General features: G+C 42.5%; 3 protein-coding genes across 5 annotated transcripts; 2 read left to right on the top strand and 1 right to left on the bottom strand.

The window, feature by feature from the left end:
- The first annotated feature begins 23,653 nt into the window (after positions 1-23,653).
- RBM7 (RNA binding motif protein 7) lies at positions 23,654-34,867 on the top strand. 3 transcript variants are annotated; one of them, XM_075909807.1, is made up of 6 exons: positions 23,694-23,811; positions 26,104-26,284; positions 26,958-27,120; positions 29,140-29,242; positions 30,441-30,543; positions 31,454-34,867. In XM_075909807.1, exons 3-6 carry the CDS (start codon positions 27,060-27,062, stop codon positions 31,889-31,891), a joined length of 705 nt encoding a protein of 234 aa, XP_075765922.1. In that variant the 5' UTR covers positions 23,694-23,811; positions 26,104-26,284; positions 26,958-27,059; the 3' UTR covers positions 31,892-34,867. The 3 variants fall into 3 exon arrangements, with proteins under 3 accessions (XP_075765921.1, XP_075765920.1, XP_075765922.1); XM_075909806.1 differs by lacking the exon at positions 26,104-26,284 and having other exon boundaries at positions 23,654-23,811; positions 30,444-30,543; XM_075909805.1 differs by lacking the exon at positions 26,104-26,284 and having other exon boundaries at positions 23,654-23,811.
- A 3,182-nt stretch (positions 34,868-38,049) lies between these two features.
- Positions 38,050-45,427, top strand: REXO2 (RNA exonuclease 2). Its single transcript, XM_006121680.4, has 7 exons — positions 38,050-38,212; positions 39,111-39,194; positions 40,453-40,530; positions 41,017-41,128; positions 41,941-42,049; positions 42,418-42,471; positions 45,003-45,427. The coding sequence occupies exons 1-7, from the start codon at positions 38,069-38,071 to the stop codon at positions 45,130-45,132; spliced, it is 711 nt and encodes a 236-aa protein (XP_006121742.2). The 5' UTR covers positions 38,050-38,068; the 3' UTR covers positions 45,133-45,427.
- A 766-nt stretch (positions 45,428-46,193) lies between these two features.
- Positions 46,194-61,380, bottom strand: LOC106731909 (NXPE family member 2-like). Its single transcript, XM_075909262.1, is given in 7 exon segments — positions 46,194-46,385; positions 48,188-48,254; positions 49,342-49,602; positions 49,605-49,681; positions 56,088-56,193; positions 56,195-56,269; positions 61,291-61,380. Coding segments are annotated over 7 exon segments (747 nt in total). The 3' UTR covers positions 46,194-46,314.
- Positions 61,381-71,454: the final 10,074 nt, after the last annotated feature.

Genomic DNA, 71,454 nt, shown 5'->3' with positions numbered 1-71,454 from the left:
GTGGAACTCCTTGCCAGAGGATGTGGTGAAGGCTAGGACATTAACAGTGTTCAAAAAAGAGCGAGATAGGTTCATGGAGCTTAGGTCCATCAATGGCTATTAGCTAGGATGGGTAGGAATGGTGTTCCTAGCCTCTATTTCTCTGGAGGTGGGTGACAGGATCATGTGAGGCTTACCTGTTGAGTTCCATCCCTTTGGGGCATCTCGTATTGGCCACTGTTGGCAGACAGGATACTGGGCTGGATGGACCGTTGGTCTGACCCAGTATGGCCGCTCTTATGTTGTTCTTATGTTACTATACTAAGAAAGGAATCTCCTCCTCTCTGTTTAGCACCTCCTCCCTTGCTACTGGTGGAATCTGGAAAGTGAGTGAGTAGGGTCCCCTCCACAGATCACACGGCACCTGTCCTCCTCCCCAGGGGACCTTGCCTGCTTTATCCGATGCTGAAACGCAGATGGGGTCAGCGAAACAGGGATCACTTTTGCAATGGGAGAGCATCCCATCAAGGTAAGCAATTAGAGCAACATTCAGAAGAAGTGGAGGAGAGGGAAGGATTAGTGAAGGGGACAATGTCATGGTCACCTCTGACCTTTCCTGGTCTCTCTGGCTACGTCCACACTGCATGGAATACTCTGAAATAGCTTATTTCTAAATAGCGTGTCTACACTTCAGGGAAGTCTATAAATGAGTCCAAGGCAGGCTGTCCTAATGTGGACGTGCTACCTCGATTTAGAGCCCCAGGAAGTACTGGGGAGTAATTATTTTGAATGGCCCTGGGTGGAGATGTTTTGAAATAGCAGCAGTGGAGTGTCTACACTCAGGGGAGGCTCGAGGCGGACTGCCGGCAGCTGGCACCCCAGGGGGAATGCACAATCGGTGCCCCCACCTCCACAGCCCTCAATGGTATGACATCATCATTGGGCGCCCCATTTAACGCGGCGCCCTAGGCGATGGCCAAGTCAGCCAATACGCACAGCCCGCCCCGTCTACACTACTATTTCGGAAGATGCGCTATTCTTCATGGAATGAGGTTTACAAATGCCGAAATAGGCCACCCGTTATTTCAAAATCATTTTGAATCCTCATGAGTTGTGTAGTTGTTCCGACATAACACTGTTGTGTAGACGTACCCTCTGAGCACAACACTGCTAGATCACAGGCTTGACTTGTCTCTTGGGTGGTACTAGCTGTGATTGTCTCAGCTGCAGGTCTGATTCAGGTCCAGATTTGTCTATTCTGTTCCCTCCGAGACAACAACAGTAGTAATCCATGACCAAAACCAAGTATCATTCATTCCCAACCAACGCATTTCAGAGAAAAGCGATCGCAGCAACAATAAAACAGGCTAGAGGCTTGGCTGGTTAATCATCCTCCACACGGAGCCCTTCGGAGAACTAACTTGGATTACCTCTTCCACAGAACCTCCGCTCTCCATATCAGCTTGTCTTCCTGACAGAACTCAGCTCCTGGCAACTCAATCCCGCCCTCCCCACCCCTCACAGGAACCTAGTCACTTTTTCCACTGTTTATAGCACTTTTCCTGCCAGAACTCCTAGCGCTGGCAAAACAACGTTTGCAGATTCGCTTGCCCCATTGTTTTTTCAGCATGCATTTGGCTGCTTTTGTTTGGGAAGTCCTTCTGCCACTCTCCTGCACAGAATCCCAGTGAATTTGAACAGTAGAGATACACAATAAACCTTTCAATCTAAAAAAACAACAAATGGTCTGGTAGCACTTTATAGACTAACAACACATGGAGATGGGATCATGAGCGTTTGTGGGCACAACCCACTTCATATGGGAGAATCTAACAACTTAGCATAGAATAACTCCCCCTCTCTTACCTGGCCACATACTCTATCGTGTTTATAAAACTGTTACATACCAGCTCCAAGTCTGCCCAGACAATAACCTTTTTCTTAATCAGATAAACATTTCTCCATAAGATGGGGATTTATCAATTGGAGAAGCACATGGGCAACAGGGGGACTTTAGCCAGAAAACACATGGGAACAAAAGAACCCGTTAATTCAGAGACTTCTTGTTTAGAGAATTGGTCTCATTCTCTTCCATGAAGTCATATGTCTGCAGGGCTTCGTGCACAAGTAATCTCTAGAATCTGCTGCATAAAGGGGAGTGCAGAAACTACTCATTCCTTTCCTTGCCTCTTTAGCACCGGGGACTTTTCAAACACAGCTGCAACTCTTACGTGTCTCCTTTTCCTATCTGAGTTGAAACAGCAAAGACAGACATCCTGGCTACTTCTCTTCCAAAATCCATTGCCGGGAGGAGCAATTTTCCAAGCTTCTGCCTCAGAAAGGCAAGACTGCATTCCAGCGACAGCATAACGAAAGATAAGACATGAGATCCTCCCCACTGCGGACTCCAGGGAACAAGAGACACCAAAAAGCGAGAGGGCAAAAGAGAAGGCTATCTAGGATTGGGCTGAGAGTGAAGAATAGAGGATGACACCCCTTCCCTCTGGAAGAGTTTCTGATGTATTTCCTTTATGAAAGGCCATAGCTTGGCAGCCCTCGTGACAGCAGTCCTCTCTTTACCCACTGAGCAGTTATGGCACAGTGGAAGTTTATCCATTTGGCATGTATTGGCCCAGCAGTGGTAGCTTTTATTATATGGACATCTGCTTACTGGTGAGCCCAACTGAGCTCACACACGCTGCTAAGCCACAGAGGCCCCTGGGTGCCAACCGGCCAAAGGGTCTAATGTTCTTGACATGCGACTCCTGTCTCAGGCCTGACGTACTCACTGCATGGAATGCATGGCTTTCAGCCATAAAGGGGGTAGCATGTGAGGGTGTCATGGAGGGTGGGGAGACACTGGGCCTGGCCCCCCAATCCGCAGCCAGACGTGAGTCTCAGCCAGCAGGTAGAACAGAAGTTTATTGGTTCACAGGGATGCAGCGTAGAACAGCACAGGAAACGGGACCAGTCAGTACGATCCATCTTGGGCAGAGGGAGACCCAGAGCCAGGGCCCTGGGCCCCCTCCCTGTATCCTAAGACAGCCAAGACTAGCTCACCATCTCAGCAACCGGTCCCCACCGGGCAGGCTGCCCCGCCTCCTCCTTTGCCCAGGGCAAAATGTGTTATCTGGTGACACCCCTCCCCGAGGCTCAGGTTACAAGAGAGCCTTGGCCACTGTGTACGGTGCTGGCCTGGGGCAGCCCCCCTCAGTGAATCACCCCCCAAATTCCCATCCCCATCTAGACAGTAGTGCAGTGCCCAGGGAAACTGAGGCACACTTACACACACACGCACAGAAGTTACTACACAGCAGTACAGGACAGTAGAAACCACACACACCACAACACGTGAACACAGTCCCCACTTCGTCACGGAGGGCTAACTTACCCCCGCTCGGAATCACTGCGCGATGTGTGCAGGAATGTTATCTGAGGACTAATGTAACACTGCTCCAGATTATGCCCTGGAGGAGCCTTGAAATGAAAAATGAGTCAACAGGGGCATCATCTCTCTCATCGCTGGCCCATTCAAGTGGGGAAGTTGGGGAGGGGGGATTGGTGACCCCTGCTCCGCCAGCTGATTATGTAACGTCTTGCTCAACTGTCCACCGTGGCACCCATCCAGAACAGTGGGAACCCATCAGAGAGGAGCCATAAATATCAAAGCTGTTTGGCAGTGGGAACGACTAGAAGGAAGTGGGATTCTCTGTCGGTGAAACAAGACAAAAGGCTGATTCAATACATAACGGAGGAGAAAGACACACACTCTGTTCATTCGCTGAGGAGTCAGGGGCTTGGTCAAAGGCTGGGGCCCGGCTCGTTGGGGGTCCAGCTCGTTGGGGGTCTGGCTCATCGGGGACCCGGCTCATTGGGGGCCTGGCTCGTTGGGGACCCGGCTCGTTGGGGGCCTGGCTCATTGGGGACCCGGCTTGTTGGGGGTCTGGCTCGTTGGGGACCCGGCTCGTTGGGGGCCTGGCTCATTGGGGACCCGGCTTGTTGGGGGTCTGGCTCGTTGGGGACCCGGCTCGTTGGGGGCCTGGCTCATTGGGGACACAGCTTGTTGGGGGCCTGGCTCATTGGGGACCCGGCTTGTTGGGGGGTATGGCTCGTTGGGGACCCGGCTCATTGGAGATCTGGCTTGTTGGGGGCCTGGCTCATTGGGGACCCGGCTTGTTGGGGGTCTGGCTCGTTGGGGACACAGCTTGTTGGGGGCCTGGCTCATTGGGGACACAGCTTGTTGGGGGCCTGGCTCATTGGGGACCCGGCTTGTTGGGGGGTATGGCTCGTTGGGGACCCGGCTCATTGGAGATCTGGCTTGTTGGGGGCCTGGCTCATTGGGGACCCGGCTTGTTGGGGGTCTGGCTCGTTGGGGACACAGCTTGTTGGGGGCCTGGCTCATTGGGGACACAGCTTGTTGGGGGCCTGGCTCATTGGGGACCCGGCTCATTGGGGGCCTGGCTCGTTGGGAACCCAGCTTTTTGGGGGTCTGGCTCGTTGAGATCCCAGCTTGTTGGGGGTCTGGCTCATTGGGGACCCGGCTCGTTGGGGGTCTGGCTCATTAGGAGCCTGGCTTGTTGGGGACCCGGCTCATTGGGAACCCGGCTCGTTGGGAACCCGGCTCGTTGAGGGCCAGCAAATGCAGCAAAACACTGAACTGCCAGGTAAACATCACCTTTATTACACAACCCTTTGCTTCTGCCACCTACACTTGTGAATCTCTGTTCTTTCTAAATTAAATTCCCTTTCGTTTTACCATACTTGGACTCGTCTGCTGCATGTGATCCAGGAGCAGTGGCCTAAGGCAGTGTTCTCAACCTTTTTTTTTATAAAGTACCCCTTTTTAAAAAAAAAATGATAAGTACCCTCAGTACCTACAGTTTTCAGACACACATTTTTTTTCTACCATTGCCACCCGTTTGTTTAAACAACTTACTCATAGCCGAGTGGGCGGTGACATTTTTGGGTGTAAAAAGTACAAAAATAATAAAGTGCTGTAAAACTTAAAACAAATGTTCAGTTTTCTCCAAATTTCAGTTGTGTCAACAAACCCCCCCAGACTTCTCTCCAGTACCCCTGAGGGTACTCGTACCACGGGTTCAGAAACACCGGGCTAAGGTAAAACTGGGGTGTACTATTCCTTAGGGAACAAGGGATCCGGGATGTCACGAACTAGACACCACCAAAGACATTTTGAAGAGGAGAAGGGGCATCTATTGTCAACCCATAGGGGGAAAGGCAAAAATACCGGACTGTCCGGGTTAATACCGGACATCTGGGAACCTACTTAGAAGAAATTAAGGGGCAAAATAGAGCTAAGAACACTGAGCGCCAGGACTGGGTGCTGTAAACAAACTATGAGACAGCAGGAAACTTGGTCCCACCCATGCTAAGTGGACATCCAGTTCACTAAAATCATGCCGGACCACAGATGTTGCCAGACCAGAGAGTGCCGGACCCAGAGCTACAGAGGCAAATTAGAAGAGAGGAGCTAGTATGAGAACATTCAGTCCATCTCTCCCCACCACCAAGGCCGGACAGAGTTGTTCCCCACAGCACGAGTGGCAATGCTTTCAGGTCGCCACATGGTTCCCCTTCTCCTGTAGAAAGACTGAACCACTGCCTGGTCAGTCTCAGGTCTGTTCTGCGACTCCCCCTACATTTTCCCTGGCTTCTTCATTGCCCTCCTTTGGTTCTGTTAGATAAATATTCCCCTTCCCTCTTTGGGGCATACACCTCTCAGATGCCGGTAGGTGGCAGTTCTGTCTCCCCCGAGAGCACAAGCATGCAAAGTCCTTGCAGGAAAGTCCTTTGAGGATCATAAGCCATGTTCCCTCTAATCTCTTCCATCCATGTATGGATTCTTTCCAGCCATGCGGAGAATAATTTTTTATGTGCGCTGCATCATGTACAAATGTGCACCACCAACAGAAACAACAATCTAGCTTTGAGCCCTGTGCTAATCAGCTGGGCAGCATTGGAATCTCTCCTGATCTGCTGCACAAGCCCATACACCGTACGGAGAACACTGATCATAACCATAAACTTCCCTCAGCCCCTCTGGCTCCCTTTCCCTCTTCATATTCATCACCCAGTCCCTCCTGACCCCTGAGAAGTCATCTATCCTGCTCTAGTCATCACATGGTAGGCTTGGAACCTGCTGATATAGTTTACGTTCTTGTTCAGTCAGTTCTACACCCTCTTAACAATACCCACAGGAGTCTTCCCTTTCAATTATGTTCTTGTTTTTGCATCAAGATCCCCCACTCCCAGCCCCGCTGAAGCATTTACCATGTACACATGCTACAGACATGAGCCGCACCATCTCCAAAAAACACAGCTCAGGTCACTTAGGGGCAGGAAAAGGAGCAAGGAACAAAAGACAGTTTTCAAATACAATAAAAGAGACTCTTTGCACCTAACCCGAGAGGTCTAATCCCCCAGCTGAATCCAAAGCCGGAATAAAAGCAACACACATTCCTTCCTCTTTATGGTCTTACACAGATAATTTGCTTCAGATGATTTCAACCACATCCTTCCCTTCTTGGCCGGGCCCGCTAGGTAATTTCTGCAATGATGGCAAACACTTGGAAGAGTCATTCAGCTCCCAAGAGACTGTTCAACTCTTATCCAAGTAGCCTGGGACCCACTCACAGACACTGCAAGAAAGAAAGTCCCATGGTGATAGGTCCTGATCTCCACATTTGGTTGGCAGCTTTCTGTTACTGGGTTGCACCCAGTGAAAGTAAACAGCATTTAGACCCTGAAGCACCGAAGTCACTTTTGAAAGTGGGACTCAAGTAGCTAAGGGTATGTCTACACTGCCACCGTAGTTCGAACTAGGGTGGCTAATGCAGGCATTCGAAGTTGCAAATGAAGCCTGGGATTTAAATATCCCGGGCTTCAGTTGCATCTTGCCGGGCGCCGCCATTTTTAAATCCCCCTTAGTGCGGACTCCGTGCCCGTGGCTACACGCGGCACGGAGTAGGTAGTTCGAATTAGGCTCTCTAATTTGAACTATCGTTACTCCTCGTGGAACAAACCGTAAGTCAGCAGTGTAGACATACCCTAAGTCAATTAGAGTACGTCCACACTGACGTGTACGTCAGTAGCACTTGAATAGTAATAGAGATGTAGCCGTGTTAGTCTGGTGTAGCTGAAACAAAAGCCAGGACGATGCAGCACTGTAAAGACTAACAAGATGGTTTATTAGGTGATGAGCTTTCGTGGGCCAGACCCACTTCCTCAGATCAAATTGTGGAAGAAAATTGGCCTGACCATATATACCAAAGGGATACTTTCAAAAAAGGTGAACACATATAAAAAGGACAAATCAAATTTCAGAACAGAGGGGGGATGAGACATTAACCTCCCTCTCCCTCCTTTCCCCCCTTTGTTCTGAAATTTGAAAGCTGCATAGCCCTGTCTTTTTTTTCAGTAGCACTTGAGTTAGGGTTTGTTAACCTGCAACTCAAGTGTCTATATTCATTTATGCTGGGTGGACCTCCCTGGTTCAGCACCCTCTGGAGCTGAAACGGAGGCAGCAACAGGGAAGGGTGGTAGGCTTGGGGGCCGCTGGCAGGAGACTTCCCCTGTCTCCTGCCAGCGGCCCCCAAGCCTACCACCCTTCCCTGTTGCTGCCTCCGTTTCAGCTCCAGACAGCCCCCCAGCCACCGGCCGAGCTGCTAGCTATGGCCGTGCCCTGCTGCCAGCCTCTGTTGGGGGGACGGAGTGTTAAGCAGTCAGGGCATGGGTTTGGGGGTTGCTTCCCTCCCCCCCCCGCCTCTGTATCATAGGCGGCAAAGGGGGTGGGGAAGCTGGTTCCCTCCAGCACCATCTCCACGGTGCGGGGGGGAAGGGAGGAGAGGCAGAGCCGCCCCCAGGAGCTAACCCTGCTGAGATGCTTCACTTTAAATATAGTAAACCTTTACAGTGCAGAGCCACAGTCGGAGTGCACCCCTCCCCGGCCCTTATCAACGAATCAAGTAATCGATGAAAATTCCATCGACTACTCGATTAGTTAATTACTGATACTTAACATCTCTACTTGCAGCGCGGAGTGAAACAATGCTTAGGTGCAATTAAAAATCTAAGCCCAAGACCCTTGATTTCTCCCAGACATGGGATTCTCTTTGCAAATATTTTGGTTTGTTTAATTTATTATTTGTAAAATGGTAATACCTAGAAACTATGCTGGAGAGCAAGGCCCCCATTGTGTAAGGTGCTGTACAAACATGCAGTGAGTCTCTGGCTTGAAGAATTTATCATCTAAATAGACAAGACAGACATTGGATGGGAGAAAGGAAGGATTATTAACCACATGCAATTGACATGGGAACCGAAGCAAAGGAAAATCAAGTCATTGGCTCACACAGGAGTATGGGAAGAAATTACCTCATTTTTCTACAATCCCTCTGTCAGTGACAAGTAAATGCTACTAACTAATGGAAAATATGGTTTCTATTTTATTATATATATATTACCCAATTTGTATAGATGATGAAACAAAAGCCAAAATAAATGACTTTCCTATGGTCATTATGGCTATGTCTACACTCGCGGCTTCTCATGATCTGGCTTCTCAGTTTAGAGTTTAAAATCTTCTGGTGCCTGTTGCTATAGATCTGCATGGCACTTAGTACAATGGTCCTCTTGACGTTATTCTAATGTAAATTAACTTATTTATGACTTTCCTTGTGTTGGATGATTCTAGCGGGTATTGCAGCACTAATATCGGCTGAAATTATTTGGCCACGGATGAAAACTAAACACGATGAAAGGGATTTTCTGTATGTCTCTTATGTCAACTGTGGTGACACTAGGTAGCTCTATCACTCACTACCTATCCTGTAACATAATGTAATTGTTTCCAAAAAGGCCTTTGTGGATTTCACTGTGGGAAAGTAAATTCGGGAACACAGTTGCTGCTGGCATGTCCTTTGGAAAAAAACGTGCCCAGGGTCTTGTTTTGCTGGTGTCTTTAATGGCTGTTTTAACTGTTTGAACATCAGAATTGCTGGAGATTTTTATGGTCTGTTTATACAGCACAATGATTTCTTTCATGGAGGAGACTGTAGCTACAATTACCCTTCTGTTGCAGGCTGCCAGGCATAATTGAGAGTTCTTTTCCAGCTAATAGGCTGGGACACACTCGGGTTGCCTTTTAAGCTCTCTGACAGAAATCAGGGGCGGTTCAGCTTAGCAACGAGGAGACTATGGGGGGTATGATAGAGGTCTATAAAATCATGACTGGTGTGGAGAAAGTGAATAAGGAAAAGTGATTTACTTGTTCCCATAACATGAGAACTTGGGGGGGTCACCAAATAAAACTAATAGGTAGCAGGTTTAAAACAAACAAAAGGAAGAATTTCTTCATGCAACACACAGTTAATCTCTGGAACTCCTTGCAAGAGGATGTTGTGAAGGTCAGGAATTTAACAGAGTTTAAAAAAGAGCTAAGTACATTCATGGAGCATAGGTTGATCAATGGCTATTAGTCAGAATAGGTAGAAATGGTGACCCTAGTCTCTGTTTGTCAAAAGCTGGGAATGGGTGACAGGGGAGGGAATCACTTGATGATTCCACCTGTTCTGTTCATTCCCTCTGGGGGTATCTGGCATTGGCCACTGTCGGAAGACAGGACACTGGGTTAGATGGACCTTTGGTCTGATCCATTGGGGCCCTTCGTATGTTCCTGCTGGAGACAGGGGAAAGGACAGGAATTAAGGATGCTGCAACGGAGGAAGAATGGCTCAAAAGACTATGGGTTTGTTTCTCCCCCTAATTATACCAGTGAAAAGTAGAGGTGACTGCACTACAATCAGTGGAGTTCTAGCACTGTGGAACCAGCATACATGAGAGTGCAACCATGTCTATCAAAAAGAGACACTAGTCACTCATATAAACCTATTACCGAAAGATCAGACCGCCTTGCATTCAATGGTGCATTTACCCTCACAACACCCCTGTTCAAACCAGGTTCATTGCCCACATCCACCCACATCCTGTCTGGCACTGTGCGAGTCACTTCAGATAGGTCTAGTCTGCATGAAACGATGTGATCTTAACTCTGGTTAAAAGGGCAGTAATGACACAGGCGCTCGGCTTGTAGCTCAGGCTAGCTGCTGAGTTCAACCCCAGGTCGAGTGGGGTATGTCTACGTCCGGGCTGGGATAGGTGCAACGCCCAGCATTGAAAAACAGACTCACACTAACTCAGCTTGAGTTTGTGCACTAAATAGCTCCGTGTGGTTACTGCATCGGTGGAGCAAGGGGGAGTGATGCGGTTTGCCAGGGCTAGCCCCTGGTGGGTCCCCAGACCTTTCATTTACCTGCGTGTCTGCAGATCAGGCCGCCGCAGCTCCCATTGGCCGTGGATTGCCATTCCGGACCAATGGGGGCTGCGGGAAGCACTGTCCCAGCCCTCGCTGCTTCCCAAGCTCTATTGGCTGGGAACCGAGATCCAGGGTCAGCAAGAGCTGCTGGTGTCTGTAGCTGCGGACATGTAGGTAAATAAAGCATCTAGCAGCCTGCCAGGATCTAACCCTGGTGAACTACGTCCGGCCTGCGGACGGCTTACTGCCCATCCCTGCAATGGGCAAGACACTCAAGCGTGGACCCAGGATCCGAGCCAGTGCAAGTCTGTCTACCTAGGTTGGAACCGATCTCGCTCAGCTGCAGTGTAGACAAACCCCCTGGAGGTTTGAATTGGAGCTGCTGACCAACACTAGAAGGTGAGTTTCTGTGTCTTTGCTGCTATTTTAACCCGTGTTAGCTAATTCGGGTTGGCTCACCTGAGCAATGTAGACATACCCTTGTTCCCTCTGGACCAGCTCCTCAAAAATATTTAGGCTCTTAACTCCCCTTGAAATCAATTATTAGTAACCTACATGGTCTAGGCCTCAGCTGTGATGTGGGGTAATAGCACTTTCATGCCACGAGTTATATACATTGAAGATTGTGAAGGGTGAAGCATGATCTATAGGTTATAGAGAGATTAGATCAAGGGTGTTCAGACTTCGGGTCATGGTTTGTAAGGGTAAGCTGCTAGCTGGCCATGAGACACTTTGTTTGCCTGAACATCCGCAGGCGTGGTTTCTTGCAGCTCCCAGGGGGCACGGTAACCTTTCCCGGCCAATGGGAGCTGCAAGAAACAGTGTGGGCTGGGCCTGTAGCTCCCATTGGGCAGGAATGGTGAACCACAGCCACTGGGAACTGTGAGTGGCTTTTATCTGTGGACACCTGGGGTATGGCTAGACTACTTCCCTCTGTCGCCAGAGGGATGTAAATTAGACATACCGAAATTGCTAATGAAGCGGGGATTTAACTATTCCACGCTTCATTAGAATAAAAATGGCCGCGGCTTTTTGCCAAAGAGGCACTTTGCTGGCAAAAAGCAGCAGTCTAGATGAGCACTGGTCAGCAAGGAAAGCCTTTTCTGACCGATCCTGTAAACCTCATTGCACAAGGCATAAGGGATCAGTCGGAAAAGACTTTCCTTGCCGACTGATCCCTGTCTAGACTACCGCTTTTTGGTGGCAAATTACTGCGACGGCAAAATGCGGTGGCCATTTTTATTCTAATGAAGCACGAGATATTTAAATCCCTGCTTCATTAGCAATTTCGGTATGTCTAATTTACATCCATCTGGCAACAGAGGAATGTAGTCTAGACATACCCGCAGGTAAACAAAGCATCTCATGGACAGCTAGCAGCAACCCAAAGTTTGAAAACCCCTGGATTACATTCCTTAAGAATCCCCAGTTATCAGTTGGAGGGATGACACGTTCTTATCCCAAGACCAGGACCAGTATTAATCCGCTTAATATATCTTTGGGAACCCCAATTTGCACAACAGCAACACTACCACTATAGAACGGACTCCTCTCTATTTACCAATACATTTAGCACAGCCACACCACACTCAGTAAGGTCAATAAAGATATTACTGGTGCTACATCTACACTACGAGTTTTCTTGGCAAAAAATATGCTAATGAGGGAGTCATTTGCATGAGTTGCAATCTCATTTGCATATTTTCTGGCAATCCATTTTTGTGCAAAAACAAGCAGTGTGGACGTTTTCTTTTTGTGCAAAAACCCCTTTTCTTGCAAGATCGGTAAACCACCTTTTTTGGATCTTGTGGGAAAACGGGGTTTTGCGCAAAAAGAAAATGTCCACACTGCTTGTTTTTGTGCAAAAAACCCTAACGGAAAAACGGATCGGAAGAAAATATGTAAATGAGATTGTGACTCATGCAAATGAGTCCCTTATTTGCATATTTTTTGAAGAGAAAACTCGTAGTGTAGACATAGCCAGAATGTTCATCTCCATGTTTATATATACTCCCAGCATCCCTTGCTAGCTATCATCATCTCCATCACCACTGTCGCCTTCCTCCTCATCACCAGTGCCCACAATCCTCATGCAGCCCAGCAGAGGAACAGCAGGAGAAGGAATTGTACTTCTGGGAGGCAAAACTTTTATGTTATGATACACCGACACCCTTATGTTTGATGCATACTTGACAGAGGGTTTTCCTCTTTTCCTGATTTGTATACACTCAGCTTTCTGATATTGGGCCTGGCTGACACTAGAACCTTAGTCTAAAATTAGCCCCCCCAAAGTCAATTTTTTAAGAGGTGCATCCACACTACCAAGACCGTTATTCCAGAATAAGGGGCCGCAGAATTTGCACTCTGTAGTCCTGCTTTTCATGAGGAATAATGGTATTCCTGAGCTTGTAAGCCTGAAATAACCTTAGTGTGGATGCTACAGTGCCACTAATTTGACTAATTGGCCTCCGGGGCAATGTCTACACTGCAGTTATTTCAGAATAAGCTATTCTGGAATAGTTATTCCGAAATAGCTAATTTCGAAATAGCATGTCTACACTGCAGGGAAGCCTCAAAATTAGTCTGAGGCAGGCTTCCCTAATATAGACGTGCTATCTCGATGGAGAGCCCCAGGAGGAATAACTTAGCCCCTCACCAGAGCCATTCTATTTCGAAATAGCAGAAGTGGAGGGTTTACACACGCCTTATTTCAAAATAGCTATTTTGGAATAGGCGTTATTCTTTGCAGAATGAGGTTTATGGAAGTCGGAATAAGCCGTCTGTTATTTTGAAATTATTTTGAAATAACAGAATTGCTGTGTAGATGCTCGCATCATTATTTCAGAATAACAGCCGTTATTCCGAAATAACTTTTCTGTGTGGACATACTCTGGGAGGCCTCCAACAGCTCCCCAGGGCTTTCTGGTACTCTGAGTCTAAGGTAGTGTGTCCACATTAACAGATCTGGAACACAGAACTTTAAATTTGTAAAACGGGTTGCCCAGAAGTCAAACTTAGTAAATTTGAAATGATCTCCTAGTGTAGACATAGCCTTGGAGTGTCTTTCTCCTAGATTAGTATATCAATAATTCAACTCATTATCATACACATCAGTTTGTTACTATGACCCTCTTGTGGCTAGGCAGATGTCAGTCATGTCTTTTGTGTACATCTATTTGGTACCATGTCACTTTTGTGGATGGGTCATGCTCCTGCCATCAGAAATTCCCCTGAAATACTCTATTGTCAGCTCCCCAATACTTGGGGTTTTCTATTATCTGTTCAAAATGTATAGGCTCAAGTCTTATGCTAACTTGCTGATGCCAACGTCTTCAGCAAACTGGATACAGGCCTTCCAGTTCCTTTAATTACTGCTGAATATAATGCAAAGCAGGAAGTATAATAAAAGCAAGTTAGCCCTATGGGCTACAGGGACCCAGATGATACAGGAATAGAGGCTGAATGTTAACCTTCATGTCACTTTAGTGGATATAAAGGATGGCTTTCATGTACTTGCTGCTTGGGTCAAATGATTTGCTTCCCCACGTGATTTGTAAAATCTCAAGTTTGTTACTTTTTAGGATGAGTTACAAAGTCTCTTCTCCCTTGGCCAGAAGTAGACGGCATTGAACAGAGCTGAGTAGCTATGGCGTGTGGCGTGGAGCTTAATTAGCTAGTATTTATATTGGCGGAGGGGAAGATGTTATTTGATTTGCTATTAGACTGGAGTAACTGAAGGGCTGGCTTGTTAGTGTGCTTCTAAAAGATTATTGAAGGCACCAGAACATTGGGATGGCATAGAGCAGCAAATGTCCACAGAGAGGAATAAGCAAAAAGCCCAGTTACTTAACATCAGACAATATTTATTACAATAAGAGCATTAACTATGTGAAAGGAATACAAAGGGCAAGAAGTCTCCCATCTCTCTCTTCACTATTGCTTTCAGACTCATCCTGCTTGCTCTTTTCTCTTCCTCACCCTCTGTGTTATGATTGGTCTCTTCCATTTTCAGTTCAGTGACTTATTCCTGGTCGCTCCCTCCCTGCACATACAAACATGCAGCTGAGGAATTGAAGCAGAAAGGCCATTTGTGTTCACTTTTTTCAGCAGAGATGGCAACCATCCTATTTCTCTGCCTGCCTCTCTTTTTGTACAGATGTCAATCAGCTCACAGATGTTCAATAGCAGTAATGAAAATTGCGAACAGGGGTAAGGTGGACTGTTATTGTATTAGCAAGTGTCACCCGTTCTTCTAGGCTCTCTGGTGAAATAACTGTCATTTGCAGAGGCTTTGCCTGACTGATCTATCATTTAGTGTAATTATGGGTAACCGTTTAGGATAGCGGGGCACAGAGAATTTTCAAGTATCCACTTTTCATTGCGTAGCCCCATTTCCATAGTGCTGAAAAGATTGTCATCTGGATGGGAAAATCATTGGAGCAGCTGAATATCCTGTGGAATGTGAATGCAATCAGGCGACAAGAAAGATACAGCTGACATCTGCAATCAGCACTGAGGGCTGCATATCAGTATATAAATGACAGTTTGAATGCCTGCCAAGTTTAGAATACTATACTATCTAAGGTCTAGCAGCTACCTGTAGCAGACAGTACCTAGGAAAACAGTAATGTTAGAATATTGACCTGTAAAACAGTCTGGAAGCTGTCCAATGTATTTATGTAAAGAGTGTTTTTGCCTGATCAATTTCAACCTGTGGAATTAATTAGCCTGTGGAACTCATTGCCAGAAGATATATATTAAGATCAAAAGTTTGGTATGATTTTATAACTGAGGACTGGATGTTTAATATAAATACTGTCTAGGTACATAAGAGACAATACAACTGTCTGGAGGGCTTTTGATGCAGGAAAAGTGTTTGCCGGCATAGGGACTAAGGAAAAGTCTCCTATTGGGCAGGGTGTTATAATTGTTCACTATGAAGAGTCATGCACTTTCCTTTGAAACGTAATAATGTCAGAGTCAAAGACAGATCATCAAGCTAACAACTACTGATCTGATCCTGCATAACAATTCCTGTGTAAGATCAAACAAACAGGTAACAACAGTGCATTTAAGCAACTTGACTTTGACACAGTATATACATATGGGTTAGGACAGACATTTACTTGCCAGTGCAAGGGACTAAGAAGGGGATGTGGGACCCAGGCGCATGGAGTCAGCATTTCCAAACCAGTTCTTCAATGTCCACTGTGGGTTTAGAATTGCTGGATCTGGATCTCTCAAGCCATGCTTACGAACCCATACTGCATTGCACACACCTTCTGACTTGGGTCTGAATTGACCCGTGACCTCACTGCAGAATGAGACCTCTTGGACCTGAATAGTCCATCCTCAGTATGGTCCTAGGACTCAGGTCCCGAGTCCTTGGTGATCCAAGTCAGATTAATTTGTGTGTGGACAAAAGGGTGGCTTGAGCTCAAAACTAAGTCAGAGTCTGCCTAGGGTGCAGTGTAAACACACCTACCTGGCGCCGTTTCTTGAGGAAGATGCTTAACTTGTTGGTGTCCATTTCATCACTTTTAAACCAGCCTAATATTTACCTATTTGACCAAAATTAGGAAGGCAGCACTGGTTAGAGCCAAGTCATCTGAAGATTGGATCTGACAGAGATTTTCAAAGTATCCCTATTTAACCGTGTTTCACATTTCCAAGAAAGCAACAAAGAGATTTTCATTCTTGTTTTTGAGTCTGTGATTAGAGGCATTAAACGCTTTGTATTATACTGTTACTGGCAGCAGTCCTTTAAAATAGCCTCTCTCTCTCTTCTTCTTCTTTTTTTTTTAAACAAGTCCCATATTGAAGTCAATGGGAGTTTTTCCAAAGAATTCCAAGAGAGCTGGGTCAAAACTCTGGCTTTTGCGCATAAATTCAATCTATTATGTAGATTCCCACAGCAAATGAGCAATTGTTTTCTACATTCCTGAGTATCTACATATGATCCATGCCCTCCCCTCAAATTAAAGTTAGTAAACATGAAATCCCATCTGTATGCATGTTCAGCCAAAAGCAGCTTTTTGAACAGAGACGCAGCCAAAAAAGAACAAAGCCTTGCCATGTTCCAACTCTTATTCATCTGCACGTCCTTAAAACCAGATCCATAATGAATAGAGAGGAGGTCAGTGATAGGACAAGTTTTGGAGCAGTGTGCCAAGTTAGAACCCTGTTTATGACCAAGAAATCCATATGGCCAGAGCATAATAAAAGGGATGACAAGTGGAAAGTTGTGCAACTGGAAATCATGACAATATGTTCTTTTTCACCAAATAAATACCAGTTCCAGTACATCAGATGCAAAGAGCACAAAAAACATAAACCATCAAGGGCAGTGTCAAATATTTGAAATACTTTTAAATCTCTTTAAATACTTGTTTTCCTACTCATTTAGAATTGTTTCCACCTTTATTTGGCCAGAATTTTTGTCCCCAGCACAGATAATTTAACTTCTTTGTTTAGTTAGTGGAATAACTTTTAAAAGGCTACTAGCCAGGGGATAAAATGGTGTCCTTGGCCTCTGTTTGCCAGAGGCTGGAAAGGGATGGCAGGAGACAAATCGCTTGATCATTGTCTTCGGTCCACCCTCTCTGGGGCACCTGGTGCTGGCCACTGTCGGCAGACAGGATACTGGGCTAGATGGACCTTTGGTCTGACCCAGTACAGCTGTTCGTATGTTCTAATAATTGAAGGCATGGATGCTAATCATTATAGTGCTGGGAGTATGGTTGAATCTTACTAGAATTAAGAGTTTTGTTCTGTTTTTTTGATGGTCAACACTCAATGTATTTTCCAGGGCACAAAATCTATTCCCAAATTTGGGTCAAATTCAGCAAATAATAAAACAAGAAAGGGGAAACTAACACAAAACAGTGTCGGTCTCAAATGAGCCATTTTCTCCCAGATTTTTCAGTTCTGCCACCAAACCATAGCAATCAATTATTTGCTCAGCTCTAGTCATTATGTTACATCCCCACTGCTAGTTTTTTGTGTGTCAGTGTAGTAACGGGAAGGGGACAGGTGCAAAGTCATCAAATATTGGTAGGAAGTATAAGGTTTTACTAGCTACTCACCATTAGGTGTCCTAAATAAAATAAGCTGCTCTTGGTACAGTTCTCAGTCAACAGTTGTCCACGCCACAAATAGTAAGACTGCCTGTACATCTTTGATGGCATTCTTCCTCTCGGGGTCAAGACATGAGGGTGGTGTATCATTTTAGGTGACATTTAGGTTTGTAGCATAGCTCAGGACATCAATCTTAAGCAATATAAAACTGCACATTTCACAAGTTCTAAAAATATCAGAGGAAAAATATATATTGAACAACATGAGCAAGTTATAAAATTCAAAAATTGATGCGAAGCAAGGGGCCTACCACAGATATAGTGACTGTGGTCCAAATCAGTGGCTGATGGAAATCCACTTAGCTCCAATGGCAATTTACACCAGATGATAACTACGAGGCCGCAATGAATAAAACTGTAATGTGCATTAAAAGACACAGATAGAAGCATGTTGGAATGAAATTCTAGTGTGGTTGCAAAGCTTTGTATCACTTCTAAACATGAATATGAGTAACTTTATCTCTGGATACATTGCTATTTTTAAAAAATCTGGTAACCATGGGAAAATAAAATCTATAATTTCCAAAAATGTGGAGAAAAGACACCAACCATTCTGTCTGCTAGATACAAGTAGATCGCTCCCGTTACACATACTGCAAGTACTTTTGGAACATGAGAAAGAAAAATGAAAGTCTAGGTCCTCTATTTACCAAGGATGGGGAGATAACGATGGCTGAGATGATTAATCTTTATTATGCCTCTGTCTTCCTTGAAAAGGTAAATTATGACCAGATACTTAACATAATTAATAACAATGGGGGGAAGAATCTTGGAAAAAATGTGTAGAAGAACATTAGGGGTGATAATTGGGGAAGCTATCTTTGTAATGATATCTTTTACTTCCCCAATTATCAGCTCTAATGTCATTACCTCACAGAAACTTCCCCTATTATCACCCCTATGTCACTACCTCACAGAAACTTATCTTCCCCCCTCACCCCCACTCTGTTCTAAATTTGATTTGTCAATTTCACATGCATTCATATTTTTTTTGTTGTATCACTTTGGTATATATGGTTGTGCCGATTTTCTTCCACATATTGATCTGAGGAAGTGGGTCTGGCCCATGAAAGCTCATCACCTAATAAACCATCTTGTTAGTCTTTAAAGCGCTACATAGTCCTGTCTTTTGTTTCAGCTAGATCAGACTAACACGGCTGCATCTCTATCACTGTTCCTTGGAGAGACACATGTCTTCTGTCTCCCTCAGTATCTAGAGAGCAAAATGGCCCATAGACAAAGGAGGGAAAAGTTAAAAATTCCTTTGTCTCAGTTTGAAATCCCTACCTGTATTTCTATTGGCTAACCGCTACCTGGCTAGGTACAGAGGACATAGTTAATTCCTTAGTCCCCAGGCTGCTGGCCATGACTCCTTTTCTGTTGTTGTTGTTTTTTTTCCAATAGCACTCTTTCTCCAACTTCCCTCATTGGAAAAAAAAGACAAGTTCATAACTATGTAACAACATAGTTTTGTTCTTGTAGCATTTTTCTGTGTCTTTTGAATTTAATATTTTACTAGCAAAGTCATTTTTATATTTATCTGGGTGCTTGTGTTCTGGAAGTATAACATTTTGGCCTTTTCAGTCAATTGAAGTATATAGTTTAAGTAGGGTTTGAAGATAACCATTCAGGGTATGTCTACACTGCAGAGTTTTTTCGGGAAAATGGCCGTTTTTCTGAAAAAAATTGCACTTACATTCACGCTGCAATCGCGTTCTTGCAAAAACAAAATAATCAAAAGAACAGAGGGTTTTTTCTGACATTGGTAAACCTCTTCCTATGAGGAAGAAGCCTTTTTCCAAAAGAGCTCTTTCGGAAAAAGGCATGTGTGGACGGGGAATAGGGAGTTCTTTCGAAAGAAGAGGAAAGAGGAAAAAGCACAGGTGCCTTGGTGGCCACTCCGTTCATAGTAATCACAGCTTAAATGCGATATGGTGTCCATTCAGTGTGGATGCTATCTTTCAAAAAAGCAGATTGCTTTTTCAATGCGCTTTTGCTGTGTGGATGCTCTCTTTCGGAAGAAGTTTTTTCAGAACATTTCTTCTGGAAAAGCTTCTTCCGAAAGAAGCCTGTAGTCTAGATGTATGCTCAGTGAGATCAATGAGCTCCTGGAATGATAGAATTTTCACCTTATAAAAAAGAAAGGGATGGAATAAGCCCCCAACCTCTGCCCAGCTGTCATTTAGCTGAAAACAGTTTGCTGCAAGGCTGAGTTAACGGAGGGGCAAAAAGAGTCTTGTTCATTTCAAAGGGCTTTTGATAAGCCTCATAACTTGTTACTTTAGTGATTACTTTTGCCATTTACCTTTTAGAGTTTTTTTGTATATTCACAATATAAAAGCTCTCATCCAAATACTCTCATCCTCCACGGTCAATAAAATATAATCACAGCCTTAAGCCCAATTCTATAAATCTGTATCAGTAATACATTTTAAAAATATTTAGTTGTTTAACTGATGTTTCCACAAGCTCTACTCTAAACTGCATATGACTCTACTTGGCTTCCTAGTCTGAACAGTGCAGCTTGGTTCATGGGGTTGCTAAACTGCTCGGCTGTGTCTACACTGGGCCACTTATTCGGGAAAAGCAGCCACTTTCCAGAATAACTTGCCAGCTGTCTACACTGGCCGCTTGCTTTTCCGGAAAAGCACTGACAATCTACTGTAAAATTGTTAGTGTTTTTCCGGAAAAACTATACTGCTCCTGTTCGGGCAAAAGTCCTTTTCCGGAAAAACTGTTCTGGAAAAGGGCCAGTGTAGACAGCACAGTAGTCTTTTCTGCAAAAAAAGCCCCGATCGAGAAAATGACGATTGGGGCTTTTTTCCGGAAAAGCGCGTCTACATTGGCCACAGATGCTTTTCCGGAAAAGCATCCTGCCAATGTAAACGTGCTTTTTCCGGAAATATTTATAACAGAAAACTGTTCCGTTTTAAGCATTTCCAGAAAAGGGTGTCAGTGTAGACGTAGCCCTCATGTTTGGCCCAGATGCTCCTCTCTCATGATGATGGGGGATCAGCTATGACAAATTTGAGTAACTGGCGCTAAGAGTTCATATGCCAGAATGCAACAATGCCCATACATATTTTTCAAATTATAAAATACAAAACATACAGGCTATATCTACACTGGTGGCTCCTTGCACAAATACTTCTTCACACGTTCACACTGCCATGTTTGAGAAGTGCTTTTACGCGAGAGCGCCCATGGCAGTGTGGATGCGCGGCAAGGATTCTTGCACAATAAAACTCTATAGCTAAAATAGCTTTCTTGCGCAAGAGAGCGTCCACACTTGTAAGAAAAGAATATAGCTCTTGCGCAAGAAGCACAAGTGGAAGCTGTCTTGGCAAGAGCTCTTGTGCAAGAGAGCTTACACGTGTAAGAAAAGAGCGTAGCTCTTGCGCAAGAAGCCATCTCTTACCACACCGTACTGTACATCTTCTTGCGCAGGAGTGGGTGGGCAGTGTGGATGCACTGCGGATCACTGCGCAAGAACAGCCATTCTTGTGCAAGAAGCCACAAGTGTAGACATAGCCACAGAGTACAAAGTAAAGACTAACAAAATATGGGAGCAGGAAACCTCAGAAAGTTATACTTGAAATGGCAGCAATTGCTTATTTTCCTGGATGGCTCAACTTTGCATCTTTCCTTTCAAAATGATGGGCTGAAAAAACAAACACAGACAAGACAACAAAAATATACATTTAAATTATTATAGACTCATTTCCCATAAACTTCGGGCATAGATTACACCAGTTTCTATGTACATCAATCTATTAACACTCTACAGAAGTTTTGGTGGTGAATCTGTCCTCCTTCACTATTCGGGGAAACCATGGTTATAAAGCCCCCTAGTGTTGGAAAATCTTTTAACGCTAGAAAGGAACAAGAATTTAAAAAAGCTTCAGAGGGGTAGCCAAGTTAGTCTGTACAGGATACACTTTAAAAATAACAAATAGTATGGTAGCACTTTAAAGATTAACAAAACATGTAGATGGTATCATGAGCTTTCGTGGGTCATCTGAAGAAGTTGTCTGTGTTCACAAAAGCTCAATATACCATCTACATGTTTTATAAGAATTTACAAAACTGCCTTAAGGCTTGGCTAAAGTGGGGAAATTTAAACTACACACACCCTGTATTATGCCATTGTAGCACACCTATACTGGATGGTACATGAGTGTAATGCTACCGGTAAGCGACAGATTTGTTTTAGGTTTTATGGTAAATCTTGGAATTCCCAGTAGTTTGGTTTCTTACACTTTCTCATATTTGTTGTAATTGGTCATAATATTATGTGCCACACTTCTCAGCTATGAGGTTAGTTTCTTGCAACACTAAAATTCCTTTCAGCAGCTGGGAAACATGTTCTTTCTCAAGAATTGTACAATATTAGAACTGGAAGGGATATTGAGAGATCATCAAGTTCAGTCCTCTGCACATACATGCTTTCTACACCTTTATTTCCCCCGCCCCCACACACGTTTAAACAGCACACCCTAGGCATATAAATTGTAAAGATCAGAAGTAACCATTGTGATAATCATTTAAGCAAGTCTCTAGCAAAGCAAGTCAGAGAATGTCACTCAAGAATACCAGTTACACTGTGCTGCCTGCCAAGCCCCAAACGTGTCTACAGAAGCCAAGGCAAACCCTGACAAGGGGAAATCCTTGACCTGTGACCTAAAGGCTCAACAGCTGCCAGCCAAAGAAAGCCACACCATCCCCAATTCATGATGGTACTTTCAAATTTTATAAATATTGTAGAAAGTTTGTTTGTTTGTTTGTCCCAAAAGATCTCCAAAACGGTAAGAGCTAGAAACACAAAATTTTGAATGGATACTACTGATTTCCTAACTTAAATAACTGAATTGGTTATATCTCAAAATTGTTCCCCCTGATAATGAGTTTTTAGTAGCACCTGATCATAGGAAAACAAAGTGCTACAGATCTCAGGTAGAAATTTGAAAGAAGTTGGCATTTCAAAAACTTAGTGGAGCACCACATACTACAGCAGAAAGAGACATCATGAGAGAGAGAAATCATAATACTGTCCGTTTAGAACAGTATGTAGCAGAAAATGAGCCACTGTTAGTTGCTGATCAGAGATTCGCATATGCTATATTACTTTCAATTTTGCTTAATACAGGAAATATTTTTTCATATAATATATATGAGAAAAGTATTTCAAATAAAATAGCTGAAGCAAAATACAGGACTATGTAGCACTTTAAAGACTAACAAGATGGTTTATTAGGTGATGAGCTTTCGTGGGCCAGACCCACTGCCTCAGATCAAATAGTGGAAGAAAATAGTCACAACCATATATACCAAAAGATCAATTTTAAAAAAATTAACACATATGAAAAGGACAAATCAAATTTCAGAACAGAAGGGGGATGCTGGGGAGGGGGGGGAAGGTGAATGTCTGTGGGCTAATGATATTAGAGGTGATAATTGGAGAAGCTACCTTTGTAATGGGTAAGATAACTAGATCCTTTGTTCAGACTCAGGATCTAGTTATCTTACCCATTACAAAGATAGCTTCTCCAATTATCACCTCTAATATCATTAGCCCACAGACATTCACCTTCCCCCCCTTCCCCCGCATCCCCCTTCTGTTCTGAAATTTGATTTGTCCTTTTCATATGTGTTCATTTTTTTAAAATTGTATCCTTTGGTATATATGGTTGTGACTATTTTCTTCCACTATTTGATCTGAGGTAGTGGGTCTGGCCCACAAAAGCTCATCATCTAATAAACCATCTTGTTAGTCTTTAAAGTGCTACATAGTCCTGTATTTTGCTTCAGCTACACCAGACTAACACTGCTACATTTCTATTACTATTCCAATAAAATAGGCTATGTTCATGTAATTTTTACTATATTTTCCCGGAGACACCGGGTATTTCTGCTAGTTCTAATTATTTTTAAATCAGCCTCATACATTATTTTTGTATGACTCCCTCTAGCTATGCAGCTGAAGCCCCATCCCCTCATTTTCCCCTGCCAGCAGCCACCAAAGCCCCACTCCCTCCACACTAAGCAGCGCTACACCCAGGTGCACGCACGTGGCTTTTTAAAGCCCACCCCCGGGCCTACGCATGCGCAGAACGGACTCCTCCCTCCCCTTGTAGCGTCACGGCATTCGAGCGCCTGCGCGCGCCAGCCAGCCACCAGCGGCGCGTGCGCGCGCACGCCGGCGGCCCGCGCCTGCGCCCTGCAGGGCTGGCGCCTGCGCAGTCAAGTCGTGGCCCCGTACGTGTGGAGATGGGCGCGGCGGCGGCCGAGGCCAACCGGACCCTGTTCGTGGGGAACCTGGACTCCAGGGTGACGGAGGAGCTGATCTTCGAGCTCTTCCACCAGGTACGGCGGGGCGGTTCCCGACTGCAGCTCCCCCCCTTCCGTGAGTGGGTGTCGGCTCCGCCCCCATCCCGGGCCGTTCGGGGGGCCGCGCGCGCAGCCCGCTCCCCCCGCCCGGCGGTTGCTATGGCAACTCCCGTGGCGGGGTGTCCCAGCCCGCGTCGGCAGGGGCAGGCCGTGCGCTGCTCCCCCTCCCCACAGGGACCCCCCAGCTCGTCCCCCTCCCTCCGCGCGCACCGGGGGGCCGGAAGCCAGTTGGGGCGAGGCCCGCGCGGGCCGAGGGGGGGGGGCTGAGCAGCGGGGGCAGGTGTCAGCGCGCGCAGGGCCCCGTAAAAGGCGAAGCGCTTCGCTGTGGCGGGAGCTCTCGGGGGGGGGGGGGGTGAAGTCTCTGAGGTGCCACAGGAGCTCGCCGTGACCCTAGGGACGGGAGTGTCCAGCAGAGCGGGGGGGGGGGACGGGGGGGGACAGGGACAAGAAGGTGACAATAGAAAACAACCCCCCCCCCCCCCGATTGAATTGGCTCTAATGGGACACTCCTCTTTGTATCCCTCTGAGCAGGGACAGAGATGCAGCCCTGTCAGCCTGGTCTGGATGAAACAAAAGACCGGAGGATGCAGCACTTGAAAGACTAACAAGATGGTTTAAGAGGTGATGAGCTTTCGTGGGCCAGACCCACTTCCTCAGATCAAGCGGCGAGGAGTCCTGTGGCACCTTATGGACTAACTGAAGTGTAGGAGCATAACATGCATCTGCAAAAGCAGCGAGGAGTCCTGTGGCACCTTTATAGACTAACTGAAGTGTCGGAGCAGAAGCTTTCATGGGCAAAGACCCACTTCGTCAGATGCATGTTATGCTCCTACACTTCAGTTAGTCTATAAGGTGCCACAGGACTCCTCGCCGCTTTTGCAGATTCAGACTAACACGGCGACCCCTCTGATACTTGACGTTCCTCAGATCAAGTTGTGGAAGAAAATTGGCGTGTCCATATATACCAAAGGATACAATCAAAAAAACGAACACATATAAAAAGGACAAACCAAATTTCAGAACAGAAGGGGATGAGAGGGGAAGGTACATTGTCTTCCACAATTTGATCTGAGGAAGTGGGTCTGGCCCATGAAAGCTCATCACCTCATAAACCATCTTGTTAGTCTTTCAAGTGCTACATAGTCCTGTTTTTTGTTTCTGTATCCTTTCTGTTCGCTTTTCCTTTCCCCTTTGACAAGCGAGTTGCAACTTGTGCCATAATGACATTGTTTGTCTTTAAGGTGCCACCAGACTGACGCCTCCTTGTTTGTAATATAGACACTCAGGTTTTAAAGCCAGAAATGACTGTTTTAATGATCTAGTCCAGTGTTTTTCAACCTTTTTATAAAGTTCCCCTTTTTCTAAAAAACAAAAAAAAATATAAGTACCCCCTTTTTCAAAAACAAATTCTAAGTATCCCCAGTACCTACAATTTTCAGACACACAGCCTTTTTTTTTTTCTACCATTGCAACACATGGCTACGTCTAGACTGGCATGATTTTCTGGAAATGCTTTTAACAGAAAAGTTTTCTGTTAAAAGCATTTTCGGAACAGAGCGTCTAGATTGGCACGGACGCTTTTCCACAAAAGCACTTAGGGTAGTTGTGGGTACTCATGCCACTGGTTGAGAAACACTGATCTAGTCTGATCTCCTGCAAAAGGCAGGTCTGAGTTTTTTTTTTTTTTTTTTTTTTTTTTTTGCACATTAAATCTTGAATTAACACTGTCAAACTCTTACAATTGCATTGCCAGGCTCATGATATTATGTGGGGGTTTTGTTGTTGTTTTGTTTTTGGTGTGGAGGCCCAATTGCTGAAGTCGATTAAAGAAGAATACCACAAAGCTCTTACAGCATGTTTTAATAGCAGATTTCAAAGCACTTCACAACACTTTAATATATTGGCCTCAAATCTCTGAAGTGGAGGAGTAGTTGTTTCACTTTTGTAGGTGGAGTACTGTAGCATATAGAGAGTGCATGAATTAACCAAGGTTATATAGGAAGTCCAGTATCTTGAACTCCAGTTTTTTAGGTTGTTTTTTAGATTCAGTAGTTGTGCACTGGCCTATCAACTAGGCATATAAAATCCCAATTAACATTTAACTGATTATGTTTCATTACTATATTTAACCAATTAAACAGGGGTAGGTGGGGCCCTGCAGTAGCTCCCTGTTTGCAACTGGCTGTTCCAGCTTACTAGTAAAGGGTAATCCGTAAGCCTCACTCAAGGGTGATGCTTACCAGTTAACCATTTATGTTCCTACTACAGGTTGGACCTCTCTGGTCTAGCACTCTCCGGGCCTGACTGGTCCCAAATGAGGAAATTTGCAGGACTGGGGGAAGGTCTCCCTGCTGCTACCTTCCCAGCCTACTGCCAGCCAGGCTGCTGAGACCTAGCACTGCTGATACCCAGCCGGGCTCCCTGGGTGGCTGCAGCTCAGGCTTCCGTGGTGAGGGTCTGGCCCTGGTCCCCGCCTCGGCCCTTCTGCCCCCAGCTCTTCTGGGTTCCCAGCTGGGACTCCCTGGTCCAGGACCACATATGTTGCTGGACCAGAGAATCTTGGTTTTGGGAGGTCCAATCTGTATCAACTACCACACTTTAAAAAGTTCAGTCATAATTGTGAAAGGAAGCTTGAAGTGTCACCTGATGATGATCTCAAGGCTCAAACCCAGAAACACAGACCAAAACTTATTATTGTTAGATGTCATGACTTTTAAGCCACTGTCCCTAATTTTTATGCTTTTGGCTGGCGATATTGATTGATCATATTCTTTGGTCTCTATCCCTTTCTAATTTGAGATACTCATACCCTTCTATTGCAGTACAGTTTTTGTTCTTAGAGTAGCATAGATGGCTTGCATAATGACGACTGCTTCTCATTATTACTTTTTGTATTATGGTATTGCCTGGAGGGCATAATAAAAAGATACTCTGTGTCCCAAATAGTTTTGCTTTAATACAGGTGCATGTAACATTTTTCTGCAGAACTGGCATGTGTTTGGTGTTCGTTATGTGCTTGTTTGAGTTGCTTGATTCATTTTTTTCCATTTCTTTGTAAGCGTTAAAATCTTCTGAACTTGCTCCATTTTTATTTAACTTTTTTTTTGTTTCTTGATTTGCAGGCAGGTCCAGTAATTAAAGTTAAAATACCTAAGGATAGAGATGGTAAACCAAAGCAATTTGCATTTGTGAATTTCAAACACGAAGAATCTGTCCCTTATGGAATGAATCTGCTAAATGGGATCAAACTTTTTGGAAGGCCTATCAAAATTCAGTTCCGATCAGGTATCCATAAAATAAACATTTAAACAAAGCGGCGTTATCGTCCCCCTTCACAAAATACTTCCTTTTTTTTAGATAAAAAGGAAGTTCATTGTAGGCTATCAAATTGTCATTCACTTTTCTAATGGTTGGTGGATTTGTGAAATTAAGATGTCAGAACAGATGTGTACATTAACCTTTTCTTATTATACATCCCCTTCGTCAGAAGACTTGTCAGGTCTGCCTTGAACATAAGATGCTTTTTTTTATTGGTGTTAATTTTGATTTCAGGTTTTGGTTTTTTACACTGCAAATATGAAGTGAATGGTGACTGTGCTAATCCTAATCAATTATATCTGCATTTTCTCAAGGCTGTTCAAATCCACAGAATTGGGGAGGGACGGGGGGACGAAAGGGCCTCAAATTTGGCTTAGTACAGTACATACCCAAGGTTCTCTTAATAGCTCTGAAATGGCTTAGACTCAAATGATGGAATTCGTTTTTCACAAAAATACTACTCGCATCTCAGTTTTGATAGTTGACCAGTAAGTGGTGTCTTGCATTATTGTATTGAGAGAGTAGCAAGGTTTGTCACAGAGGAAGGTAAGGAAGAATATAAAGAGTGAAATTATTGAAGATAAGACATTATTTTAGAAATTAATAGGATAGCAGATGGCCTCAAGTAGGGATAAATTGCTGATTTTGAACAAATTCAAGACAGTTGGTATTTGCATGCTCAGAGGAAATTGTGTAGCTTATTTCAGGTCTATTTTGAAATGAGTGCTGTTCCAAAACGTCCCTTAATCCTTAAGGAATGAGGTTTACAGGGATGCTGGAATAGCATCCCTATTATTTTGAAAGATGATTTTGAAATAACGGGCGCGCTATCAAGACACAGTATATGCTATTTTGGGGATACCGGAAGTATCCCGAAATAGCGCCACAGTCTAAATGTACCCTAATAGTCTGAGTATACGTCTGGGTTTGCAAGTGGGAGTGACTACGATGTCTGAGAAGGATGAATAGCTATTGGAATTCTTGGTTAAGAGCACTCAAAAAGCAGCAGTAATATTTTTTAGCCCAGTGGTGCCTGACTTATTATACAGGAAGACCACATAAAACTAAGCACAACTGTGTGTGGGCCATACAATTTCTATTTCATTCTAATAAGATTTAAAGTAATCTATATTGATTTAAATTTTAAGTTCATCTCCTCTTGTATGTATTTAGATAGACAATACTATCCATGGAAAACATAACACAGTTGTGCAAACTAAAATGATGTAAACATGACAAAACACTTCTCATTTTTCAACACAATTATACCGTGATCCTTATGAAATGCTCTGGTTGGCTATGTATACCCCATGGGCCATAGAATTCCTTAACTTGGGTTTCATGTGAAAGGTTTATATGTTTGCTGACCCCACTTATGAAGTTATACATTATTGTAGTTCGAGATGTTTATTACATATGTGAGAAAATGGAGATCAATGAATGCATAGTTTAGTCATTTGGAGCCTAATACAGTGCAAGAAACTAGATAATGTACCCCGGGAAGATGTATGATCCAGGGGTACATCAGCTCAGTTAGACATTTACTTAGTTTCACAGCAGGTTACGTAAAAAAGTACTAGTGAAGTCGGTACAAACTAAAATTTCACGGACAGTAATTTGTTTATACTACTCTGTATATTATACACTGAAAGTACACGTACCCTTGATTGAGAACTACTCCTCTAAACTCATAGTTTTAGTTTTTGTTTTTACAAATTACTGTTACTGGCATGTTAGTAACATTTACATGTGATTGCAGTCAAACTAGGTTTTCTAGTCAGGATGTTGCAAGTCTATTGCATCTTTCCCATTGGGTATTAAAACCAGGTGTTGCAACTGTTTTGTAAACCTGATTGTGTGCACTGATGAATCTCCAAAGCTAATTAAGCAATGAAAACATATTTCCATCTTCTAACAGGTGTTCACTTTATCTCAACTCCCAATCTGTACTTCAGGTTGTCTTATAAAATATTTGTGTTAATTCAGGAAGTAGTCATGCAGCTCAAGATGGCAATTCATCTTATTCCCAGCATGGTTCTGCTAATGCAAGTCCTTCCAGCACACCACAATCGACCCCAAATTCTAACAGGTAACGGCTTCTATTCCACCTACCAGCAAGTTCTTATCAAATACAATTTTTAGTAGGCGTTTAATATATGGCGACTTTGCTGAAGCTGCAGTAATGCTTCTAGGCAGAGTAACAGTTGTACCTTAGTTTCACTCTTTCTATTTACATACACTATTTGTAGGTGGAGCACAATTGTATCTCTTGGGGCAACAAAAGTAAAATTAGGAATCTATTGGAGGCAGGGGTATATTTTGTTGGGGTTGGAGACATTTTTTAAGAAAACAGGCCCAACGTTTAGTGCATCAATACAGTCGTCTTATTGGATGGTTTCTTTTTAACGTATAAGTTATGACTAGTATTATGTCAGCTACAGACATAATATTCAACTTGAATGTAAATGTGATGTAAATGGATTTAATTCTTGTTTCGATCGTGTACAAATTTCAAAAGGCCTTGAGTAATTGACCATTTAGTATTGTTCATCCAGATGTTTAGAGAATCTTATTGATAAGTCTACCAAAAAAACCACAACCCCAGTAGTTGTAACTTTGTGCATTAAATAATTCAATGATTGATAGACCTTTTTTGGTGGTGCTATCAAATAAAATTGTGAATTGCCTTTAGTTTGGGCAAGTTGTCATCATGCAAACAAGAGTGAAATTATGCAATTTAGCATAGGAAAACATGGCTACCTCTTGCGATATAAATAGTTTGGACTAGAAACTAACTGAAGATATCATTGACCAAAAACCAAACAGAATCTTTAGAGCTTCTCTCCATATGGGAACTAGTGTGTATTCTCTTAGGGTCCCAAAAACTAATGGTCTAAATAAGTATAGTCAATTAGTAAACATTAAAGAATATGCCCTTACCTTGAAGGTTAGTCCCTTTGGTGAGCATCTGAAAGCATTTTTCAGCTACTGTCACTCATGCTGCAAAGATCATCTGCCAGTTTTTGTGGTTTGTTACCAGGCTGTTTTAAGATTTTTTTTTCCATTACTGTGTGAAAGACCTGTACAGAAAAGGAAAAATAATGGGCAAAGGGCTGTCAAATGCACAAAATAAGTAAAGCTTTTTTTAAAAATAAAATCTTGGTAATGTTACAGCACTACTTGGTTGAAAAAAATTGAGACTAACGTGATTAAACTGCTGATGCTCCTTTAACTTGCACATTGATGGTTTGAAACACTAAAGACTAAAATTCCTAATCTTTCTTCAGCAGATATGATAGGAGCACAGATAACATGTTAGCAACTGGATTCACATCCTCGCAGATGATGCAGAGGTCCTTTTCATCTCCTGATAACCTTCAAAGACAAGCGGTATGCTATTAAGTCAATAGAAATAGAAAATCTAAAGCTAGTGGTTGCAAGAAGTAGGTGGATAATACACGAAAGAGCTCTCTCCTTTTAATTTTAAATACTTTTTTACTGAGGGATACCTGTTTAACAGATACTGATTCACAGGACTGTGTTAATAGAGTGTTTTAAGTACTGTACTGTTGCAGAAGCTTTACAGTTCCAAAGTGTTTAGTGCCTTGTAAACTCTTTGAACCAAAGAGTAACTCTGGATAAAGCAATCCTTGTACTTTTCTACCACCTGTTCAATGAGCTTGCATCCAGTCCTTGTGTTAGTGAGAAGTCCTGTCAAAGCATATCAGCAGAGGAGTAAATATTGTTCCACAAAGGATGGCTTGTAGTGTCCATATGAGTAAAACCATCAGCTCTGATTTTTCATGCTGCTTGAATGTAAACTTTTGAAAACAAATGTTTGGGAAGCCAAAAGTAGCTCAGTGTGTTATGTTTCCTTTTTGTCTCTCTTCGGTCATCTTATTCTTAGCTCAGTTTAATCTAAACTAAAACTACATCTCAAAAAAAATCAAATGTTTTTGCTTTTTATTATCCTGACTTTCATTAATAAAGAATTTAGAAGAGGAGTTAAGGCATGGTTCGTTAGAGGGATGAAATAAGTTATACAGCAATGTTTTCAGTAGCGTGGCTAATATGAAGGCTGACGCACTTTGTGTATTATAGTCCCCCTTGTATTTACAGTTTGTGATGTAGAACTCCTAGCCTTCCGTAAGCATTTAACAAACTGTCCTAAATCTTGCACCATGGAGTGCTAAGCTGTTCCATCAATCATCTATTCTCAGAAGAACCAAATGCTGAGTCAGTATCCATCAAATCAGGTAGATCTTTCTTGATTATCCTTTTTTCCTCCTCCCCACCCCAGATGAATAGTGGTACCTGGCAGCAGTCGCAATACAGTGGAAAGTTTGGTTCTCAGCATTCAGATCAGTCAAGTTATTCCTCACCAGGGCAGCAGCAGCACAGTTCATTTAATCAGTCGTCAGGCTCACAAATGCAGCGGCGTCCAGATGGATCATCATCACAGCGCAAGAACAGGATGAACTCCCATCCTTACCATACGGACGGCAGACACTTTAACCGTGAGCAGCGTTTTGGAGACTATGGATCTGATCATCATTACAGAGGGAACAGAGATGAGTATAGCTATGAAGACAGGAGTCATGACCCTGGATCTGATCACTACTCTAGGGGGAATAGGGATGAGTACTGCTATGAAGATAGGAGTCATGATGGCTGGAGCCATGACTATAACAGAAGAGAGAACTACAGAGATGGCAAATGGCGCCCATCCCGGCATTAGCCAGTATTAAGAGTGGGCTCTAAAGAACTTTTCTAATAAGTTTTATGAGCACTGTTCTCCGGGTCTCAAATTGATTTTTAACTGAGTGTATAGAGGAACATCTTAAGTTACCTTTTTAAAAGATATAAAGTCACGTGCATTACGTTTTTAAAAAACCTTCATTTTTATGGTATTAACCTTTCACCTCAGGGTTTTATGTAGAGAAATGTGCCACATCTTTTTAAAAAAAAAAAAAAAGAGGTGAAGTTGTACAGCTTGGCTGTATTCTAAAGAACGTGTATTGATATCTTTGTAGTGGAATTAAAAATAGCATCTGCAACAGGTCTGGAGGTAGTCCCATTAAACAGTTTCCTTAGAGTATGATATATGTGGAAGTTGAAATATTGAAGAGTGTCTTTGTACCAAAATAAATGTTGCTTTTGAAGTTGTATTGAAAAATAGTATTCAGTGTAATTGCCCGGTACAATCTGTGGATAAAACAAATTCAGTGTTTTGAGTTCTTGTATTTAAGGACTTCTTAATTTGTTCACCTTTGTTCTGATATTGGGTTTTTAAATTATAATTGTTCAAAATTATGTGAAGTAATCTAAAATGATAAACAATTTCTTCTATGTAACTAAAACCACTCAGGAACTGACTGCATCCCTTGAAGTATATTGTCTGTATTTTAGAAAATCTGAATTTAGCCTGTACCTGTTGATGTAAAGAATTTTTAATTCACAGAAGAAACGGATGCTTTTTATAAAATATTTTAAAATGTATGCCCCTCATTTGTATGTAATATTACTTAAAAACAGTTGTTTAGCTGTTAAATCAGTTGTTAAATAATTATGGTCTGATTGTGCAACAGAGTACAGAAGTAATAGGGGTTGATTTTTTTTTTCCTTTCGGGTTAGTAACCAAGAGGCTGTTAGTCTTACAGCATTCCACGTGGACTCCATTCCACTAGTTTAAATAATTCTATTCTGGTGCTCAACTCGCATTTAATATATGTGTTCCTGTGTTTCAGTATAGCCCAAAACTTTTATAAAAGCATACTGAGTGAAGGGTTTCATAGAATTGCTGAGAGAAACTTTCCAGTGAAGCTATTTTTCTTCAGTTTGAATCTGTCTTTCTCCTCCAGAGCTAGTGATTCTCAAACTCATGATAGAGTAGAGTAATAATTAGAAATACAGAACCAACTGGAGGGCTTACTGAAGTGTCTGACTCTTTCAGATGTTTGATTTTTAAATGTCTTTTACATAAGAGATAGTCTAAGAGTCACGTGGACTTGCTCAAAGCCAAACTAGTAAGATTAAGGATAATAGAATAAGCAGTATTGTCAGGAAAGGAAAGAATAGGTACAAAATCTTTTCCTGAAATTTTTGAATGAAAGACCTTTTTGCTAAGGACCTTAGTCTTATATACGGTTTAGCAGTGGATGACAAGTTGCAATACTGAGATGTGGAGACTGCACTCTAGATTAATAGTTCAAATCTACTTAGCCTCTATAAATGCAGGATTTACACAGCTACAGAATTGGTATTCACATCCACATCTGCCAAAAGATCCATGACTGCAGATAAAAAGCTGTATCAGCGCTCTTGCAGGGTTTTAGATAAAAAATTTCTATCTGTATCTATAAAAATGAACAGTGGGTAGGTGTGGATTAGCCGGGCTCTATCGATAAAATCCTTTAATAGTCTTCTAGACTTTACCTGGTCTCATATTAATTGTCATACTCCTTAATCACCAACATACCTAAATGAAGCATGTTCCATAAAGTTTCCCTTCAGATCAGACAGAGCTGTGTGTTTGAGAATGTATACTATTTTGTGACTAAGGATGATTTTAATCTAACATTAGGCTCCATTTTTTACTAAATTCTATCCAACTACAATAAAATATTACAAGAAGGTATGCAAGGTGCAAATGGTATCAAGACATGTAACTTTAATGCTGTGAACCTGTTATCCTGTTTTCTGTTCATGTGTATGCCATAGCAATGAGTAAAGCCTGCAACCTCTGAAGCAAAGATGCAGCAATTGATGAATAATATGGTATTTAACATTTCATTGAATGATGATGGATTGGAAGAGTTTAAAAAAATTCTGGCAGAAACCCATTCGTTATTTGAGAAGTTATCTTCGAAAGACTCCATTCTTAATTTTAGAAAGGTCAACCCATTTTGGCTTGGATTTTAGGAGTTTTTTTTTAATTTAGGGGTGTATATTAGCTACTCCACAAAGCTGACACTACCATGGTTTATTATGTTAATATCAGAAGTCCTAGCCATTTGGAAATAGTTACTATTTGCTATCTCCTTTTCCCTACCAGGTACACAACACTTAAGTTGACTTACTATTCCACTGAATCTAATAAATGTGCAAAGAATGAAACATCAATTTAATTCATCTCTTCTTTCTGTGTAGTAGTAGTTATAGAAAGTTGAGCTGTTCACATACTGATTTAGCCTGACCAGTTTTGCTCTCTGAATAAGTTGTTGTGAATAATTTTCAGAACAGGTGCCGTGAATATAATTTGAACCTGAATGAGCTGCAGGGAAGCCAGAAAACCGCATCTTGCTTTCTAACTTGGGATATGAGAAATAGAAATTATTTTCTAAATAAAAAGTGATTGGTTTTAGCTGAGTAAAACTAGGTGTTTTCATCCTGTCACAATTTCAGAACATTTGTTTTGGCAGGAAAAACACGAAGTTTGTCAGGATGCGGATGTTTTTGTTTTTTCTTTCTTTGTTTTTTTTCTCTCTACTAATTCATCATGTTCTATAAATCACATTTTAATGGAAACTTTAGGATAGCACATGGGAAACTAATTGCTCTGAGAGTGCTGACTCCCTTATTGTAGTACCTGCAAACTAGTATTTCTGCATTCTGGAAAAATATTTTTTTAAACTGTTGCTAAATTGACTCTTTTTACTGGGATAACTAAGTTTTGATGGGAAAAGCACATGATTTATTAAAAAACTGACTTGTATTTTGTCTTAATGTTCTTTTTACTTAAAAATGCCAGTAGTAGTCACAGCTAATGAGATCTAGTAGCAAAATATTTTCATAAACCAGATTTTAATAGATATGATGATGTAACAATTTCATAAACATTCGGGCCCAGATTTTACTATGAAAAATATTTTCTATAATTTTTTCACCTTCTGTTTCATGAGGCATTTTATGACTTGCAATATTTGACTGCAATAGTAGAAGAAAACTGTTTAAAACATATCAAAACATCGTTTTAATTTAGATATTATTCTGCAGCATACTCATTGAAATTAGAAATGTAAAAATTAAAGTACCATTGATATTTTATCATGAACTGCTTGTAAATCACCCGGATTTTAAGCATCAAAGTGTGAATAAGTGTCATTTTACAGTGCCGGGGCCATTAAGTTCATGTGGGAAATACAACAGTTTTGAGTTTGTTTTAAAACTTAAAAACATTTGAAATTATCAAAAGTTGGTATAATTGACTTTTTAAACTTCTAATGTTTGTTTAAAATGCATTGCCTTCTGAAACATTGTTTTGAAATAAATGGTTTTTTTTAAATTACTGTTTTCCCTGGAATTATAAGAAACAAAAAACCTCAAACATTTCAAGTGGGGTTAAGCTTTTGAAAAGTTTATTTTTACCAAGAGTGTATTTTGGGACAAATTTCTTAGAGTTTAACTTTGGCTTAAGATGGCTATTGACAAATAAAGCAGACTAATTCATCACTTCCCTCTTTGATAAGCACTGAAAACCTTCAAATATTTGTTTGTTAGCCATAGCAGCTTTTACAAAAATCTAAGAATTTAGTTTCAAGAAATCAGTAAAAGCTCAAGTATCCTGAGGCCAACTCATTCACCTAGGCTGTGTCTACATTGGTGCGATCTTGCGCCAAAGGGGCTGCTTTAGCGCAGAAACATGCAGCCTGTCTACACTGGCGGGGAGTTCTTGCGCAAGAACACTGATGTTCTAATGTGTGAAATCAGTGCTTCTTGCGCAAGAACTATGATGCTCCCGCTCAGGAATAAGCCCTCTTGCGCAACTGTTCTTGTGCAAAAGGCCAGTGTACACAGCAACATGAGTTTCTTGCGCGAGAAAGCCCGATGGCTAAAATGGCCATCGGAGCTTTCTTACACAAGAGAGCGTCTACACTGGCACAGATGCTCTTGCGCAAAAGCACATCTCTTGCGCAAAGGCAGATAGAGTATATGCGCAAGAGAGAGTCTACACTGGCATCTAATGCAAAAACTCTTGTGTTAAAGAGTATTTGCGCAAAATCTTGCCAATGTAGATGTAGCCCCTGGCTATGTCTACACTTGTGGCTTCTTGTGTGAGAAATATGCAAATGAGGCTGTGTGGAATATTGCTGAGCCTCATTTGCATGCCTAATGAGCTGCCATTTTTGCAGAAGAGGCTCTTGCACCAGAAGGAGCTGTCTACACTGCCCTTTCTGGCACAAGGAAAACCCTCTTGCGCAGTGCCGTTATTCCTGAAAATAATCAGTGTAGTGGCATTGCGCAAGAGGGTTTTTCTTGCGCAAGAAGGGGCAGTGTAGACAGCTCCTGGTGTAAGAGCCTCTTCTGCAAAAATGGTGGCTCAAGTATGCAAATGAAGCTCGGCGATATTCTACGCTTAGTCTAATTTCCATATTTATCGTGAAAGAAGCCGCGAGTGTAGACATAGCCCTACAGTTTTAGTCAAGTGGAAGAAGCTGTCACAAGAACCTGCTGGTTGGATTTACCTCACAGCATATTTGATCACATTGTTGAGGAAAGTGGCCTTTGTGTGTATCTAAAGTCCCCTGGTTCAACCAGCTTCATCATGTATCTATTTCTTCACTACCATGCTGTGATACTGCTTTGATGCAAAGAGGCAGCTGCAACCGCAGGGTGAAAAACTTGCTTGTTTATTTAAAATGAAGCTTGCCTCTTCCCAAGTGATATTTGGAAGCACTGTGATCCAAGTAGTACTGTGTTTTTAAAAATTGAACACTCGAACATGATATGATTCATGTTTCATTCTGCTGTCTGTGCTGCAATCACTGTGCAGTAGATTTTACACTGAGTGATTATCTACATTAGGATTGCAACAGCACTTCTATGCATTTCACGTGAGCAAACAAAGTTCAGACTTACACATGACATTCAAAGAAGGGGATGGTTCCGTGATTTGACAGGAACACCAACCCTTTCTTCTCCGGATTCATAGTTTGAGTGCAGGTCAAGTTGGGAATGGCTTTCCAATCAGATGTCACTAAAGGCTGTTCTGTAACCCCTATATAAAATAACTTTCAACTTTCTAGTAGACAAGTCTTCACATAATAAACAGCCATCTTCATTTGACATTCTTATTGGCAGCCCCAGGAGAGTCTGAAAGCTCTGCTCATTTCTGGAAGTTGTTCCCATATTAAGGCTGATGCACATTTGCTGGGGAGCAGGGCCTATATTGTGTGTCTATCCTAGAGGTTTTGGAGTTGATTTTCCACTTCAGCCAATTTGACACTTTTCAGCCACACAACATAGAAATTTGAGAGGAAATGATGATTTTCCAGAGCAAATGGAAAAAAACTATTCAAGTGTGATGTTTCTTCACATCCTCACTACTTTGATTATTAGAGCTTTGGGGATGAGATCTTCAGTGCCGTTTACAGTGATGTCCTGAGGGTGGTGCCCTGGTCCTATAATACAAATAAGTGACAACGAATCAGGTTTCTGATTGTCCCATTTACTTCACAGTGGTTCATTCTGAGAATTATTGTACTTAATTTGTGTTTTATGAGAACCCAGACGATTAATGTTTACTGATGCTGCCTTGAGGAAATAAATGCCTTTTACTTCTTTTAAATTATTTGTATTATCTTAATGCGTAAGAGCCCGATTCATGGACTAGTTTTCAAACAGACCTCTCAGTAAAATACTCAATATGGAAAGCCGCGTGGTGCAGAATAAAAACTGGGCCAGCACCTGTTCCTGAGAGCGAGCAGCAGTGCAGATGTGGACAGATGGGACCGGTAGAGACTGCAAGTCCCAGGATGCACTGATGTTCGGAAGAGGCTGATTCCCGCAAGGCCTTAGCATGACTACATTTCCCAGCAGAACCCGGGCCAGCTCTGTCATAGGAGTGGGTGGGGGAAGATGGCGCATGGTCCTCTGGGAATTGCAGTCCTCAGACGACACTTTGCGGCCTGTCGCGATGCGTGGCGGTAGCGGCGTCCCCGGTTGGTTGCTGAGCTCAGCCGGGCGCCGGCTGCTGGCGGCAGTGGGAGCCGGGGCCCGGGGCGGAGCGGACATGGCGGCGGGCAGCATGGGGCAGCGCATGGTCTGGGTGGACCTGGAGGTGAGCGGGCGGGGGCTGCCTGAGGGGACAGGGTTGGGGGAGGGGCCATGTCAGACAGACCCCCCCCAACCCTCTGCCATGGCCCCCCCAACCCTTCCCCCTCAGACCCCTCCTCCCCCTGGCATCTGTCTGACATAGGCCCCTCCCCTAATCCTCCCCCCTCTACTCTTCTCTCCTCCCCCCCCCCGCACCTGAGGGGGCAGGACTGGGGGAGGGGAGGCCTGAGGAGGCAGGACTGGGGGAGGGGAGGCCTGAGGGGGCAGGACTGGGGGAGGGCCCATGTCAGGCAGGTGCTGGGGTGCGCAAGGGTTGTTACAAGGTATGCAGCAAGGGGCAAGCCAGGCTGGGTGTCAGGAAGCGATTCCTACCTCCGTGGGAACGGTCAGGGGTGGCCTTTTTGCCTGGGATGTCTGGACAGAGCAGAGACCTGCACCCCAGAGATCAAGTCCTGACCCCTGCATCCAGTGGGATCGGCGAGCTTTTCCTCCTTTCCCTGCTCCTGCAAAGGTACAGGTTGGCTTGCCCTTGTGTTCCTTTGCTGCTGCACAAGGCCTGGATGCATCCCGTTTAGCTTTGGGCCCTAGGGGTTCTGGCTGTGGTGGTCACTTTTCTAGCGATGGGTGAGCAGTTCTGCTCTAAATTCACTTCCTAAGTATTTGCACAGCTTCCTGAGATACTTTGGAAATTTTCCTTTCCTAGTCTGGCAATCACTGATTATGTCCCATCTAGCGGTGATTGAAATCAGCGCAAGCACCCATGGAAAAAACCAAAGACAAAAAACGAGCATTACAGCAGTGTTAGCCCAACTCTGGGATTAAAGTGTTAAGACATACCTTCCTTTCAAAGTATAAACCATAGCTCTTCTCCCTTCTTACCATTGTTGCTTCTGCCTTTGCAGATGACCGGACTGGACATAGAGAAAGACCAGATCATTGAGATGGCTTGTCTCATAACTGATTCTGATTTAAACATTTTGGCTGAGGTGGGTTGGAGTTTGGGGTCAGAGTCTAGCTCCTGGTACTGTTACTGTAAGTTTTGTCTGCCTGTTAAGTTAGCATGGAATGTTTTATGAACCATCAAGATAATAAGTAGACAATGTGATATGTGCCCTTTCCAGATGTGTGCAGCCTGTGGAATGGAATAATCGTCAAACAACAATTTATAATACATATTTGAGGGCTATTTGGATTGTGGCTGTGTGTAAAATATTAGTGGAACATAACCTGCATTTTTTAATAGTCTTGGTCCTATTATTAAGCAAGAATTACTCTCTGAAATATATGAAAATGAGCCAAAGCCATGGATAAGATATAGAAAGTAGGGAATGTTGAGGTTATTTGTTAGTACTCAAAGTATCGGAATGTTAATTTTTTTTCCTAATAAATTTATACAAATAATGTATCTTTGGTGAACATTTGAATACTTGTTTCTTAGAGAAATTAAATAAACTACATATTTAAAAGGGACTTTTTCTGATTCTGTAGAAAACTGGAAAATACAGTCTCTAAAACATAAAGCGACAATCTCCATGTCAGTAGTATGTTACTTTTTAGTACTGTAAGCTTGCCAGCTGCTGACTGCAATGAACCTATTTTTAAGTTATGATTATAACCTGGAAGACGTCCCTGTAAAATTGGCAGTATCTTACTGAACAGGCCTGTGCTTCCTCTTTACACATTCTAATTCATATGTTCTTGTGTTAGTTTTCACTACTACTTAGACCTGCAGAGTAAACACACAGAGGCAACTGGATTCAGTTCTGACTCATGGGTCATTGCTTGTTTAACAAGTCCCAATTACAGAATCTAATCAAATGATGTGTGAGCCTAAAAGAATCTCACTTGTTATTCACATTCCAATCAAGTTATTGACTGTAAAAGAAAGAAAACATTATGCCTTTTGATTTGTAGACTAAGAAAACTTGGTGTTAGATTGAAGCCATTGAGGGATCAACTGGAACCACAGATCCATACAGAATCACTTTGAATTTTGAAGTGCTGTTCCAGTCTAACACTTGAATTATATTCTGTTGATAGTGTATACCACGTGGAGGAGGCATTTCCTACCAGATGAGTTTTAATATTGTGGTGCAGCGCAAGATGAACAGCTTTCTTACAATTTCTGTTTGAAAGCTAGAGGTATCAGCAGAAGGTGGACAGATTGCTTCTGTCCGATGATAATCTTTAGAATGATTTTATTATTAGGATTTTATTTAAATTAATTTTTTTTCTCATTAACAGGGTCCCAACCTGATTATAAACCAACCAGATGAGTTGCTGGATGGTATGTCAGAATGGTGTAAAGAGCATCATGGGAAGGTAAAGATTCTAGAGCACAGAAGGAGAATCACTGGTTCCTTGCAATGAGTAACAGTTTTATAATTCTTAATCTCAGAATTGTACTAAGTGCTACATGAATACTTCAGGGACAGGTCCTTTTCTGAAGAGCTCACCTTCTAAATGTACAAAAGGTGGGAGAAAGGAAATATCATCCCTGTTTTACAGATGGGGAAACTGAGGCAGAGTGCAGTTCTGATTTGTGCAGGATCTCATAAGTCCTTGGCAGAACCGAGAACTCAATCCAGATCTTCTGAGATCCAATCCAGTGTCTTACCCAGAAGACCAACCAGAAATAGACTATCCAAAGAGCTTTGTAATGCTTTTGGGTATTAAATATGCCATTAGTTAGTTTGTTTTCAGTTTTTTTTATTTCTAGGTAACATTTGACTGCAGCTTAAACATGCTAGAAATATTTTGAAATAATGGTAAATATTTGATTGGTGATGGGATGTCTCTTTCTTGTAGTCTGGCCTTACTAAGGCAGTGAAAGAAAGTACAATTTCACTGCAGCAAGCAGAGTATGAATTTCTGTCCTTTGTACGACAACAGACACCCCCCGGCCTTTGTCCTCTTGCAGGTAAAATGTACACTTATATTTTTTTTAATACTAATAAAATCAGTCCTTTTGTTCCCAGGTTTTTTTTAAAAAGCTTGTGTATGCAAAATGTAGGGCTGATTTAGTCTCCTACCTGGAGATCTGCATGCAAACAAATTTCATTAAGCATAAGAAGTTTAGCGTTAGGTATCATCCATTCTATAAATTGCCTAAAGCAGATATTATATAGGTTTCTGAAAAATACCCATAGATCTGCAGGAAACTTAAATTCCTCTTAGTAGTAAAATTTCATTATACATTTATATTGTTACTGGTGTGACTTAGTGTTGACAGCAGTTTGTGAATGCAAAAGATGAACAGTATTACAGATAGGTACCTTGTTTTTCCTTAACTGGCAACACGATTCCAATCAACCTCCAAGTGCTGCTATTCTGAATGTCTTGTTACTTGATGGTGATTCAGAACTCTGACTCAGAGGTCAGAAGGATAACCTGAGGGAAATATAGTCATCCAACAGTAGAGCGCTTATACCCTTATTGGAAAACCTGGTTGCTTGTGTAATATATTGACTTTTATTGAAATTATTGTTTCTAATAAGAATTCAATGCAGAGAGATTATATGTTTAAACCACACAGAAGTGCTCCCACAGTGGAACTCAGACAGAAATCTTTTAAAATCATATTTACTGGAAGATGAGACTTACAAGCTGACTGAAAACATTTGAAAATCAGAGATGTTTTCCCCAGTCTGCAGAGTCTGTCTCTAGTTCTGATATAATTCACTGTGCCTTTGTAAAGTCTCTGGAAAAAATATCTGTTTTGTCTTTTCTTAGGAAACTCTGTTCATGCGGATAAGAAGTTTCTTGACAAATATATGCCTCAGTTTATGAGGCATGTTCATTACAGGATAATTGATGTGAGCACTGTCAAAGAACTGTGCAGGTAAATGCCGTACAAAGTTAAACAGCGTAAAAAGATCTGAGGAGTTCTAGTTATTTTTTACTAATTTTCTTCTAAAAAAAGAGAGGACAACAGCGGGGAAAGAGCTGTGTGCAGCCATTTTGTTCTTTTGAATACTGCACTGGGATCAAACAGAAAAAGGGCAAGGAGCTACTTAGTGAACTACATGTAGGGAGGTCTTTAGCTCTCACATAGATTGTATTATTTTGATGCTTATAATAGCGACTTGTCTGCCAGTGAAATCCAAATTCTTGCCCTGAAGAGACATTTCCCATTGTAGCAGCACAAAGAGGCTTCTGACTGTGTATTGAATATATATGGATTTTAAACTCATTTTCTTCCATATACAGGCGCTGGTATCCAGAAGAATTTGAATTTGCACCAAAGAAAGTGGCTTCTCATAGGTGAGATTTCCTCTGTTGCCTTTAATGCAGCCCATTTGTCATAGCTTTAAGATACAGTACTCTCTTATCCTGGAATGTGGAACATACAATTGAACCCCCTGGTCCAGCATCCTTGGAAACTAACCGGTCCTGAACAAGGGAGTTTGCCAGACCAGGGGAGGTCAGTGCCGAGCTCTCTGCAGCTGGCTTCCAGCCCCAGCTTCCAGGTTACCCTCCTGGCTGCTGACCCTGCTGATGTTTCTGGTCACTGCTCCTGGCATCTGCTGGTCTCCCTGCTGCCAGCCCCTCTGCTGCGGGGTTCCCAGCGAACCCCCACTCGCAACCACTGGGGCTCTCTGAGTTCAGCAACATCCATGGCCTGTCGAACCAGATTCCCAAACCAGAGAGGTTCAACTGTATCAATTTCTTTGGAAATCAGACATGTTAATTCTGTTGCTGATGGGGCTGGAAGTCTGTGTAATTGTGTTTCTTGCCATCTCTTTCTCTTGAAAGTCTTTTTGTGGCAAAAAAGACTAACTGTAAAAATACAGAAAACTAAAGTAATTTATTAATGACCTGCTCAGTTTACTAAGCCAAGATATTTGTCTTGACAAATACATGTTCAAAGCACTTACATACCACAGTGCTAAGCATTTCAGAAAAAAATATTGGAGCACAACCGTTATTAGAGGACCAGTAGTGAAAGCAAAGGACTGGGAATTGGGAGATTGGGTTTGGGACATATTGATGCCTTTTTTCCTATTTGTGAAGTGGGGTTAATCTTGATTTACCATCCAACAGTGTACCACACAGCATCTTTCATTTGAGGATCTAAAAGCTAGTTATCAACATTAACTGTGCTTTATAACAAAGTATTAATACTTTATCTTTGATTGTCAACTTTTCAGGACCATCACTGTGAATCTGACTTTTGCCATTGGGCCCCATGTTTTTTTAAATACTGTGCCTAGCACAATGAAGTCTCAGTTCTGACTTAGGTGCCTAGATACTATTTTAATATACAAATTGCTTAATGTGTTTATTTTATAAATAAAGATCTGGAAACCAGAACTTGTCTTGCAGATTGCTGCTGATATGCAAAGTGGAATAATAAAGCTGTATTAGCTCAACAGGACTGATGGCAGTTTTAATTCATTCCTGTTAGGAAATGAAGCAATTGTGATTTACTACAAATATGAAGCCAAAAGGAACAGTACTGAAATGCCTTCCTTTTGGAAGCATAACTACATTGGCAGATGTGCTCACTTTAACTTTTTGATGTAAAAGGAATCAAGTTATGTTTACTGCTTAATTTTTTCTGCCTCTTGAAACCTTGCATGGGAATCTTTGGGAAAAGGAGTAACCGAATCTTCAAGTACCTCTTCTCCTAGCTCTCTGATGCATGAACTCTGTAATATGGGCATATGAAGGCCCAAGGTTCAAAGGGAACAGCATGCATCATAGCCAGCCTTTGCAGTCTGAAGCCTGGCATATTGCAGAAGGCAATTTCTAGCCATAAAGATTGGTATTTAAAACCGTTGTGCATGAAAATACAAAGATGGCTAGGGAGGTTATCGGGTCATTTTGGTTCCTGCCGATGTTTGCGGCACCATTTCAGGAAGCATTTGTTGGAATGAAATGTCATCATTGAGCAAAGGTCAGCTGATGGTGACCTGATTTTAAGAAGTACTATCTTCTGATTTAGATGTGGCTTTACTTAGATTTCAGAATGATAGGAATCTAGGTTCTGATTTGATTTTTTGTTGATTTGTTTTTACTAAATATGTTCTTGACAACTGTCCTTTTCTAATAATTATTTGTATTATTGTATGTTAGAGGACCCACTTGAAGTAAAGGTCCATTTGTGGTAGGCGCTGTGCTAATGCATAGTGTGTCTGTTTCTCCTCCTGCTCTTTGTCTGGTCTATGTAAGCCTTTTGGGGCAGAGGCCCAGAGAAGTAAAAGCAGTTTGCTCAGGGTCTCTCGGCAGATAATTGGCCAAACCAGGAATAGAATCTAGGTCTCTTGAGTCCTTGTCCACTATAAGGAATTTCAGACTAATACCAGTACTTGTTTTAATAGATGAAGTCATGCAGAGACTTAAACAAAAGTGGGTAAACTATACTTTTTCAGACCATGTAATGTTAATTTGCATATTCATCATATGAGAACACGTTCAGCTCAGTTAACCTGCCTTCACTCTCAACTACAATAGAATAATAGAATTGTAGGACTGCAAGGGACCTTGAGAGGTCATCTAGTCCACTCCTCTGAAGTCACAGAACCTGTTGGCTTGCTAGAGTTGCATAGTAGCACAAACAAATAACTAATGTGTTACTTCCTTGCGTGCCTTCCTTGCTGAACTTTTATTGTTTCCTGTATTACTGAGTCTTGCGAAGGTGGTTTTATTACTGATATATTTGTGTGCCATCTATTTCTCAGTGTTCCTTTTTTTATTTTATTTTTTACAGTTTGGAATTTGTGAGTTGCACCAGAATTCAAATGTAGCCTGAATGTTGGTGCATTTTGAAACCTTTCTTAATTCTCTTTCAGGGCACTTGATGACATCAGGGAAAGCATCAAAGAACTTCAGTTCTACAGAAATAGCATTTTCAAGAGGAAAACAGATGAAAAGAAAAGAAAATTAATAGAGAATGGAGAAAGTGACAAAACTGTGAGCTGATCTTGAATCTCACAATGCCATACCGTATTGTCCAGTGGATGTATCTCCTGATGTTTTTCTGTTTACCACTGTTTAAGGAAGAGGCTTCTTTTACTTACTTGGTTCTTAACAGTTGTTAAAGCAGACAGAAGTCTGAATAACCGCTGCTTTCCTATGTTTGAGCTGTGAATTTGCCATTTAAAGTCTCAGCAGCTCCTTTGTTTTATGTACCAGGTCACTTTTGCTCTTTGATGCACCTCTTCATTTAGTTTTAGAGACTCTTTTGTTACAAAATAAAACAATCCCGTTGAAAGACTTTTTACGCCTCTCTTTTACAGCAGCCTTCGCTATAAGACTCTCTCTCTCTCTCTCTCTCTCATATATATATAATGTTCCTCTAAAAAATGAGCCAGCCTCCCTCAGATTTTCAAAAAAAATGTTATGGGAAGTATATTGCATCCTACAGCAGTCAGATCTCAAGGTGCTGAACAGGAATTCCTCAGTAAAATCCACAGTGCCATTTGAAAACCGACTGAACGTGTGCATCACTTAATGTAGCCTGCTGAGCAGTGGCCTTCTATACTGGGGTGTCAAAGGTATGATCAGCTTATCTCTTGACAGCTAATTCAAGTACCAATCTCTTTTTAGTTCCATGGTGGACATTTGTCTGCTTTACAAAACTCTCACGCAGGCAGCAGGCTGTGCTCAAAGGATGCTATGGAGGAGCTGCACAAGAAGCTGATTTGTGATCAAGCAGATGAAATTTTAATAAAAAAAAATGTGCAGGCCAGCAATGAAGTGCATTGCTATGATAAGGGGGTTAACCTGTCATACACACTTTAAAAGAATTATGGTAAAAACGTGTCTGGTTTTCACAGGCTGTTCCTGTGGCTGGGAAACAGCTAAATGGGTCCATGGACTTCACTGGCCTTTTGATTGGGCTCTAGAAGAGGATGCTATTGCCATTTAACTTGTCATGATAACTTATTTAGAAGTTGGCATGTAAGGAACGAGGACCTTTTTCAGTAAACAAAGTTTATCTAGTCCACAGCAGATTTGAAGGTTCATTTTAAACTCCCCTTTTTGCCTCACATCTGAAGTTTTTCTAATAACAGGTTTCACATTACTTGATTTTAATATTTTAACATATTCATTTGTTTCCTAACAACATGAGCTAGAGTGTGAACATTGGTTGTGGCATATTCAATAGGAATCAGGGACACCAATGTTAAGATACTGAAAACCATGCTTCATTGCCAGGGATTGGACGTAACCTTAGTCACCAAATTGCTCTGGATCTATGTGCATCTCACCAATACTTGCTGTTTAGTTTTAGGCTTCTAAAGAAGAAGTTAGGGGATTGTGAACTTCAAGCACTCTCCTATTGAAAGTGTCAGTGGGGAAGGATCACTAGTACTGGCCCAGAGCTATGACAGTCCTCTGCCAGTTTGTCAATTTTATAAGCAACATATTTTCTCTACTGACTCCTGGACTGTGATTGTGAGATCTATGTTTTTCCATTGAACTTGAATGTTTCAATCCACATCCCCAGCAACCAAAGTCCAAAGCTTCCCAATTCCTTGGGGATCAAAATAGGTAAGTGTTAAGGGGGAGAAAGGAAAAAAGGTTACCTTTAAATTATGAAAAGAAAATAAATAACTGCAGCTTCACTGCTCGGATGAATGTACCCAATTGCATTCTGTAGCTATGTTCTGTCTAGCTTGGTGGGCTTGTTTCACGGGTTGGTACCAACTCTACCTTCCATTTCAATTAGCAAATTCTTACTTTGGCTCCAAATTTTGTTTTGAGTACTTTAACTTTATGGCAGATTCCAGTAAGATCAAGCCCTGCTATATTAGCCTCATACTCAGTAGAAACCACAAGGTCACAAACGCACACTAACATAGGTCACAGACTACACTAACATAGCTGTACATACTTTGTTCGTTCTCCGCTTACTCAAGATGGGCCACTTTTAACAAAATTTTGAGCAAGCCTGGTCTGATTTCAAGTGTCTATTGAAATGCCAAAGCAGACATGTTTGTCATGCTTTTGAGTTGTCTACTGAACAAGTCAAGTCACGTGGCTTTACTGATACGTAAATGTACATTAAGTATGGTAAAATTGGTCCCTTCAACTAAGAAATAAAAATTATTAATGGAAAGAGTAAAATAAATAATCCCTAACCAGGTGCTTTGCTATTAAAAGAAATCTAAACAGAGTAAAACAAAATCTACAATTTACCAGAAAGCAGAAGCTAAATGCAAGATTAAGAAACAACAAATGGTCCTGTAGCACCTTAGAACATGTCTGCACTAGGAAACTATTTCAAAATTAGTAAATTTGACTTAACTCCCCATTTTACAAAATCAAATTATCATGCCCACACTAAGGGGAAGCCTCGAAATGAGTCAGAGGCAGGCTCTGTTAATGTGAACTCCCTCCCTCAGACTTAAGAATTCCAGGAAGCACCGGGGAGTTATTAGTTCTAATTACTCTGTGAAGTCATTATTTTGAAATAGCGGTACCAGAGTGGCCTCATTATTGCTATTTTGAAATTAGCGTTATTTCCCAAGGAAAGCAGGAGTACAGATTTCTAAATCAGCAGCCCGTTATTTCAAAACAACGGGCCTGGTACCGTGGACATTATCCTTATTAACTCCCCTCTTTGGTTGAATTATTTTTAAATAAAGCCCTAGTGAAGACCAGAGTTTATAGACTTAGCCTCATTTAGCATGGACACTTTAATTGACAGGTGGCTTTTTTTGTTTTTTAACTCTCCCTCTCCCCTCTTTTTCTGCTATATATTTGTCCCCCGGGGCTCCTTGCCCAATATTTGTCAACTGAAGAAGTGGGTTGTGCCCATGAAAGCTCATGATACTAACCAAAAAATATTGTTAACCTGTAACTAAAAAAACTTCAACAACGAATGGTCCTGCAGCACCTTAGAGACTAACACGACGACTACTCAGACTTAAACATGCAATTTTATTAGACAAGGTAAAGAGCCACCGCTGTATCTTTCATTCTAAGAAATCAGAGCTTGATATCATGTAGCCTAACAGGCAAAACCTACTGTTTGCTTTCTTAATACACAATCCACAGACACTCCTAAATCTCCCATAAGGTAAAACCTTTTTCCTCTTCAAACAAGTATTAAGATGAGTCATAGTTTTAAAGTTAGATGTGTTTGAGAAAGAGAATCTCAGTCTAATCTTGCATTTTCCGTTTGATGATATCTTGCTCACTGACAAAATGAGTGACACATGTCAACAGCTTGTTTCTATGGTTGAAATAGGGACTAAGAGAATTTTCATTGCGCTACCATCCCTAGCACTTTCCCACCTCTCCACAGAAGTCTTACAAATGAGAAAACCCATGAAGTTGTAAGTATAAAGTTAGCCACCAGAGGGAGGCCCATACAACTCATGAATGTAAGAAAAGCACATTGGGTAAAATGTTTTTAACCAAATATATTCATTATCATGACCTGTACCCGGTTCCATTTTCACTCCAGTTAAGCATGGCAATATTTCAGGTTTTCAGAGCAACAGAGGGGAACTACGTCCTTTGAGAGAGAAGCAATTGGTGAAAATTTATAAACAAGCATCTTGACAGCAGATCTATAGTAGTGAATAAAGAGTGACATTGGATCCAACCCAGAACAAAGACTACCACTAAAGCTAGAAACAAAAGGTAATAATCACTAATTCTTCCAGCTAGTCTGAGTCTTAGGACCAGTAAGGACTTTTACATAACAGAATCTGGGAGAAGAGTGTGAGGAAGGTAGACCGCATACTAGAATGATACCTTTAACCTGATTCTTTTGGTAATGAGTAAATTACAGTATCATTCACAGAGAGGGCAAAGCATTTTGAAATTGTGATTTTTAATGTACATTTACTCCAACAAACGTATCCCTGTTTTTTAATTTATAAAGAAAATAATCAAATTAGCAAGTTTTTTTGTGAGGTGGTGGGGAGGAGAGGAGATTTTTTTGGGGTGGGGAGAGATTGGTGAAATTTCCCTTTTTAGTTTTAGATAGTAACTGGAGAACAAAGCACTTGCTTGTCCTCCCAACCAGCTATAAACAGGCACACATATATATTAAAAACACATGGATTTGGTTCTCAAACCAGATGATCTGGGGGGTGAATTTCGTGGCTTAGGCAATCAGGCATTTTTCTTAATGTTGATAATCATTGGTGCCTATCGTTATCAGGAATGGACATATCCGTGCATGTCCCTGAATTGCTCCATGTCTATGTGCATCTGCCTGGTATTTTCTGCTCTGGTGATTACTTTTGTGTCTGGGCTTCTAAGTAAAAGGCGTGGGATGTGCTTTGTGAACACTGAGCACCCTCCTGATGAAACATCAATAGGGAAGGGTCTAAAGTGCAGGCCCAGCATTATGGCCGTGTCTTTCATTCCTGTGAGGCTGTCAATTCCACGTGTGATGTTGTCATCTTTTATGAAAAAGAATGAGAAGGAGGCACAAAGGGGTGCCCATATTTCTCTGGCTGAATTTGAATGATCCTCTCCATAACTCTTGCTCTTGAACCATCCATTCCTGTGGTGATCAAAGACAGTCAGAGGGATACCAAAGAATAAATATGCAGAACTTTAAACCACTGATTTTGTCACCATCTTCATTTTAAACAATGGAATCAACTATTCACAGAGGGTGAAATTCACTTCTCATGCTGGGAGTCAGCTTCAGGCTTGGATGCACAACCTAAACAAAAACCTTCCAGTGAGTCCAAAGGACCAGGATTTCACCCATACGGGGGAATTTACCCTTATCTGGGAGGGGTTGGCTTCTCTAGGCAGACCTCAAATAGAATTTCCTTGAATCTTGGATGGGTAAGGAGTAGAATTCTATTACTTTTAATAAGTCATGTTTTACAGTAGTGGCTAAGAGCCAACAAAGGACAGGATCCCATTGTTCAGGGCAAACAGATCACAGACACAAATGTACTACAGGGACTGTCTGCGATTCTGTCATGCACATGGGTCTGGAGAAGTGTGGCCTCACCTTCTTCCCACAATCCCTAATAATGTTCCCTGTAATCTTTTCCATCCATGTATGGAATATTTTTTTATGTGCATCAAAGCATGTCTGATGGACACTTCCAATAGAAAAAAATTAGTTGTGGGTGCTCCACTAACCAACTGGGTGGCATTTGAATTTCTGCACAGGGAACACTGCCATCTAGGGAGGCAGCAGTCTCAGCTTTGGCTGGTTGAGAAGCTGCTTCTACCAGCTGGAGTCTCCAGCTGACACCAGATTAGACCTGTGCTGCAGGAGTTCCTTATTATTCCATGCAGCATTCTAGAGCGCTGCATGCGATGCTGCAAGACAGCCCCCTTCTGCCTTCCCTTTTTCACTTTGAACATTGACTCTCCTAGTCATTAAACATCATGAACAGCTTCTAGAATGTATTACCAATTGATTGCCCTTTATTCCATGCTCTTGTATTGTAGCTTGCTATAAATTATGTAACCTCCAAGTACTTCATGTAAGGGCAAAGAGTTTAAGTAAAGAAACTCATCGATACCAGTTAGAAAGGCCTCTGGAAATTTCAGTGCACGAAAGGCGAGGCCAAAAAAAAGAGATATGAAGGCCACTAAAATTCTAGCATGAGTTTTGAAATTAACGTCTAGGAAGAATGTACTCATCGCAGCTTCAAACCCTCCTTAAAACTCTTTTGCTGAGGTGGCTACGAAAAACTTCAGAGCCTCTAGGCTGCTGCTACCACTGCCTGTTTATTAACTGGTTCCTTGGACTGCCTCACTGCGCAGTTGCTGTCTACCTGCTTAGATTGTAAGCTCCTTTCGGAGCAGGAACTGCATTTGTGTGTGTGTGTGTGTTCAGGGCCACTGCGCCTGTATTCCCTTGTATGGTGCAGGGACAGCAGCCACTCAAGTTTCCCACCTGTTGCCTTTCTTGGATGGAGACCCACATTTCTTCATCCTGATCCGGGCATATCCAGGCGGAACAGTTCCATGCCTTGACTGGGTTATTCATAGCATGGGACTCTGCTTCAGGAGACTTGCTTACTTTCCCTAACACCCCATCATGATAAGGTATCACACAGCATTTACCCGCAAGTCTCTTTTCTCTGTAGTGATTTTTAACATCGAGAATAAAACCTATAAAAACAATGAAACAACACTGCGTGCTTTCTTATCAGCTTAGACATCACCCAACTCGATCCTGGGCTCTTGTAGGAGCAGTCCTAAACCCCATGCAAAGGGCTTCCACATCCGCTCAACCTCCTCCCAACTTCTGCTCTGAACAAATACCCCCACATGTCTAGCCTCCCCTTCACATGGTTCTGGGGTCTTTGATGATCTCTTCGTGGAAGTCCAGGTTCAATCAGTTTTTCTCTCCAGGGCATAGCTTCAAAAGGACAGATTTGAAGTGGATCATTTGCATTCCCCTCACCTCCAGACATTTCCTAGGGAATTTACCTTATATATATTGCCCCCCAAAGTCCTTTCAGATTCTTTATATTAGTCAAGTCTCTGGAAAAGCTACATACAATCCTACAAGAAATCAAATAATTGTATTTGTAATACAATGGACCCGAAGCTATTATACCAAATTCACTATCATCATCATCATCAACAACCATGGGCTCAGCGCCTGTTGGTGTCCGATGCCTCCCTCACTATTTCCTTCCATCTTTCCCTGTCCAGTGCAGAGTGGCTGAGTTTCTGCAGACTAGCTCCGCACCAATCTACTATATCATCCACCCATTCTCTGTGGGATCTGCCTCTCCTACTCAGACCATCCATTATGCCGAATACCACGGTCTTAACTTTTCACTCGTCGTGCATTCTGCAGATATGCCCGAGTAGCTGTAACTTCCATTGTATAACCTTCTGCAGTAGGTTCTTTCGGCTGTATCTTCCTATATAATTCCTCGTTGGTGACCTTCTGCATCCATCCTAGTCTCAGGATCTTTCTATAACAACTCCTCTCAAACGCCAAGATCCTTCTCTTCGAATCTTTTATCATCACCCATGTCTCACATCTGTACAACATGCTGCTAAATACACGTTTTCAAGACGCTCAGGTTCGTTCCTAAGCTAATCACTTTACTTTTCCAGATCTTATCTATTGCCTTCAAACTCGCTCATGCTTTCGCTATTCTAGTCACTATTTCCTTCTTACAGTCTAGATCATATGTCATGTTACTCCCCAAATATGTGAACTTCTCTATGTTTTCTAGTTTGATCCCATCTACACTGATCTTCCTTCCTAATCTTCAAATACCATTGTCTTGGTTTCATCAACATTCACTAGGTTTTACTTAATTCAACAAAGTTTATCTCAAATCTGTAAAGCATGTCCTGGATAGATGCAGCATATTTCCAGTGTGTCACTCTTAAGCCAATGGGTCCTGCTTCGTGACCACGGGGCTCCCTCATTATATGCCAACATGAATAATAATTATAATATTCCTTTCCTTCCAGAGTGACCTCAGCTATTCTTATTTACACCAGTGGAAGATCTGATCTTTGTGCTAAAATGCTGTTGGATTGAGTCCGAAAAGTGATGTGATAAAAACAGTTGTGCCTTTTTCAGCACTACAGTGTCCCATGTCTGTGATGTTTCTCGCAAACCCAAGCTTATACTAGCATTACTGAGACCAGCGCTATCTTTCACGTCGGCAGAGCTGTCAGCTAAGTTCTAATTGAAGAATCTTTATTACTGGTGATGAGCAGTGTAGCTTTGCAAATCCCAGGCTCAGCTCACAGATCTAGTCAGAAAAAAAAAAAGATCTTTTGACGTGTGAACAGAGTAAATATTATGTGAAAATCACTGAAAGAAAATATATGTGGCGCCCCATCCTGTCATTTTTTCAAAAGAGATCAGCATTTTAGAGTGTTGCAACATGCACTATTGTAACATGAGGTGCTGATTTGAGACTCCTGGAATAACAAGAGAACAGGGAAAGATTGTCAAGCTTAACTTCCCGGGCAGAACAAAAACCTGTCACTTATATGCTAATACTGCATAAGCAGCATATGTTTTACATACTGGACTTTTATGAGATCATGTATTGACTCACATGAATTAATCTAAAAATGGCTTCTTTCATATACCACTGTCCTCATGCATATATATAACAACATGTAAATGTGATCTGCTAAGTACAGGAAGCAGAAGTCAGATTATTTCTCTCTGGGTGATATTCTTCATTTTAATGAGACATCTGGGATTATTCCCCTGCATGCACCAGTCTCATTAATGCTTATACAGACACTGACTGAATGGCAGGTATTGCTATTATGAAAGGTACATCAGACCAGAACTTGGGGTCCAGGTGGAAGGGCCTATATTGATCAAAGCTACATGGATCTCATGAAGCATTTTATTTTTGAAGATCGCTAGAAAAGGGTCTCAGATGAGTCAAAATCTGCTGTTCCCCCCTGTCCCCCCGAGTCATGTCTTTTCAATCCATCAGATAACCTTTAAGGTCCAAATCAGTCTCACTTAGCAGGCAATATTGTTTCAAATACTACATGGTAAGTCTCTAGCCTTTCAGTTCTTCTTTAAATCTGCCACATGTGAACAGGAGGCAGGTATGTGCTATGCATGAGGCAGGTTTTGGTAGCAGCTTTCTGTGCTGAAGAGGCGAATCTGGAAAGGAAATCTCCCGTATGACTGACATTCTGCTTCAAAGAGTGGCAAAAAGCAAGCTCAAACTCTAACTGGTCAGCTTTGCAGGATTAGTGGGGAGCTGAGCATCACTGAAGTCTGGTCTGTGGGTCAGAGATCCAGATACACATTTTTACTAGAAAACAGGGCTATGGTACAGGAATAACCTGTCCTAGGGCTCCTTCGTGGGAAATAAGGCCTGGAAGAATGAGGGTTCTTTAATAAGTAGCAGGTTAAATACAAATAAAAGGAAGTACTTCTCGTGATACACAGTCAACCTGTGGAACTCCTTGCCAGAAGACATTGTAAAGGCCAAGACTATAACAGGGTTAAAAAAAAAGACCGTAGATAAATTCATTTAATGAGCTGGTGATACCATGTGATTTCAACCTATGACCAGAACCAATTATTGTTCTGCACCTGGACCTATTACCAATTAGTGTTTTGCACTCTCAGCCCTGTTTGTGCCAAGTTCTGTCAGCTGTGGCCAAGGCTCTCTGCTTCCCGCCACTGCTGTAAAGCAGGGGGATTCAGCTGGGAGATGGCAGCAGAACAGGCTGCTGAGTCCTGCTGCTTCTTCCAGCTCCTGCAACTGCACTGAGTGCAAGGGGGAGTCTGTACCAAGCCACCCCGCTGTTCCCTAAAGCTGCCCTGAGCCCTATGGGCTAAGCTCAATATGGGGGGACTGTCCCATCCATAGAATAGTTGGGGCAGCTGCTGCGGGGCCCCCCCAGTGGGGCTCAGGTCAGCCCCTACAAACCATCCCCACTCTGCCCACTGTGTTAAAGCAAGATGTAAACAAAGATCCTGTTGGTTAAAAGAGCTCAAGAGTGTTTTTGAGGTTTATAAAATCACACTTCTAAAAAATCATTGTCTTCCCTGCCCCTCCCTCGGCTGCCTTTTTGCAGAGGGGCACCCGTTTAACAGCATTGTCTAGGGCTTCATAAATCCTAAGAACACCCTGTTTGGGGTAACAAGTTCATCACTGCTTCAGCTCCAAACAAGCACCTCATCTGAGGCCTCCCTTAGCCACGTCCTTCCAGCTCTTCCCTAAGGATTGGGGCTCGCCAAGGATCAGCAGTCCTGGCCTTTTCTGGATGGGAAAGAGGGCCCTGAACCAGTCTAAACATGGTTATTCACCCAAGGGTCTCTGCTGGAGAACCCAGGTTGAACTAGGAAACTCATCTCCAAGAGAGCCTGAGAATGGGGAAGGAACATTAGCATCCCCCTCCCCTTCTGGGGAAGGTTAATACAATGCCCCAACCCCACAGACACAGTTGCATTTAGGCTACACTATAGAGTTATCCTAAGACATCTGAATAGCTTTCACATCTGGCTCCAAGTCATTTATGAAAATGGGCCTGAGGCTCCTAAAAGGGCTGGATTCCCTTCCAAAAACTGTATCCACTGTAGCTCAGTAATGGGCTTTAAGGTTCACAAATAGTTTCTTGGCCTTGATGAAGGTCATTCTGTGATCACAGGAACCAGAATGTCATGCAGATAGCTCAGTGGCATGAGCGCTTCCGCAGGATTTCCACAACCAAATGGGTTCAGACTCTGAATATATTTACAGTATCAGAACTGACTCTCAAAACCCTTTGGCCATTCCCCTCATCAGTATCCTCTACACTGTCAAACACCCCATTCCTACAGAATCTACTACAGGATCTTCTAGCATGCCTGCCATTATTTATGCCTGTCATTTGCAAAGGGTGAGATCTATGCAGCTAATGCTTTGAAACCAACTCTTAAACCCTCTCCAAAACTTGGAAGAAGGCATGGATTATGGTTCAATGTTAGGTCATGGCTCTACTAGGAAACTATTTCAAAATTAGTAAATTCAATTAAACTCCCGAATTAACAGATTGGAACTAGTGTGCCCACACTATGGGAAAGTCTCGAAATTCAAATTATTCTGGAGAGTAATTATTTCCAGCACTGGAGCATCCATGCTACCACTATTTTGAAATAACTATTTCGGAATTAGCGTTACTGCTGATGAAAAGCAGGAGTACAGATTTAGAATTCTGCAGCCCGTTATTTTGAAATAATGGGCTTGGTAGTGAGGATACTCCACTTATAAATTCAACCTTGTAGATCAGTGCTTAGAGACCTGTTAGAGACCTTTTTTTTCAAGACATTGAGATCTGGCATTCTGCTGTCTTCAGGCACATCAAAACCTCACAAGGCTCATCATGAGCTTTGACACAGTAGAACATTTCTTGATCGCGTTGGCCTAGCATTGACATAATTGCGGCTTTGTAGTTAGATGAAGACCACATTTGAGTGAGAACAGCCTATGTACCAATGGCAATCATGATAACGAGAGCTATTTTTTCATAGCCTTTCTTCCATGCTTTCTGCAATGCAGAAACACCTTTACAAGGGAATAGAGGAGTAAGAGAGAGACTTCAACTCTGCCCTCCAAAAACAATCAAATGAAATTAACAAATTGTTATGCTCTTCAATATGTTCACAAGCGCTGAGCTGGAATTTAAAGAAATCTATCCTTGCTCTCAGCAAATCTGCTCCATCTTCCTTTCTTTTGCCTACCTCATTGTACAGATTAAGTTAATAGCTAAGAGGTTTCCAGCACATCAGGTAGTGGTATGGGGTTTAATACAACAGCCACACTCTGCTCAGTATGTCAGGGAAAGAGACATGAAGTATTAACCCGCCTGTTTTCTTGAGGATGTTCTTTAGTTCCCACTCTATTCCCTCCATCAGATTATAGCCTGCAATGTGCCATGGCTGGCTTAGATTCCCATTGGACTTGATGGAAAAGGCTCAATTAACTGCAGTGGCAGCCAGAGTTACTTCCAAGTTTCTCTGCGATGTTTCACGTTGCCCTCTAAAGATGGTGAGCTCGGGTGTGCAACAAGCGAAAAGTAATTAGAAAGAGACGATCTAGTTGGACATCTTCAGGCCCAAAGGTGCCATGTCTGATCTCCTGGCTTGTCCAGGCCTGACTCTTTCATCCAGCAATTCCTGCAGTGGAGGGAATTGCTCTTTCTGCTCTGCCAGTAAATACGATTGAGCTGGATAACTAGTGGTTGAACGAGAACATCTCTCTTCCAAGATGTGTGGAATCTATTTAGAGACTCTAAATGAGGCTGAATTTGCCACTTCCCTTGATTAGTGGCTTTTGGGTTTAATTACTTTCACTGGTTTATCTTTTCCAATTTTCTTTTTTTCTAATTTTCTCCTCCAGTTATAGAGTCTTGCTACACTTTGGTCTTCTATCTGAAAGGCCCCCACCTTCATAGCATTTATTCTTTTCTATCAAGGTGAACTGATGACATACCTAGAAGCACCTAAGCAGGGAGAATATTTCTGATATGGAATCATCATTGCTTTTATGAGCTAGGCACCTATTTATTCTTTCCTGGAAAATAGAAGTGGTTTGAAATCACCATCATCAAAAGGAATCACTGGACTTAATTAAGCCATAGGTTCTCACCACTGCAGTTCCATTATGAGATAACTGACCACAATGCACGTTATTGATCGTGTACGGAAGATGGAGGCACATAATGCCTTCCAGCTGTCTCTCGGAAAAATGGTATGCACAGGGATTGCTGAGATCACAGCACATCATTAACACGATTAAGCCAATATAAATATTTTGAAGTGTTAAAAATGGTTTTATGGTGTGCAGGTATCCTACTGAGGAACACGAGGGGCAATCAAAGCTAAACTGTGCCTGGTTCTTGGGAGCTTCTGACACATTGTACTCTGACAATAAGGGTGTGTCTAGAGTACGGGTTTTTTTTCCAAAAAAAGTGGCTCTTTTTCGAAAAAACTTCTCCTGCATCTAGACTGCTGCCACATTCTTTCGAAAGTAAATTGAAAGAACACGGCAGTTTTTTTGACCGTGGAAAACCTCATTTTACGAGGAATGACACCTTTTTTTGAAAGTGCTTATTTGAAAAAAGGCGCTATGTAATGCAAACTGTGCTTTTTCGAAAGAGAGAATCAAGACTGCTTGGGTGCTCTCTCTTGAAAAAGTGGCTTGCTTTATCGAAAATAGTGGTTGTAGTCTAGACGCTCTTTTTTGAAAGAGGCTTGCAGTCTAGACGTAGCCTAGGATATCTCATCTTAGGCATGGGTGGAACACCAGGGAATATCCCAGTGCTACAGCAGGCAGTAGTTAGGATGTTCTTCCTTCTGTGCTAGTCCTGAATCGATTCCACAGGGGCACAGTGCTATGGGGGATTCTCATGGCATGTAACACACAGGCTACATCTACATGGGCTCGTTCTCATGCAAAAACTCTTCTGTGGAAGAGTTCTTCTGGAAAACTCTTCCAGAAGAGAGCATTTACACTGGCATGTGCTTTTGCGCAAGAGCATCCATGCCAGCGTAGATGCTCTCTTGCGCAAGAAAGCTCTGATGGCCATTTTAATCATCGGGCTTTCTTGCGCAAGAAATTCATGTTGCCTGTCTATGCTGGCCTCTTCTAGAAGAGCTCATGCGCAACAGGGCTTATTCCTGAGTGGGAGCGTCAGAGTTCTCATGCAAGAAGCCCTGATTTTATATATTAGAACGTCAAGAACACGCGGCCAGTGTAGACAGGCAGCAAGTTTTTGCGCAAGAGCGGCTGCTTTTGCGCGAGATTGCACCGGTTTAGACACAGCCTAAGGTTTTAAAAACAATGAAAAGTCCTGTGGCACCTTAAATATTTCAGGAGTTATCATTTCGAAATAAGTTATTTCGAAATAATCTCATAGTGTAGACATAGTCTATTTCAAGATAGGCATTATTCCTCATCAGAAGCAGGAGTTATTTAAAAATAACAAGCCCATTATTTTGGAATAATTTCAAAAATTGCTTGCTGTGTGGACTCCTGCCTTGTTATTTCAAAATAACTTCCCAGTGTAGACATGCCGTTACAGACTAACAAAAATATATAGGCTCGTGAGCTTTCATGGGTAAGACTCACTTCATTAGAACATATCCATGAAAGCTCATGATCCTATATATTTTTGTTAGTCTGTAACTTTAGAAGCAATGAGTAGTCCTGTGGCACCTTAGGGTATGTCTGCACTACCACCCTAGTTTGAACTAGGGTGGTAATGTAGTCAACCGGAATTGCAAATGAAGCCCGGGATTTGAATTTCCCGGACTTCATTTGCATGTTGCCGGGCGCCACCATTTTTAAATGTCCGCTAGTTCGGACTCCGTGCCCCGCGGCTACATGCGGCACGAACTAGGTAGTTCGGACTAGGCTTCCTATTCCGAACTATGGTTACTCCTCGTGGAACGAGGATTGGAAGGGACCTTGAGAGGTCATCAAATCCAATCCCCTGGCCTCATGGAAGGACCAAGCACCACCTAGATCAGTGGTCTCTAATCTTTTAACACCCAAGATCACTTTTTAAATGTCAGAACAAGCCAAGAGCTACTGCTCCATCCTTCCCCCAGGACCCCAACCCTTCCTTGAAGCCCCGCCTTCTCTATTCTCCTCCTCTCCATCACTTGCTGTCCCCAGCCCTTATACACTCTACACTGATTTTTTTTTTTCTGATTCTTCTGTAGGAAGAGCTTTTTTTCCAACATTTGACCAGTCTAGACTGGTCCTTCAGAAGCCCCCTTATTCCTTGTGGAACGAGGAATACAGAGGTTACTGAAAGAGCATGTTTGCTCTTCCACTAAAAAAAGTGGAAGAACAAACATGTCCCTGGATGTGGAAGAGTTTTTCTGGGATAGCTCTGGAATCCTGGAAAAACTCCTGTAATATAGCTGTGCCCTTACTTGCTTGAGACAGGATGTGCAGGCTCTGGGGTGGGAATGAGGGATTTGAGTGTGGGAAGGGGTGAGAGGTGCAAGCTCTGGGAGGAAATTTGGATGCAGGGGGAGGTAGAGAAGGGGATGCTGGCTCGGGGAGGGGGCGTCAGGCTGGGGAGTGTTGGGGTCAGATAGAGGGTTGGGGTACTAAGCAAGCCACAGGCTTGTGGATGTGAGGGTGCAGGAATTTGGGTTGGGGTATGTGAGGGACTCAGGGCAGGGGGGTCCAGTGTATGATAGTCTCAGGTCTATGGTCTGGGGGGTGCAGGAGTGTTATGATGTTGCAGCCAGATGGGGGCTTGGCCCCAATTGGGGGTTTGTTGGCCAGGCTTCATTTTTAAATAAAATACTGTGTCAAACACAAAAAGTTTCTGCATTGTCTTTATTTCTGAGAAAGGCAGGGAATCTGTTTTGAGTCAGGGGTCACCGACCCACAGAAAAGTCAGTTGGGGCCACACAAGTGAGATGCAAAAAAATAACTCCTCCAAAACCCCCACAAGCCTCACCAATGTGGCCCCAACTGTGCTGGTGGAAGCAGAGGACATGGTACTGGGGAAGGGTGCTAGTGGGTGCTGGGGCAGGGGACAGGGTTCCAGTGGGGGCAGGGGACAGGGTGCTGGGGTGGGGGCATGATGCCAGTGGGGGAAAGGGGATAGGGTGCCGGGGGGGCAGGGACAGGGTTCTGCAGCAGGGGACAAGGTGCCAGAGGGAAAAGGGTGCCAGTGGGAACAGGGGACAGGGTTCTGCAGCAGGGGACAGGGTGTTGCTGGGAGCAGGGGGCAGAGGACAAGGAGTCCCCTGCAACCTCCTCCTCCCGGGACTCCTCCTCCCTCCCCCCCATAGAGGAGGGAAGCCCTGGCACACGCCTCCTCCAGAGACGACTCCCCCCTCCTGCAGAGCAGGGAAGCACCGGTGCATGCCTCCTCTGGAACCCCCGGGAATGGCACGCAGCTACAGGACTTCTGTTCACCCTGCAGGAAGCCAGCACTCCCTTCATTGTTGCTGGAGGTAGGTAGTGGGGCTTTTTGGGGGTGGGGGGAAAATGGGGATGGCCCCAAACGCCTCGCGATCGACTGGTCGAGCCCTTGCGATCGACCACTTGATTGCGATCAAAGGGTTGGTGACCACAGACCTAGATCATTGCTGATAGATGTCCATCCAACCTGTTCTTAAATATTTCCAATGATGGAGATTCCACAAGCTCCGTAGGCAATTTATTCCAGTGTTTAACCATCATGATAGTTAGGAAGTTTTTCCTAGTGTCCAAACTAAACCTCCCTTGCTGCAGTTTAAGCCCCTTGCTTCTTGTCCGATCCTCAGAGGTCAAGGAAAACAATTTTACTCCCTCCTCTTCGTGACACCCTTTTAGATACTTAAAAACTGCTATCATGTCCCCTCTCAGTCTTCTCTTTTCTACACTAAACACACCCAGTTATTTCAGTCTTCCCTCATCAGTCATGTTTTCTAGACCTTCATTCATTTTTGTTGCTCTTCTCTGGACCTTCTCCAGTTTCTCCACATCTTTCCTGGAATGTGGTACCCAGAACTGGACACAATACTTCAACTGAGGCCTAGTCAGCACACAGTAGAGCAGAATGATTTCTTGTGTCTTGCTCACAACACTCCTGTTAATGCATCCCAGAATCATGGGTTTTTTTTTAACAAGCTGCTGTGTTCCATCCCAGATGTGGCAGCATTTCAGTAGACGAGCTGATCATTACATATAGCTTGTATTGCAATTTGTTAGGATCTTTGCCATTCCACTCGCACATGGCTCTTTCTTTACACTCATGGTTCGTTTTTACAGACATTTGGTTATTGCAGATGTGAGGTCACAGTTGGATTTTTTTGATGACTATAGAACCCAATTCTGGACTACCAGATTTTATCACATCAAATGCAATGAAATGTCTTGTTCGTGGTTAATCGCTCCTTTTTTACTGTCTTTCTGTTTTGAGTGTAGGACTCTACTGTTGATCAAAGTCTGCACAGTGCGGAATAAACATAATTGTAAAGGTGCTAAATAAATGTTTGCCAGCATTTTGAAAAGTGATTTGCAATTTGGAGGACCCAATCAGAAATACCTTGGCTAGAACCTGAAGTGGGAGAAACTCAGTCCGGAATGGAGATCCACATGATTGACAGAGAGGGTAATTTGCCACAGGAATAATTAAGATGTAGATTTGGAGGATTCTTCATCTCTTTAATCAAGAATGAAGATCTTTGTAAAAGATCTGGGATCAGTTCTGGGCTTGATGCAGGAATCATTGGCAGAGATTCTTTGGCCCAAGTTGCACAGAAATTTAGAACAGATGATCAAAATGGTCCCTTCTGGCCTCATCAATCTATGAAAACGCTTGAAAGGGCCTAATTTTCAACAAGTGCTGAATGGCTGTCCCTTGAAAATCAGGCTCTTTTAAAGTGTCTCAAGTAGAGTTCCCAAAAACGGAGGCATCTGAAATCCCTAGTCACTGCTGAAAACCTTGGCTATAGGCTGTTATTTCCAGATGAAACAAAATCAAGGTCAGTAGAAGATTTACATGTTTCTTCAACCCCTTTTGTGGTAAAAGATTCATCTCCTTATCGCTGAATCAGTCAGTTTGTCTATGAAATTTACCTTTTTTTGAGAGAGAGAGAGAGAGAGAGAGAGAGAGAGAGACTAAGATTTCAAATGGTAACCTAACAAATCATGACTTTGTCTACACTGCCGGCTTTTGCAGGCAGAGAATATGCAAATGAAGTGCTGATTAGCATTTTGTCGTACTTCATTTGCATAATCTATTCGAGCCGTTTTTGCGCAAGGGGTTTTTACGCAAAAACAAGCAAGGTGGGGCTATGTCTACACTACGAGTTTTCTCGGCAAAAAATATGCAATCTCATTTGCATATTTTCTGCTGATCCTTATTTTCGCTAGGGTTTTTGTGCAAAAACAAGCAGTGTGGACGTTTTCTTTTAGCGCAAAAACCCCTTTTCCCGCAAAATCCTTATGCCCCCAAAAAGGAGGTTTTTCCGATCTTGTGGGAAAAGGGGTTTTTGTGCAAAAAGAAAACATCCACACTGCTTGTTTTTGCACAAAACCCCTCAGCGAAAAAAATGGATGGGCAGAAAATATGCAAATGAGATAGTGACTCATGCAAATGAGTCCCTCATTAGCATACTTTTTGCCTAGAAAACTCATAGTGTAGATGTAGCCTGGATGTTTCCTTTTTGCGCAAAAAAAACCCTTTTTGCACAAGATCCTTATCCCTCTGCACAAAAAGGAAAGGTCCACGCTGCTTGTTTTTGCGCAAAAACCCCTCATGCAAAAATGGCTCGAATATATTAGGCAAATGAAGTGTGACAAAATGCTAATCAGCGCTTCATTTGCATACGCTCTGCCAGCAAAAGCCAGCAGTGTAGACATAGCCCAGAAGATTAAAAACACTTCTGAATTCAGCCTCAATGTCTCAATGGAATTTCAGTTGATTCTGAATTCTCACCAGTTGCAGAACATTTATCTAAACCGCTTGCAGTTTGTGTATTTCCGGTTGTAGCTATGGCTAAGATGCAGATAATCAGAAATGGAGATTCTGGGAAAACTGGCTTGAGCAAGCAGATTTCCTGTCATTTTCTTATAAAAGGATCTGTGCAGCCAGAGTAAGGTCACAGAAAGTTGAAGGAATAATATAAGCAAACAAAACCACTTGTGGGCGAGTTTAAGAGGAGTGAAACTGGCTTATGTAACAAAGAGAGACAGCTCCCTCCTTAGATTTCAATGCTGCAATTGACTAAGCAAAAAAACTCATAATGCACTGCAGGACTGGGACCATAAAGAGTTTCCAGTCTCGATCCCAGATCTGGCAAGCTGGCCTATGCCAATACACCACCCACAGAGCACCAGTGATCTCAATGAGCTTGAGTCAGGAGCACGGAAAGAAATGTTTTTCTCTACGCTTGAGGATTGCAATTCATTGCAGCACCAGCAGATGCTAACCTAAAGCAGCACAAACCTCTCATGTAGCAACTGTTGGTCTGCACATTCTCGTAGATTTTCATTTTGTTTGTTTTTTCTATTTTATATTTTTACTTTTATCCCCCTAATCTGCAAAAAAAAAATATTATAAACTGTCCTAGTTTTGCTCCTTTTTTATATTTTTTTCTTAATTGGCTTTTTTTCTTAGAACATTGAAAAATATTCCATCTGTGTTTATACATTTTTAAATACTGTTTATTCTTGCTTCTGACGCAATTCTGTTGCATGGTAAATTTTGTCTAGTTTTTCCTGTATTATGCAATAGAGTTCCTGTTTTTGTATACTGGACTATTTTGAGGTTCTGATTTAGTACAAATTTGTCATGCATCTTGGCAAAAGGCAGATAAAAACACCAAAGCTATACTTTATCTTTTCGCAGAGAGCCCAGTCTTATAGCCCTAACTATGCCTGTAAGTCCTGCTAACATCAATGAGAGTTTGCTGCCTGTGTATGCTGTAGGATTGTCTCCTTAAATAGGACTTCTGTTTGTGTACATTTGCAAATATTAAACATCAAACTTGTCAGCTTCAGACAATGAGGTAAAAAAGCAGCTGAAGTGGGGTTTCAGACATATTTCCCTATTTTAAAAAATATATCTCTTGTGATTCTATAAAACCTCTGCAGAAACAGCAAGGGAAGGAAACTGATGAAGGCTCCGTTCCGGCACATAGGCAGGCATGGAAGTAACTTCGCTCATGTGAATTACCCCATTCATTTAAATGGTATTATCCCCAGGAATTAAGTTATTCACACGCGTGAGAGTTTGAAAGTTCCCAGTGCAATAATAATGGGTCACATCGTTTCTGGTAATAAAACAGCGGTTAACACTTACATAGTCTTCTTGGGATTTGTACTCTTCAAGGTACTTTATGAAAAGTTATATACACACACACACTGATTTTAACATCTTGATTTAAATCAACTTACACATAAGTTACTCACCGTTGAGCTACAACCAAATCCCCATATAAATCTTTGTAGTCTACCAATTTACATACTCTGATGGTAAAATGTGGATGTATTTTGTGCTGCTCGAGGTGGCTTACTCCTCAGGGACCTGTTTCAGTATGAAATTAGCTTAGTGCAAACAGCAGGTGAGGAAAAACACTTCTTCCCCTCCCCTCAAACTTTACTTATTTTGGTTCAATCACATGATATTGTTTGAGGAAGCTCAACTGTTTATGAAGGAGTCCTTTTCCTTTCTTTCTTTGTTTTTTGGTGGTAAAGACTGCAATTCGCATAATCAGCATGCATTCTCAGATTTCTTTTTTCATCTCTGACTCCGGCCACTTCTACTTAGAGTGAAAAAAAAGTTTGTTTTTTACCACATTCAGGCTACGTCTACACTACGGCTACGTCTAAATTGTGCATTCTGGGTGCAAGAAGGTATGCAAATGAGGTGCGGCGATCATTATCGCCGCACCTCATTTGCATACCTAATAAGCCGCCATGTTTGCACAAGGGGCTTTTGCGCAAGAAGGAGCAGTCTACACTGCTCCTTCTTGCGTAAAAACCTGCTCTTGCACAAGAGCCGTTCTGCCTGAAAACAAGCGGCAGAACGGCTCTTGCACAAGAGGGCTTTTTGTGCAAGAAGGAGCAGTATAGATTGCTCCTTCTTGCACAAAATGGCGGTTCATTAGGTATGCAAATGAGGCGCAGCAATATTCATCACTGTGCCTCATTTGCATATCTTCCTGCGCAAGAATGCATAATGTAGGCATAGCCTACTGGGGTTTTGCACAAAAAGCAGCAGAGCATCCACACTTGAAGAGCATTTTTGCTCAAGTAAATTTACAGTAAATCAAAAGAACAGAGGGGTTTTTGTGGTGTAGGTATCCCTCTTTCTACGAGGAATAACTCCTTTTTGCACAAGAATTCTTGTGCAAAAAGGTGTGTGTGAATGGGCAGTAGGGGGGGGGGTTGCACAAAAAAAGCCAAAACGTCGAAAAAGCACAGGTGTTCTGGTGGCCATTCTGGGAATAGCAATCAGAGCTTTCTTTTGAGAGAGCATCCATGCAGTCTGGGCTTTTTTGTAAGGTGGACGCTTTTGCAGTTTGGACGCGCTCTTGTGCAAGAAGATTTTGTGGAAGATCTCTTCCACAAAAAGCTTCTTGTGCAGGAAGCCTGCAGTGTAGACAAAGCCTCAGAAAGGTGTATCATCCATGGCTGAAAACGTTCAAATCCAGCATCAGACCCAACAGAAGCGGAGGCTGCAATGCAACACACGTTTGAAATTACACTCAAATTATTTGCTTTTTAACTTAACACAAAGTGGGAAAATCCGGAAAGTCTAAAGCTTGGGAAAACTGAACTTGACTCTGTTGCTCAATATTAATAGAACAAAATTTTATTAAATAATTTATTCTCATGGTAGCTTCTTACAAGTTTTCCTGTCCCTCTGCTAAATTACAAGAAGTACTCAAAGGTACTGTTACGTACATAGTGCTTGGAGAGCGGCAGATTATCAACGGTTGTGGGTGGTGGCTTAAAAAGGCTCATTATAGAAACTCCTAGGAAATGTTTGTTTTCTCCTGGTACAAGAGAGGCAGGGTGCACCTGGAGGATGTGTTCAGGAAGGCCGTAATGTGGAAGGAGCGATCTATGTGGGCATAGGACCAATTGGAGGTAAGGAGAACGGAGGGCCACGAATGAGGGACAGCCTAGAGAATGATACAATGAGAAGTGACAGTCTGGGCCCTGGGTAGAGGTTTCCTTAGGGCTCTTTGCTGCCCATAGCATCCTCTTCCTGGTTCTCTGAAGGCCCTGAAGCCTCAAAAGCACAAGTTGGGTCTGTCTGTCTGTTCTGTGTTTGTATGGTGCACACGTAGTGAGATCTAGGTCCATGTCTCCCTAAGTGCCACACTAATATGAACAGTGCCTGATCACCCAACCCCTCACACCGCCAACTGGCAGGTTCCTTCATCCTCCTTCCCCAGGGATTTAGCTGGAATGTGGCAAAAAACACCTTTAACAGCCCGGGTTTTTGTTTTGTTTAAGACACAGACATGAGCCAGTGGAAAACACAACTGTGGTTCTCTCTGGTGCCATCTCTGCTCGGTACCTCGCTCCCTTAGCAACTTCATTTCTCTCTTGGAAATCTCTCCTGTAGTGAGACCAGTGCTGGGTGGGCAGTTACGTCTTCGGCTTCTCTCTAGAGCTGTTGCAGCTTGCGCCGTGGCCACGTCTACTCCTCCCATCCAGATCTTATCCATTAGGCACAGTGCCTAGCACCCATGATACTTTTAGGGGCCCACAAAAATGTTTTAATTTCTTTTAAAATCAGAAGAAAAAAATGAACTTTTAGGGTGGAAGAAAATGTTTTAATTTTTTTCTCACATCAGAAAAAAATGAAACTTTTAGGGCCCATGAAAATCTATTACATTTTGCCTAAAACAGAAAAAAAATGTTGAAGTATTTAAAGTTATATCAAAAATAATTTTTAATTTTGTATGGAGGAAGGGGCCCACGAAGGCAAATGTGCCTAGGGCCCACAAAAGTCATAATGCGGCCCTGATCCAGGTCCTGACCTGGGGAGACTCTCTTCTGGTGTGAGAAGAAAAGTTCTGACCTTTTAGCTTATTTCATTTACCCTGGTGTAGCTCAGGAGTAAGTCCACTGAAGTCAGTGGTTTTACACCAGGGACATCAGAACTAGTCCTCCTTCTCCATGGACTAATCCAATCATGAATCTTCAGCAGAGACGCCACTCATGGGGATAATTAGGGCCAATCACGTGGGGTTTTTTTTCCCCAATGACACCTGTCCAGTAGCAAATTTTCCTCTTCACACAGGCCACTGAGCAGCTGCTGGATTGGAAAAGCATTTTGTTCACTACAAGCCTAGACTGGAATCAAGCCAAGGGTCAGGGGGGTAGAATTCTCACATTACCAGCCCCTGAGCGGTCGGGTTCCATAGGGTGGAACTGGTTGGCTTCCAGGTGAATTAATTTCATGTCATGGAAAGGCAGACCGTGCTCCAATGCCCCTCTACTGGGAACCTCTCGTGTGAATCTCCCGCCTTGGGGCACAGCGGGGGTGGCAAAATTACCTAAGCAGTTGCCAAAAAATTCCATTAAATGGCTGAGGCAGGTACATTACTTCTGTACTGGAGTCGAGCTCAGAGCCAAAGCCCTGTCACTTCTCATGAATATCCCATGCACTGCCCCTTCTTCCTGTCAGGGGATAACTATCGCCACAGAGCTGACAGAAACTTGCCCTGGCTTTTCATCTGATGGCAAGAAACTCTCATTTTCCTGGATGATTTGTTAATTATCATAATAGACTGAGTGCCATCCGGGTGCTAGTCACTGAACTTCTGTTCTATCAAGGAGTCTGGTGACACCTTAAAGGCCTTATCGTGGACAGTTCTCTGAAAACTTCCACACAGTGTGCAGCGGCGGTCAAAAAGGCAAATAGGATGCTAGGAATTATTAGGAAAGGGATAGAAAATAGGACCCAGAACATCTTACTGCCCCTGTATAAAACTATGGTACGCCCACATCTTGAATACTGTGTACAGATGTGGTCTCCTCACCTCAAAAAAGATATTTTGGCCTTGGAAAGGGTTCAGAAAAGGGCAACTAAAATGATTAGGGGTTTGGAACGGGTCCCATATGAGGAGAGGCTAAAGCGACGGGGACTTTTCAGTTTAGAAAAGAGGAGACTGAGGGGGGATATGATAGAGGTCAATAAAATCATGAGTGGTGTGGAGAGGGCTGATAAAGAAAAGTTATTTATTAATTCCCATAATAGAAGAACTAGAGGACACCAAATGAAATTAATGGGTAGCAGGTTTAAAACTAATAAAAGGAAGTTCTTCTTCACACAGCGTGTTGTCAACCTGTGGAACTCCTTGCCAGAGGAGGCGGTGAAGGCTAGGACTATAATAGCCTTTTATGGACCTAACCTCCATGAATTTATCCAGCTTTTCTTTAAACTCTATTAGCCAGGGGATAAAATGGTGTCCTTGGCCTCTGTTTGTCAGAGGCTGGAGAGGGATGGCAGGAGACAAATCGCTTGATCATTGTCTTCGGTCCACCCTCTCTGGGGTACCTGGTGCTGGCCACTGTCGGTAGACAGGATACTGGACTAGATGGACCTTTGGTCTGACCCAGTACGGCCGTTCTTATGTTCTTATGCCAACGGAGGTAGGGTTATATATATATATATACAAGTGTAACTACCACCAGGTGGATTTGAACCTGGGACCTCTGAAACAGAGTATAGGAGCCTCTACTCTCTGAGCTAAAAAGTTAGCTGGCTCCCAGCCCATGTTGTAGAGGTCTCTTGATCTTAACTGTTGCTGTGGTTTAGGTACTACTTGCATTGCTCAGTAACCACACTAGGGGCTGCGTCTAGACTGGCATGATTCTGCGGAAATACTTTTAACGGAAATTTTTTTCCGTTAAAAGTATTTCCGCAAAAGAGCGTCTAGATTGGCACGGATGCTTTTGTGTAAAAAGTGCTTTTGTGCAAAAGCATCTGAGCCCAGTATTGACGTGCTTTTGCTCAAGAAAGCTCCGATGGCCATTTTAGCCATCGGGCTTTCTTGTGCAAAAAATTAAGGTGCCTGTCTACACTGGCCTCTTGCGCAAGTATTCTTGCACAAGAGGGCTTATCTCTAAGCGGGAGCATCAAAGTATTTGCGCAAGAAGCACTGAATTCTTACATTAGAACGTCAGTGCTCTTGCGCAAATTCAAGTGGCCAGTGTAGACAATTAGGTGTCTGGGTTACACAAGCATAGCCTATCATTGTACAAGCTTATAGGTATCTATATCCTTATTCAGAAATTTTCAGCCTGTATAGAAAAACCAGACATATTGTTTTGATTAGCACTTCATTGACTGCGTGGTAATATGGAATAGAGCTGGGTGAAATATTGTGAACTTCCTACCCATATTTTTAATTGCAATTCCAAATTTTGACCAACTCTAATACCAGACAGTATCTTTCCCCTCCAGATCATCAGCATCCAAAGTAAGTGTAAATATAACTTTAAAGATTGCTCCATTTTTTTCCCCAAAACATGACACCTTTCTTATAACCCAGCTTTATCAAAGCATCACATACTCTTTATTTTATATGCCCAATTTTGAATGTGTACTACTTTTCTGTAGCAGGTCTGATTTTGTTTTGTCCTTAGTTTAAAATGTTGCTAAATTGCATACACTGAAAAACAGGAGCCTGCTGTTTGGTAAACCATTGCATGTCATCAATAATTCAAAATAGTCCCCATCAAATAATCCAATGGATTGAGCTCCTTCTTTGATTGTGCTCACACTTTAATTAGTGCTTTCAACAACCATTTCCAAATACTTCCTCATGGCCTCAGGTGGCCTATAGAGGAAAGCTAGCTGAATGCTTCCCAGCCAGTTCTCTTCAAAACTTGACTAAAAATACGGAAAATGTTGACTGATTCTAGTCGCCAGTGCAAATTTTTCTTGATAATCCCACATCCCGCAATATCTTTTTTTTAAAGTTACAAGTATCATTGCGGGGGAGGGGAAATTTATGGTATTTGAGCAGCTATAGAGAACTTTTCATGGCCTTTTGTTTTAGTCAATGGCTACATCAAGACTGGCAAGATTTAGCACAAATACTCTAAACGCAAGAGTTTTTGTGTTAGAGTATCTGAGTCAGAGAGCGTCTATACTTCCATGTGCCTTTGAGCAAAAGATTTGCTTTTGCGCAAAAGCATCTGTGCCAGTGTAAACGCTCTCTTGCACAAGAAAGCTCCGATGGCCATTTTAGCCATTGGGCTTTCTTGCGCAAGAAATTGATGTTACCTGTCTACACTGGCCTCTTGCACAAGAACACTTGTGCAAGAAAACTTATCCCTGAGCGGGAGCGTCAGAGTATTTGCACAAGAAGCACTGATTTCATACAGTAGAACGTCAGTGTCCTTGCGCAAATACTCACGGCCAGTGTAGACAAAAGCAGCCGCTTTTGCACTGAATCTTGCCAATGTAGACGTAGCCAATATGTTTATGATGTCAAGTATCAGAGGGGTAGCCATGTTAGTCTGGATCTGCAAAAGCGACAAAGATGCATGCATCTGACGAAGTGGGTCTTCGTCCACGAAAGCTTATGTTCCAATACATCTGTTAGTCTATAAGGTGCCACAGGACTCCTTGTCGCTGTGTTTATTATGACATTCATGGAAAAGCTTTGGACTTTTCAACCAGCTCTATTTTGAACCAGCTTTACCAGTAGCCTCCAAAGTGGAATGTGTATGAATTGGTCCAGATACTTAGCTGATATAAATGTGTTAATTTCACTCTTTTCAATTTTTCTACACCCCACAAATCAAATTTTTCGGGTCTTCCTTGAAGTTCATGGTTCCATTTTTATTCACACACTTCTGTGCTGCTTGGCTTTAGCTAGAACCGAGGTACATATGAAAGCAGGAAGAAGAGAGCACTAAAAATCTGCTGGCATAGCCTGATGGAGTGACTTTTCCTGCTTAGAGAAGTCACTGGTTGTTTCTTCACACTACACTGACTCAGGCCAGGTCTACACTACAGGTGAAGACCGAATTAAGAGACGCAACTCCAGCTATGTTACTTATTTAGCTGGAGTCAATGTACCTTAATTCAAGTTTCTGTGTAGTCTCCACAACGCAAGATTGACAGGAGCAAATGCTCCCATCAACTTCCCTAACTCCTTGCAAGAAGCAGGGGTACCGGTGCGGACAGGGGTACCCTCTGAGTTTGATTTAGTGGGTCTTTGAGCAAAAACATGCTGCCTGTCTACGTTGGTGGGGAGTTCTTGCGCAAGAGGGCTTTTACCAGAGCAGGAGCATCATAGTTCTTGAGTAAGAAGCACTGATTTCACACATTAGAGCGTCAGTGTTCTTGTGCAACTGTTCTTGCGCA

The sequence above is a fragment of the Pelodiscus sinensis genome, chromosome 26 (genome assembly GCF_049634645.1).
Source record: "Pelodiscus sinensis isolate JC-2024 chromosome 26, ASM4963464v1, whole genome shotgun sequence".
NCBI classification, from domain to species: Eukaryota; Metazoa; Chordata; order Testudines; family Trionychidae; genus Pelodiscus; species Pelodiscus sinensis.
This window is presented reverse-complemented; position numbering and strand designations above follow the sequence as displayed.

Excerpts from the sequence above, each read along its gene's own strand:
- RBM7 (XM_075909805.1), top strand. The coding sequence starts at position 23,716 with ATGGGCGCGGCGGCGGCCGAGGCCAACCGGACCCTGTTCGTGGGGAAC. Across the intron at positions 23,812-26,957 it reads TCTTCGAGCTCTTCCACCAG|GCAGGTCCAGTAATTAAAGT; the intron begins GTACGGCGGGGC and ends CTTGATTTGCAG. Across the intron at positions 27,121-29,139 it reads CAAAATTCAGTTCCGATCAG|GAAGTAGTCATGCAGCTCAA; the intron begins GTATCCATAAAA and ends GTGTTAATTCAG.
- REXO2 (XM_006121680.4), top strand. The coding sequence starts at position 38,069 with ATGCGTGGCGGTAGCGGCGTCCCCGGTTGGTTGCTGAGCTCAGCCGGG. Across the intron at positions 42,050-42,417 it reads ACTGTCAAAGAACTGTGCAG|GCGCTGGTATCCAGAAGAAT; the intron begins GTAAATGCCGTA and ends TTCCATATACAG. Across the intron at positions 42,472-45,002 it reads AAGAAAGTGGCTTCTCATAG|GGCACTTGATGACATCAGGG; the intron begins GTGAGATTTCCT and ends ATTCTCTTTCAG.